At 38.7% G+C, this 60,948-nt stretch overlaps 3 protein-coding genes across 4 annotated transcripts; 1 reads left to right on the forward strand and 2 right to left on the reverse strand.

The window, feature by feature from the left end:
* Positions 1-18,776: 18,776 nt before the first annotated feature.
* Positions 18,777-29,637, reverse strand: PUS7L (pseudouridine synthase 7 like). The gene is made up of 8 exons (XM_008495751.2): positions 28,462-29,637; positions 27,666-27,825; positions 25,838-26,033; positions 25,145-25,243; positions 23,592-23,673; positions 21,892-22,169; positions 20,185-20,238; positions 18,777-19,674 (listed from the first exon to the last, which is right to left on the reverse strand). Exons 1-8 carry the CDS (start codon positions 29,357-29,359, stop codon positions 19,351-19,353), a joined length of 2,091 nt encoding a protein of 696 aa, XP_008493973.2. The 5' UTR covers positions 29,360-29,637; the 3' UTR covers positions 18,777-19,350.
* Positions 29,638-29,789: 152 nt separating this feature from the next.
* Positions 29,790-42,655, forward strand: IRAK4 (interleukin 1 receptor associated kinase 4). The gene is made up of 12 exons (XM_030468947.1): positions 29,790-29,866; positions 30,150-30,319; positions 30,952-31,097; positions 31,366-31,563; positions 32,328-32,488; positions 33,147-33,211; positions 33,505-33,619; positions 35,628-35,737; positions 38,232-38,415; positions 39,327-39,389; positions 41,117-41,275; positions 41,374-42,655. The coding sequence occupies exons 2-12, from the start codon at positions 30,159-30,161 to the stop codon at positions 41,404-41,406; spliced, it is 1,395 nt and encodes a 464-aa protein (XP_030324807.1). The 5' UTR covers positions 29,790-29,866; positions 30,150-30,158; the 3' UTR covers positions 41,407-42,655.
* Positions 42,656-44,278: 1,623 nt separating this feature from the next.
* On the reverse strand, positions 44,279-60,349 carry TWF1 (twinfilin actin binding protein 1). Of its 2 annotated transcripts, XM_030454404.1 has the most exons (9): positions 60,257-60,349; positions 56,941-57,018; positions 54,408-54,586; positions 53,029-53,124; positions 50,561-50,665; positions 49,047-49,172; positions 48,701-48,851; positions 48,175-48,296; positions 44,279-47,437 (listed from the first exon to the last, which is right to left on the reverse strand). In XM_030454404.1, the coding sequence occupies exons 1-9, from the start codon at positions 60,279-60,281 to the stop codon at positions 47,267-47,269; spliced, it is 1,053 nt and encodes a 350-aa protein (XP_030310264.1). In that variant the 5' UTR covers positions 60,282-60,349; the 3' UTR covers positions 44,279-47,266. The 2 variants fall into 2 exon arrangements, with proteins under 2 accessions (XP_030310264.1, XP_030310271.1); XM_030454411.1 differs by lacking the exon at positions 56,941-57,018.
* Positions 60,350-60,948: the final 599 nt, after the last annotated feature.

Here is a 60,948-nt window from a genome sequence, read left to right on the forward strand (position 1 = left end):
GCCAAGAAAGAATTTTCAGAGAGTTTAGAACATAAATGAAAGGTCACAGAAGTATAGTTTGCTTGCACTAAAACTTCAAAGCAAAGAGACTGCTAATCACCAAGGATGAAGTCTAGCATAGCAGAAAAGCTTGAAACAGCTTCTTTAGAGAATGTTTTAACAATCAAACCCTTTTTGGGGAGGAGGGGAAAGTAAGCTCACAATTGCAACTCTTATCTAATAATCACTATCAGCAGCTGCAATGCCACCTTTTCCTCAGACATGTGATATATCAACATTTAGAGGCAACATTGGAGGGAGAGAACATTAACATTATTCAAAACCAAGCCTTTTTTTTTTTTTTGACTTTCAAAATTTATCATTTGTTGGAATGATAAATTTTGGGTTTGTTTTCCTTTTTTTTTTTTTTTATTTGTTTTGTTTTTGGGTTTTGTGGGTTTGTGGTTTTGTTTGTTTGTTTTTTCCCCTCATAATAATGTAGGGCTTTGTACTATTATTTTGTGTGTGTGTGTGTGATGCCTCCTATCTGGAAGATTTCCAAAAAAGAGAGTTAAACATGGGAAGTAGTTCAAAAGGCTTTAAGGCCAGCCAACCTCCCCCTCCCCATCCTTTTCTAAGCAGGCTGCCCGAGATACATCAAAGCTTTTGTTGATGGCTGTGGTAACTCTTACCCTGTGCTGTAACATGCTAAGAGAGCCCTAGCTCCAAAAATGAACTTGGGCACTGAAATATCTTAAATATGGTAACTTCAGCATCATGATCTTTCAGCATCTGGTGACCAGAGTGGGATCCAGGGTGTCGAGTCAGGCCCTTGGCCCTCTTGGAGGCAGCAGAGAGGAAGATCTGGAGACCCAACACGGTGCCCCAGTCCCAGCGCTGCCCCAGGGACACTCCAGAGCCACCACCCTGGTAGTGCTCATGCAGATATTCTATCCCTTCCTAAGGCAGGGGAGGGGAGATAAAGTAATAATTAAAAAAAAAAAAAAGACACAAAAGGGGTTTTCATCGACTTCTTTTGTTTTGCAGAATCTTTAAAACTACGGGTTATAGCCTTTCAAGTAGGGCATTGGAAAATTTCATTTAATTTCTGCTGAAGTACAGAAAAAAATTGGGGGACATTAGCATTTACTGTTTTATTGTTTGTTGGTTTCTGTATTTTTTATTTTAATGATGATTACAAGATTTTAATTGCAATGAAGTAAATTATATAACTGAAAACACAGTAAAAGTAAATGATGATGTTTTACTGCTGGCAACAGCTCACTTCCTCTGGAACAGATGACTGAGAAGCAGTTGTAAATCCCAACTTTATACCAGTTAGAAAGCAACTAATTATCTTTTATAACAACAACAGCAGCTGAATGGCTTTGTGGAGGGGAAGGAAAAGGGAGTAGAGCTCCTTTCTTCTTAGATATTTAGATGTGCAGCAAATAGTAACAGCTAATTTTCATCTCCTGATGAAAGTCAGCAATCAAAGACAATTAGCTCTGCTCAGATGAGACTGAAATGAAAAAGGGCCCAAGAAGAATAACAAGGAGCTTCAAAGATGTTGAACAACTTTCCTACAGGGTGCAACTAAGCAGACAAAAACGTTCAGACTGGACATCACCAAGGATTGGTCTGGAAGTGGACTACAAAACCCCAAGTGGCCTGCATAAGGTGAATAGGGAATTGCTGTTTACTGCTTTTTCTGCTACAGAACCATGGGGCCTCAAGTCAGGGAGGCAGGCAGACAGCAAACAAGGAGCTCATTCTTCACATCACTTTGAGCTATGGGAAGCTGTGGGACTTCGTGCCTCAAGATGCTGCTGCTGATAAAAGTCTCCAACTGCTCCAGGGGAAATGAACAAATGAAACACATGTAAATTGAGACAAACGAAGAAAAAATTATCTTTGTCAATGGAGAATCACTGAGCCACAAACTGCTGGGGGCCATGAAAATATTCTGGGGGGTTATTACTGCATCCTTAGCTTGCTTCTCATCTCCCTGGGCAGTTGCTACTGCTGGAAGTGGGCTATCAGGCCAGGTGAGTCTGTGGTCTAACTTGGCATGGTTCCTATAGTTTTGTGGCACAAAGTTGTAAATGATTCTTGATGATAAGAACAGAATCCAGGTCACTTTTACTGCCCTGTGGATGTCCTAGACGCTAAGTGTGGATCCCTGAGTTCCTGGTCTAAAATGTATATTGAATTATGGCCCTGATATCTTGAGTAAGCAGAGACCACAGATGAGTGACTTTCTATAAGCACCTAATCCCACTTGTTGAAAAGAAGATAGATTCTTATCTTGCTCATAGCAGATCTTTAGAGTATTGCTAAACAGAGCTGAATATAAAAGCAATATTTTTAGATAACATCATTCCTAAATTGGAAAGACCTTTTAGTAACAGTGAATTTAAGGTGTAGTCAGCTAGAAGGGTACTCAAGGATCCAATTCTGCAGAATCAATAGATTTTCTAACCCTTACTACTCCAAAGTCACAATGATAAGAAGTGGTTTTGTAAGAACTAGATCACAGCTGAAAACATAGTTCCCATGAGATCATCTAATGTAATTTCATCATTAATATTAACAGTTTTAGTCACTAACGTAAGTCACATTAGAGAAAATACAGAAGAACTAATAATCAAAACAAATGAAAACATTCTTCTATTGATTTTGGTATCTTTAGGATGAGCATTTAAGAGATTAATCTCTTTTTCATAATGCTTCTGATACAACTATGAAATGTGTTTATTAAGAAAACTGTATGACTCGTTTCTGGAATTTTGATTTCTCTTTCGATATAATCTCCTTTCCATACTGCTCTAGTAAAATTAAAAGCCCAATGGAAAGTTTTAAAGAGCATTGAAATGCTGTAGAAAAAAAATAAAATCTAATTCATGGGAAGACCATTTTATGTCCAAGAAAAGTAATTCTGGTGAACCCCTCTTAGTGCTCTGACTGAGCAAAAAAAGACTTTTTTTTTTTTTCCCCCCCACAGAAGAGGAACTGCCACCAGTTTACAGTGATTATAGTGGTGGCAACAGTACATGGGCAATGTCTCTGATGCTTTTGCTATCAGTTGGGTATTTCTGAACTTAAGCAGGATGCAGCACATCTCATGCAACATTCCTGCTGTAGCCTGAAGGCCTGGAATAGAAAAGCCATCATAGGTATGTGGCAGGGCAACAGCTCCAGCAGGAATTCAGGGTACACTTTGGCATCCAAGGCTGATCATGTTCCCTGGAGTTTGCCCATATCCTCCAAATTACACAAAAAAATATTTTGTAAATTAGAGATGCTGACTAGGGGCAAACTCATAGGCTCTGAAAAGACATTACCCATATAATCTGAAGACCCTATGCTATGCTAATACATACATATTCTGAAAATTCATTACCCTGTTTCATTCATTGTTGGGGGGGAAGCACTGCAAAGGTATTTTCTGAAGGCATAAAACTGTCCCAGCATTCTTAATCTATTGACATCTACAGACCAAGGATCCAGGGACAAGAAAAAGAAATAATAATGGGGCAAAAATAGTGTAGGGTTACTGTAAGTAAACAGATACAGAAGAAGGATAATTATATTTAACCAACTTTCTGGGGTTTGTGACAGAAGAAATTCATATTTGTGAGAGGAAAAAATGGTCTAAATCCACAAGAACTTCAAAATTACAGATATGAGAGCAAGATCAAGGCCTAAACTAAGAACAATTCACTCAATTAGAGATAAAGGGCAAGCAGCACTTTCCCTCCCAGTGCAGACAGCAAACTTTGAAACATTCAAAACCAAGATATTGTGGCCAAGCAAAATGGAGTGCAAACTTAGCCTCTCATTGCAGATCAAGTTGGCCTCCCTTTAAACCAACGTGAGACATTAAGTAATAGGGACCAATGCTTTGCTCCACTTAAGCACCAGAATACAGCAAAGGCAATGCAAGAAGCTGAGCTAGGAATTAATGACATTAATGAATTAAGGAGCAAAAGAGATGGAGCTGTAAGGATGGAGTCCATGTAGCATCTGAGCCCAAACGGTGTAGTTTTCATGAAATCTTAAAGATACAAAAAATATATTAATTTTAACACCATGAAAGTAAATGGATTGAAACTCTTTATGTATCTCTGCAGAATTTGAATGGATTTTCCTAGTTTCTCATTTAGAAATCCCTTTTCTTCACAACTGCCCGCAATGTTTGCTCATGATCATCTGTTTTAATCTTTTCAAGATTTCTATGGTTTTCTCTAAAGGAATTATATCTTTTTTTCTATTTTCTGTTCTACTTCAAATAGTTTGCGGGTGCAGATCTTCCAGCAGTTTTTGCAGGCTGCTCCTTTGCTTACATAATTAAATCCAAAAATCTTGCAAGGAATTGCTGCACAAGCAAGTCACTTTCCACATTTATATTGTAGCTCTGTGGGTGGCTGTCTGAAGTACATATTTGCTTTATCTTGCAATATAAAAATCTCATTCCATATCCTTAGCAGCAGTGTAATATCCTTATATCTCTCTATCATTTCAGCAGTATCAGTCCTCTGTTATTTATTCCTACATTATGCTTCCCTTGCAGTTTCTTGTCTTGGTAGAAGTGTCTAGGAACTTTTGTCCTGTAAATTGCTCGAGCTCAGATACAAATACAGCCTTTCAGAGCCAGATCATAGAATTTCAATTCAGACCTAAGAGGACATACTCATCTTTGTTGTGCCCAGGTTGACAGACTGCTGGTTCCCTGATGGGTGAGGTTGCTGGGACTTCTTGTCAGCTTCTCTAACTTATTGCCCTGATAATGGATCCAGTTGGCTGAAACCAAACCCAAAGGCTGACCTTAGCTAGAAAGCAATCTCTCTTATCAACTACCTACTGCAACACTGGCAGAAAGACAATGTGAAAAGAGCTTCTGTTGAAGAATGCCTTTGATTTGGGCTTAGACCAGGCTCAAGGTGCTGAGGCTTTGGCAGGGTGCCCTGGCAGCCTGGTATTAGCTGACTGCCAGGCACTGGAATCCCACTGCTACTCATAAAAATAATAAGTCCTCCAACAATGCAGAGCCATTGTCACTGTCATAAAATTAAGAAGGTTTTGTGCTATTAAAAAGAATCCCACTATACCATTCCTACTATCTACTTTTAAGTTTACATGGGAATAGAGCTTACTAACGTTTAAACTACGCCTACTCTATCCACATAATAGTGGGTTCACATTAAGTAAATGCCAAAGAAAACTTACTTCTAACATCCTTCTGACCACATGGTGATTTATTTTTTATTCCAAAGTTTACTTCCTAAGTGTTCTTTTGCATGATTTTGTTTCTTTTTAACCTTCTCTGATGACAAAATATGCTGTTCCCATCATTGCAGCTAACCAAGTCATCAAACCAGTGACCTATCCTTATTTTAATAGTTCCCATCCCCTGGCTTTTTTTCCCACACTAACTATAAGATAATTTTTTTTTGTAATTAAATAATCCCTGAGTGAAATCCATAAGCAGCCTTTCTAGCAGGTATCCTCTCTTCCAGATAACACCTTGTCATTAAATAAAACCTTGTCATTAAACTACAAAACTGTGCTAGCTCTTGCTGCCCTCTACTACTGCAATGGATCACAAGCCCTTTATTATCGAAGTGGCATTGCTTGACAGAGATACAGAAGACAAATCCACCCCAGGATTACCAGAAGATGGGAGATCTGGGATAAAATACTCTCAAGTCAAGGCAGAAAGTTTGTAATAAGGCAGGTTACCTTGTTTGTCTTCTACAGCTGCATTTTTAAAGAAAGGAATGGCTGATCCAGAAATCATGTGGGCATCTGACTGCAGAAATTAAGAGTATAGACAATAAATTTCAGCTCAGCACACGTCACTTTACAGTCCCAAAGTAAGTACCAAAGTACCACAGGGCATGGATCTTCCAAACACCTCTAACTTTTGCCTTTCATGGGCCTCATTTTAAGATGCTCAGTTCCCTGGAGGTGCATAAGGTGCTCCAAAGGCTTGCTCAGGTGCTTGGGCTCCATGTCGAGAGCCACATCTTAGCACTAGGTACTCCTAGGCAAATAGCACCTTGGCTGTGTTGGTTATGAAGCCAGGCCTTTTAGATTTGCTCTAGTTTAATCACAAAGAAGTTTCTTTTATTGAAAAACATTCAAATGTAAGAACAGTCATGTTATACAGTCCAGCATTGCTCACTGTCATATATATTGCTTCTAATAATTAAAAAATGAAAAAAAGTATCAATTTATTATCAAATAAATACAAGGCTATCTATCACATAAGAAATACTGTGCATTAACAAACAAATTCGTCAAGCACCAGTCAAATTTATTCCTTATCTTCTGAGTCACATATATTAAGATAAGCAGCTTGCTGTATCGTTCACTTTTGAATCACAGGTTTGCTCACTTGGCCACCATTTTCTTCTCCTTCAAAAAGCTGCAAAGTCTTGCCTACAGATCTAACTGCATGCAAACCAGAGAACTGACTAAAATAATCATTGACTGTGAGGCTGGTATTCAATATTTTGTCTGTCTTTCCTTTTACTTTCTTTTTACTGGTTTTTGCTGTTATTTTGACTTTACTCTTCAAAATGACCAGCTTAAACAGACCAGTGAGTTTGTGGTTTGAGCTCTTAATGCTAAATAGACTAAGGTTTGATGTTCACACTATATCCCATCTTTTTCTCAGCGAGAAGAGAGCAGGCTTCCTATTACCTCCAAAATATGAGAAGGAAACACAGGCATTAAAATATTAAATACTGAGCACTGAGAAGCATTTAGGAGAGATGCCAAAGGTCACAGCAGTAATGCTGTGGGAACCTGCATCTGCTAACCCCCAGTCCAAAGCCTTCAACTACACTTCATCCTTTCTATTTCTCACAGAATAAGATGCATTGAAACTACCTCATGGCAACCTGACACCCTGCTGCAGGCTGGGTTATAACCTGATGTCAGCCTTCCAGTGGTTCAGCCACTTGAAATTATTCCTTTCTGGCTGTTTTGGAAAATCCTTTTGAATGAAGGGTTCTATAGCCCTTAGAAATAAGATACCAGTGCTATTTTTTATATAAATGAAAATCATTGCCCTGTCAATGTGTATAGTTAACCTGGTTTATTATGTTGAGTTTTTGCCCTCACTTTCTGTTTGTATTAATATCTTTGATCTCAGTTAATACCTTCATTTGGAGATTTAGACAGCTGTAGTGTAACTACAAGGGATGGCATTGTTTTCATAATGATGGGGGTTTCCTCACCTGCTGTTTCATTTATCTCATAAGTCAGTTAAATCAGGTGTTCTTATTTTCTTGAATTACCTTCTGCTTGACAAAGCCACAATTTGGATCAAAAGAGCAAGAGCAGACTATTTGCACCTTCTGAATTCTGCATTTAGCTCCAATTGCTCCTGTCAGTGGATTTCTCTTAATTAAGAGCTCTTCTAAACAGATACTGCAGGTGGTCACAAAATTAGTGAGCAATGGAAAAACCACAGAAATTTCAGAGTTTTAATTTATGCCCATGTTAGCAGCAAATGACTTATGACTATACTTTTCTTTGTCTGAGATAATGACTATATCCATTCAGACAAATTAAAGTGTGAACTGAGGGCCACATCATAGCAGTCAACTCCATCACCTTTTGGGAACAAATGCGACACTTAACTCCAATGTCAGGGATGATCAGATCAGATTCTCAGACTACTTCTGAATAACAAATGCTTCTTCAGTAAAAGTAAATTAGTCCTTTGTGGCTATTTCTGAAAAGAGAGCATCTTTATGAAGGAGATGTAGGATCCAGTTTCCCCAAGATGTTAAATCTGTGTCACTATTAATGCCAGCTGTAACAAGTTTTTAACAAAGAATCTGCATCTGGAACGTTAAGGTCAAGCATGGAGAGTTAGGAAATGCCACTAAATGCCATGGTGACAATGTGTTGGGAAATAACTTTAATAATATTGTTATATCCTGTATTCCCATGGGTCTACAGTCTCACCCAAGGGATAGAATTGCCATCAACACTGGACAGGCAACTATGGAAAGTGTCCTTTGACATTCAGCACTCAGTACACAGCTCTAGGCTCTGTGCAAGAGTTCAAACCCTGCTCTGAAGAGATTTATTGATTTCCTTGTGGGCATTTAATTATGTTATAGTACCATACATGCCTCATAAACAATAAATGTTTTTCTCAAAAACTTCCAAAAATGAAAGAACCATTTATCTCCAGATGGGGGAGCAGAGAATAAAGGAAACATTCTCCACCCATCTTATGTGCCAAAACTGATCCGTACTGTTGAATTTTCACAAAAATGAAAGACAGGCTATGATTACTTTCAATTTCAGTTCATGGTCCAGCACTTTGCAGAACAGGTCTTGTGATCTCAAAAGGCTTTTCTTCAATGTGAGGACACATTTTTAAAAAGTCTGTGCCTTGAAAAATATTACACTGGAATTCTGTGCTGGAGGCAAGGACAGAATCTAGTCCCACAACACTCAGCTGCTGCAATTCCACATTGTACAATTCTTTATTCAACTGACTGAAACAAAAGACCATTTTTCCTTTCTCTATGGACCCCTCCATCATAAGTGGAGATCACAAGACAAAGCCTCTTTCACTACACAATTATTAGTCTTCCTCAGAACTCTATCCATCCTTCCTACATCTTCCTGTGGGAAAAATAATTAATAAAGGGCTGTATAGTAACAGAGACACAGAAGATTAAATTGAGGTCACACAGGGAATCTCAGTTTCAGTATTTTTCTTCTTCCTACTATAATATTCCTTTAATGCACTTCCTAGGCAGTCATTTCCTAGGCTTTTAAGAAAAGCATGCACAAACCCCAAAATTCTTTAATGTGGAACTGCAAATTACATCTACACATAACCTCCCTGGATGCACAGCAAGGTTAAGAGCAGACTGAAGGCTGGGAAAGCCACGCCTGGTCTGCCCACACTGACTGGGGACTCTTGTAGCTTGGCTGGGAACATTAAAACTGTTTAGGAAAAAGCCAGCCTCAGGGTATCTGCTTGTGGATGGGCCTGTAAGTATGCTTGGCTCAGAATATTCATGACCCACACCCACTGGGTAAAAAAAAAGCCTGGCTCCATGCTAAAACATCTAGAACATCCAAACCTTCTCCTTTGAGGGGTCTCTGCAGACAGCTCATGTGAGGCTTCCAGGCAGTCCTGATTAACAGAGGCAGTTTTGAAATACCAGGAACACCTCGGCTTTTAAATTAAATTATTCACTGTTTGGTCTTGCATTTCTCTCTGTTCTTCCCAGGATCTTGTCCTGGGAACTTACTCTTTATCCTCTAAATTCTATCAGATCTAAGGCCCTGTAAAACAGTCTTTTGCACACTTCCTGCCAAACTCAATACTAAAATGTACCACAACTATCTAGTAAAATCTGGTAAACTATTTAATCTATTGTGCATGCTGATACAAAACATCTACAGATTGAATTTGTATGACATGCTAACTGTGAACCCCACAAAGCAGCAAATTCATTTCAGAGTCCATTAATACAGATTTCTTTTTAACTCTATGTATCTCTAAATAGGCAATTAAGCCATAAAAAGGGAAAAAAAGCAGTAAATTGTGCCCACATTCTGATTCCTATTAGGCCATGATGCAAATTGTTATACTCTAGTAGAACAATAATCTGTATGTAATTGAGATAAGCAGCTCCACATGAATAGAGGATGCAGTGCAGAGACTTGGCCATGAAGAGCCAGCAAAAAGCCCAGGAAAAGCCCTATTCTGCTTCAGATGTTCTGGAGAACCAGAAACAGGGCAGAGAGATTCTCTGAAGTGTGCATCTGCATGTGCAGCCTCTACTGGAATCTGATTAATATAAATTACATCAATCTGCTCTTCTAGAAATAAGGAATGCATATCAAATTATTTTATAGCAAGCATTTGTCAATGTGCTGTTTAAAACAGAACATGAGGAACATGGCACTTCACTACTTCACACGTGTTTCTGGAAAGCAGCAATTCTTTTGACTGCACACCTTGTTTCAGTGCACTGCATGTCCCCCTTGGTCTCTCTTGTAACCTCTGTGGTTAGACTTCATGGTATCTAAAAATCAAATGCCCTTCCCACACACATACTTTTGGTGAATTTGTCTGTCTGGCTCTGATTTTACCTCAGCATTCCTACAGGGCCACATGATGGTCTTTCAACAAGAACCTCAGCACAAAATACTGTTTTATTCTTTACTCACTCATTAAAAATATGACAGTCTGGAAATCTCCTGCTTAATGCCTAAGGGTGGTTTAAATCCTAGAATCAAATTTCTTGTGATGTTTTACCTCAGATGGAAAATTATGCTGAATTATGAACTGTTTCACCTGCACAATTTTTCTGTCTGAAAACACAATGTTGGAAGACACAGTAAGCTGCTTGTATATTACAACGGAGAACACAAAAGGAGATAATAAACACCACTGTTTCAGCAGACAGCTGAATTTCTGACAGTAAAAATGCTTATTGGTTCTTTTCATGCATCCTTTATCAGCATCATAACATTGGAAGAAATTGATGTTAAAAAATAAAGATTGCATGTGACAAAAGAAAGATCTTCAACATAATATTTTGTCAATGCTTTCCTGATGTTAGCTTAAGAGAAGGCAGCATAAAACAAAGCTGTCCCACCTAGTAAGGGATTTACCTTTCACATCTGCATTGCTTTAATACATGGGGCAGGAGAGAGAAGTTTTCAAGCTTGAAAAGTTTTCACATTTACCATTTTCAGTTCATTAGAATACTTTCCATTCTAAACAGAGTGGCACTTTTTACTGCATTTTAGGAGTAGCACTTCATCTGCTCAACTATGCCTTAAAAACACCAAAGACAAACTTGTCCTTTGAAGATGACAAATCACTTCAAAGTTCCTGAACAGAATTGGCACCAAAAAGTTTCTCAGAGTAAAATTATCAGCTGAAGGCTGGCTGCTTTGCCAAAGCCAATACACCAGCCTTTAGCACACTTATTTTTCTTACATGTGTTAAGGTCTTTGCTGTGCAAATTCAAGTAGCACAAGCTCTGGTTGCTGCTGGGTCTCCCCTTGCTCTGTCTGACATTCTTGAGCCTGTACTTCAGCTCTCAAGCATTGAAGGGCTGAGCTCAGTAGGAAAATGAGGCAGTGGTTTTCTGAACTTACGCCCTTAAAGTTTTACTTTACACAGCTCTTTCCATACTGGTGAGATAAGACAGGGATAGCAACATACCTGTGCAAAGCTGAATGGCAGTCCTAAGGCAGGAATGGACACTGAGGGACATGGCAGGTACTCTGACTGGGATAGCTATCATTAAAAGGTCACATTTTTAGCTGAGTAGGGCATGAGTTATTTGCTGTTCCTCTGATGAAGACACTTCTCGGTATGTAGGAGAGAGAGGAAAGGCTTTAAGTGGAAGGTGAAATGAAGAAGTCAGGCTTAAATATCACAAAAACGCATGATGTGGGAAGGACAGAAGGGGAAAGGTAGTGATATAATGCTTTTCTCTTATTTACTGATTAAAAAGTACTAAAAAGCAGCTACAAAATAACAGCCCGACACAATCTTTGACTTGTTTTGAAAATAAGTAGCATAACATTAATCCTTATTTGAAGCTGGAAATACTATAATCACAGTGGGGCTGCACTTGCACAAAGATAGATGAAACTCATGCTTTTTCTCCATCAGATTGTCCTTTCTTTTAAACTGCCCTTTAATCAGCCTGTTCCTTGACAGCCCAGATCCCTCTGTACTCTGTATTCCCTGCAGTATCTCAACTGGCTCCTTGTCAGTCAGGCTGACAAAGATCTGACCCCAGGTCCTGATTGCAGCCACTTACTCCAGACTTGCAGAGTCACTCAACCTTCTGTGCCACAGGTGCAAAATCTTCTCTTGGAATAGAGGTGAATGCCTGCAGAAATTGCAGATCAAGCCTGTAATTGTAATCTTCTAAGTACTGATGATTTCATTACTCCACTCCACTCCAGCTTTTAACAGAACCACAGTTTCAGGAACTGGTTTCCTTCTTTCAAGCAAAGGCAATAGTGGGTCACACTTGGAACTGATGTACAGGGAAATACTGAGTTAAATGGGGCTATGGCAATTTACCTAAGCAGACCTAATTGTTGATCTCTTACTGTCTTATTGACTTTCTACTCCCATATTATTCACTTCTTAATATTTTTTTATAAGCACTGCTTCTTTCTCAGGCTTCTGTCTCCATTCCTGCCTTTCTCAGAATCACAGAGTATCAATCATATCAATAACCCCTTTTGACACAGCAGTCATCACAGCCTCCAAACTCAACTCTTTCTCACACTTCTCTCACCAGTTATTGAAAGTATCTTTTCATCTACAAAATGCTCAGATGTACTTCCCCAGATTGGCTTTGAGAGACTGAGGTGGAGGACTCTCAATCTTTAACACTCTTTTTTAATTTGATGGAGCATATTGGGTTTTTTCCCATTGGGAAAAGCAAACAGATGAGAGCTCATTTACAGTGATATTATAATCATATGTTATTCTGGGAGAATAAGTAGCTAGTGGGCTGCTTGAGGCATTGCTAAAATGCCTGAGTGTGTGTGTATGTGAAAATGTTATGAAACAGAAAACTACTCTTTGCCTGGGACATGCTGGTAGGTGATAAGCACTATCTGTATCAGGTGTCTAGCCAAGAATCAGAGCTTACAAATGGTATGAAACTGAACTCTGCCCTGTAGTTTTCCAGGATTTTTTTTTTTTTTTTTTTTAATAACAGAGTTTAATAATTTGTCAGCCATTCAGCTAGTAAGCATTATTTACAAGGTGTAAAAGGAATTGGTTTTACAAAGGAAGTGTAAGGATTAATTATACAGCCTGGTTGCAGCACATGTATGCTCGATGCAAGCTGCAACCAGAGTTTTATGAGGGTGAAAATTTTTTGATTGAGAGGTTCTGTCAGGTGGCCATGCCATGGCCAGAGCCCATTTCACCACCTAGCCAGGAGCAGTGCATCCAGGGGCACTGGGACAGCCCCAGACATTAAGGACTTCTCTGAGGATGGCTGCGGGCAGGGTAGGGGGAATCCTGGCATGGGGGAGGTCAGGGCCAGTCAGGGCAGTCAAACTTCAAGAAAACTTTCTTTTACTTTCAGTGGAAAATGTCATACTTTGACACTGCCTTCATTAACAGTTAGGTTTACAGGCCCAAACTGTGGTTAACAGAATGGGATATGGATTCAAATTTCTGTTTTGAAATAAGCAGAGTACAGACACAAACTAAGATCTTCCAAAACCCAAGAGCGTTTTAACAAGGCTGAAAAATAATCTAAGATGGAATACCTTCATCAGTATATTTCTCTTACCTTCAGCTCCCTATTACTGGTAACAACAGCATGCGTTTCATTCTATACTATGGTAGATATCTAAGCTATTTAATTATATAAGTTATATACTGTAAAAAGTGATTTAAAAAATGAGGAGGTGCAAGCCTGTAAGCCAGAGAACTGTAATGGGCATATATCTCTTACAGGATGGAAATAGTGGACACTTGAAAAATTATGATCTACTGGGGAAAAGCTGCTGTGGCTTCTGTAAAATAGTGCCTTACAGACTCCTTCAAGCTCTTTGGAGAGGTTAAAAGATGAATGGAAGTGCCTGCTGGGGTGGAGATGGTGCACTTGAGCTCCCAGAAAGCACTTGACAAAGTCTATCACCAAGCACCTTTCTGCAGTCACTGGATAAGCTGGAGGGCCCTGGAATGCCATTCAATGTGTACATTTAGGGATGGAGCACAGAGGTGATCAAGAAATGATGATACTGAGTTACCCGGGGTAACAAAGATAAGGGTAGAGTGTGAAGAAACACAGAAAATCCTTATGATAGCAGTAACAAGAGAATACAGATGAAATATGAATGCAGATGAAATATGGAGTGTAGACATATGCAAAGTGACTCACAGACAAAACTAATCCCAACTTTCCACATAAAATAATGAGCTTTCACTTGACTCCAGGGTGAAATCACAACTCTGCAGGATAATCTTGGGGTTATGATACCAAATTCCAAGAATGGATTCCTTCAGTGCTTGGGGAAGAAGGGTGTGTTAGAAAGGAAATCACACATTAGAAGAGATACAGGAGAAAACAAACATCACAATATCAGTGGAGAAATACCACTGGTAAAAATATGGAACTATGTGCAGTTCCAGATACCTTGTCTCCAGAAGGCTATATTAAAAATCAGGAAAAGTTCACAGGACAAGTAAAATAAATATGGAATGTAGACTAGATAGCTGATCACTTGTGTTAAGCAACTCATTAGGGGGTTACATATGGGAAGCATACAAATGGCTGGGTACCAAGAGGATGGACAAGGATGAAGCCTTTATTATTCTTAGTCTAGCAACCGCAACGGTGGTTTAAGGGTTGGACTCGGTGATCTCTGAGGTCCCTTCCAACCCAGCCAATTCTATGATTTTATGATTCTATGATAAGAGCCAAGGATCAAATGAAGTCAGGAGACAGTTAAAAAACCTAAAAAGTGGATCTTCATACAACAGGTGGCAAATAAGGAACTCTGGGAAGATGCTGAATAAATTCCAGGGACTATGAGAAATACTCGGGAAAGAAATCCATCAAGAGTTTTAAAACAGCAAAACCATTCACGCTCAGGAAATCACCTCCCTAGAACTCTTTGGAGGATAAGTACCTTATATGCTTCCTTTGCTTTACCCTTTCCTACATGTCCACTCCCAGGAACTATTGCAGAAAGAAAAAGGTACAAGACAACCTTGATTCAAACCACTAAATCCAAATCAAGTTCAATTTTATGTATTTGTTTCTCTGTAGTATCAATGCAGAATTACTAAATGTGTTGGGTTTTTTTTTGCCATGTTCTTTTTATGCAGAGTTCTGAAGATTAGCTTATGAGGTCAACATAGACACCAAAGATTTTAGTAGGCACATGAAGGCAAAAGACAAAGTGCCTTGTTATGGGAGTGGGAAAGGGTGTCCTAGATTTTTAAGTGTAGAAGACCAAAAAACAGAGAATCTGTTTTTTTAAATAGGTCACTTCTAAAGCACATTGAAAATCTTTCTATCCTAAGCCAGTTGGAGCATTTGCATGAAAGCTGAAAAAGCATTTTAAATGCTGTAATATAAAATTCTGACTTCCGCTGAGCAGAATGAAGTAACTTCAAACAGTGCAAACATCAGAGTTCATTGATTCTGCCTTCCCTGCAAACAATGAATTCTCAGACAATGTCTATGAGCAAACTTTTTAGTGTAATAGAAAAAGGTGAACATAGTAGAGCACAGAACCCCTGTACTAACCCAACGTGCAGATCAGTGGTTCTACTCTGGGTTAAGTGCTGTCTAGGCTCCACAACCAAACGTACGACAAGAGGGCATGGTCTTAAGTTGTGCCAGGGGAAGTTTAGGTTAGATATTAGAAAGAATTTCTTTACTGAGAGGGTGATTAGGCATTGGAATGGGCTGCCCAGGGAAGTAGTGGATTCTCCATCCCTGGAGATATTTAAAAAGAGACTGGATGTGGCACTCAGTGCCATAGTCTAGCAACCGCAACGGTGGTTCAAGGGTTGGACTCGATGATCTCTGAGGTCCCTTCCAACCCAGCCAATTCTATGATTCTATGATAGAGTTGGAAGCTGTTGGAATGACCAACCTCTCATCTGCATCCCTGTTCCTCCATTTGGATGCAGAGAGTGCTGAGCAGGCAGCTGGAGCTCCCTTTCTCATTTCATTTCCTCTGAAATGAAATCTACATCTGACCCAAGGGGTTGCAAATCATGACTGCAGCCTGAAAGACAGGAAAGGGTTAAAAGCTTCTCAGCTTGTTCCCTTAAGCTTTTATTAAGGGCAGACATTCTGCAAGAGAAAGGAAGAGAGGTTTGTGTTCATCAGCTGGGTGCAGGAGGTCAAATCACCAGCTGACACCACTGACACCAAAAGAGGAGTTAATGGGCCAATAATCACACATCTACCTGGCTTCTGAACTGCCTTTATGATAGGACTGTAATTGAAAGCCACCTCATTCTGAAAGTTCTGCAAATCCCTGCACTTATTGAGGATAATACCAGTTGTCAAATTTTGTGTAATGAATTAAGAGTAACAGGATACCATAGATTAACAAGATTTGCATTTTTCCTATTCAAGTGCCCAATTATTTATCATCTGTGTTGAAAAAAACAACTGGCCATTGAATTTAAAACCCCTTTTGTTACAAACAGAACCAGAGATGTGTCTTAATCAGTATTAGCAATGCATTTCAAGGCTTATGAGAAAAGGATGGTAGCAACAGGAGTACTTAGGAAGATCAGTCTTCTTAAACTCAGATCAGTACACAATGATTATCTTTTTTTTTCTTAAGTGCAGGGACACATATGCTGCTTACATATAGGTCATACTTAGGGAGCTGAATATTGCATTTATATAAAACTGTTTGAATTCAACAGTTCACATACATAATCCTGCAAAATAAGATTGAACACTAAGAGAGTGAATAACAAATAAATGCCCATTGAAACAAGAAGGATGTTTACCATGTAAGTGCTCCAATAGCTCTCATGCCTTTTCCCTTGTACAGCATTTCTTCTATAGGAATTTAACCCTTGGGCACACATAATTAGCTCTTTCACCTTAAAGTTGCTGAAAGAATGATTTGCTTAAGAAGATTAGTCCTTTTAGGTTCAATAGAAGTACTGACAAATGAGCCTAAAATGATTATTGGGGAACTTTTTTAACACCATCTTCTGATCTTTTATTTGAAAATAGCGAGCCTTTCAGTCAAAACCCTTTTCCTCAGATCTTTTGTTTTTCCAAATCACAGCTCAACTTTAATACTTTATGTATTCAAATCTTGAATGTGATAAGATGGTTTTCATGCCTGTTTTGAGCCACATCGAAGACTATCACAGCCGTTTCTTTAAATGGAAGTTCAGAGTAAATTTATTTCTTCTGATCATGGTAACTGCACACAGCTTCCTGTCTGCACTGGAGCACTTTACCATGTCAGTGCTGACAGGACAACATTTTAGCTGTCCTGTACCAAAATGATTTGAGTTTAAAATAATTTTCCAGAAGAGGGGCATTTTTAAGGGCATGTACAAGACAGAAGAGGTGAGACTGAAAAGCTAAGACAGGAACAAAGCTGTCTCAGATGGGTCATGGCAGGGAAATGGATTTTTTAATCAATTTGGCTACCTAACAGAAACTTGAGGTGTAGAGTAGGCACTGTTGCCTAAAGTGGGTCTGTAGCTATTATTTATATGGCAGTGTTTTCCCAGAAAAAAAGCTAAAGGTCAAATTTGAATAACCTATACAAACTTACAGAGTACTCCTCTTACTGGATCATCCAGTGCAAAACACTTTTATATGAGCACTAAAATTATGTGAATTATTTATCTGTATTTCTATTTTTCCTGCTCCCATAATTCTAGGTCTTTTATTAGCTTTTGGGTGATTTATCTTACTTAGCTGTTAGCAACAACTGAAAGACTGACATCATAAACAGAATTCACTTTAGATTATTAATTTAGTAAAAATGCAAGGTTTCCATTTTAGTTTTAAGTCATACTGCCATCTACAGATCAAATAAAACACTTGCAATACTCTGCTCAGGAAAAGAGGCTAATCCAGGTTGGAAGAGGACTCTGGTCTCCAGTCCAACTGTCTCCAAAAAACAGGGTTGCCTCTGAGCTCAGACCAGGTTGCTCAGAGCTTCATACCACTGGGTCTTGGAAAACTGAGATGGAGATTGCACAGCCTCTGGAGAGCCTGTGCCACTGCCTGACTCTCCTCAGGGAGGGGAAAAGTATTTAATCATTATGAATCTCTTTTCAATTTATGCTCATTGTCTCTTGTTCTCCTGCCATGCACCACTGTGAACAGTGGCTTCATCTTGCTGACCTCCCCAGAGTCACTGGGGAGCTGCTGTTTGTTCCCCCACAACCCATCTTTTCTCCAGGCTGAAGAAGCCCAGTTCCCGCTCCTTCAGCCTCTCCCCAAATGGCAAATGCTGCAGTCCCCAGATAGCTTGGAGGCCCTTTGCTGAACTTGCTCCAGTTTCCGATGACCTTCTTGTGCTAGGGAACAAAACTGGATGCAGAAGTTAGATTTGGTCTAAGAAGTAAAAAAGGAGACATAATCCCTTCCCTTGGTCTCCTGGATGTGTCCCTGCTAACACATCCTAGGGGGCAGCTGGTCATCCTTGCTGCCAAAGTAAACTGCTGGCCCATGTTCAGCTGCCCACTGAGACCCCAGGGCCATTCCCTAAGAGATGCTTCTCACTGGAACCACTTTCCATTTGTCCTTGCTGAATGTCACAAGATTCCCATTGGCCTGTTCCTCCAGCACATCTAGGTTGTCCTGAATGGCAGCCTGATCCTCCAGAGTACCCATTTGTTCCTTAATTTGGTGTCATCTGCAGATTCAATGGGAGTGATCTCCTCCAGGTCACTAACAAGTAAGTTAAATAAAACAGGGCCCAGTAGAGACCCCACCGAGGTACTGACTCCAGGTAGGGTATGACCCATTAACCACTACTCTCTGAGCCTCACCCAATCACTTTTCTACCCATCTGGTTGTCCGTCCATCTGTCCTTCTGTCCATCTACCCACCCATCCCATAATATCCTAACTTGGTTTCAAAAATATTGTGGGACAGTGTTAAAAGCCTTGCTAAAGTTCAGGTTTCTGCTTTCCCCTTTTCCACAAATCCACTCATTTTATCACAGTTAACTTTTTTTTTTAATTATGAAAAAAATATAAAAGCTTTTTTTTTTTCCAGGAATGGTTCCATCAACATTTTTTTCCATCAGTAGTAACAGGAATAAAGTCTGCATCCTGTAAGGTCTTGATTTTATTGTAAGTGGTTTTGCAGTAATGTTAATTACCTCATTTTTAACACAAAAAACACAACGTATTTAGAGGACCTCAGTAGAGCAGCTTTTCAGCTATATACCTGTAGGTTGCAAACTTGTAACATTTTTGCTTGAACAGCATTTAATATATATAATTTTTTATTATTATGAAATAAAAGATTTGTTTGCTGCAAATTTCCAGGATTTAACTGCCAAGTCACATGTCTATGCAAATCCAAAACTCATGTTTGCAGCCCAATGCTTCATTTGGTTCTGTAACACTGGGTGGCCATAACACACAGCATTTACTCCAATGCACCCAAGGGTTTGCATTTAGGGTCTGGAATGGTTTTGGAACATTCCAAAGGATTTTGGTGGATTTTTTTTCTTAATCATTATAAATCTCAATTTATGACTTTTCCCTGCTTTTGGCTTGAGCCTGTAATTTTCCTTATTTTCTCACTATTATACATGAAATACCACCATTGTACACTATCCTGCACTCTTTCACTAACTGGAATCTTAAAAGTCACATTTCATTATTTCTCTCAGACAGACTGTTGCATAACATGAAGGATCAAGGTCAAATGATATATGAAGAGAGACTTTTGATTCATTCAGGTGGTTGTCTTCAATTTCAACTCCTTTTTCATTACTTTCCAAAAAATATGTCAGATTCTGAACATTTTTCAAAATGGGTCTGTAGCATCCAGGTATATTCAGCTGTAATGGAGACACTCTGAATTTGCATATCTGCAGCTCATCCTTAGAAAGCCTTTCGTGGTACCAATGCCCAACTTTATTACTGGGATACTTGATACTATGTCCCACCATTGGAAGAACCACCTTCAAAGAAACAAAACAAAACAACAAACATATTTGAAATTAAGTCCATCAATTTCCCTTTAAATAAATGTGACTACAGTTTTATATGCCTCTAAATCTTGTGTTTTGGGGCCTGAAATAGAAACTAGAAATACACTAATGTGAATTTCCTTGCTTGTTGAGAAAGCAATAAAGACATTAAGTTGCCTAGGTAAGACTTGCCAGCTATGGCCTCTGAATCTCCACAAATTAGAACAGATGCTCTTGATTGTCTTTCCCAGTAGACTGAAAAAAATCTCAAAGTATTTACATTCAGCTTCAAGATAAGTATTGCCATACTGCAAATGACACTCCTTATTTCATTACAGACATAGTCTTTCCTCCTGTTAGATTGGAGACTAGTTCACATGTGGTTTTTTTAATGTACATTCTGCAAGACTGCACCAGTTAACTTAATCACATTATTTTTAAAACAAAACATTTCAATCAAATAAAGAGATCAACAACTCAGAATTTTTCATACAGACTTACTTGGCTTATAGAGTATTTGTTAGCTGACTCTTCTGCAGCAGTGACTACATGAACCTGACAGGACATTAAAGAAGTTCAGTTATTTTAGGAATTAAGGACAGTACTACCAAACTCATTAAACATTCTAAGGTTATTTGACCACTACAAAGATGATAATTTGTTTCATGTATGAAAAATAGTAGAGATGCTTAATATAAAGTACTGTGTATTGGTAAATGGCATTGTAGTAATACTTACTGATACTACCTACCACTAACTAGCAAATTATCACTACAAACTCATGGTCTTTGAGGTTAACTGAGCCAATGCAATCTTGTGCTATTATGAACAAAAGCAAGAACAGTAAGAAAAAGGTTTTATATTAAGTAGGAATATATCTATATTAAACTCAGTAACTCAATACTGAATTTGATACCTCTGATTGTCACTTTATTTCATTTAGTTGTTTTATTAACATTCACTCTCCAAAATACTGAAGAAAAATCACTATAGAAACAGAAGCCACTCTGCAGGAACCAGAGGTTATTCAATAAAGTTCCAAGTGCTCTTGCTTTCAGATTTGTAAGATGTTCATCCCAAATATATGAGATACACCCATCCTATGCACACACCTGTTTATTATCCAGTAAACATTGCAAAATTCTGTGCTTTATCTGATGATCAGGAGAAAGATAGGACTATAAAAGCATTCAGGTTTGAAAAAACCCTCAAGATCACTGAATCCAGCCATACACCTAACACTGCCAAGTCCACCACTAAACCATGTCCCTAACTGGCATGCCTACAAATCTTTTCAATACCTCCAGGGATGGTGACTCCACCACTTCCCTGGGTAGCCTGTTCCAGGGCCTGACAACCCTTTCAGTGAAGAAATTTTTCCTGATACCCAACCTAAACCTCCCCTGGTGGCCATTTGCTCTTGTCCTATCACTTATTACTTGTGAGAACAGACCACACTGTTTCCACTATAAGAAGTTATGCTAACCCTGTGGCTTCAGAATGGACTTCAGTGTCAAGACCTGCATACACTCCACTGCTGGCTGCTGCTCAATGGCTCACCCATGGTTCCATGCAGTGCCCAGGCTGTGCTGTGGGTGAGCAGAAGCACTCCCTTGTCCTCTACGACTTTCCCAAAAAGCCTTCTGCATTTTTTTAACAGATGCTAACAGTTTAGACCCACTGATCTGTTTTAATTGCCTGAGTAAGAGAAGCTGTGCTACACATGCTTTGATTATGTAGCTGCAAGGAGATTCCCAGTTCAGTCCAAGGCCACCTTTCACCTTGGGCTTACAGTCATAAATATGTATCATGGGAAGGTCTATCCTGCAGAGCTGGACTCAGATACACACTGACTGACAATATAGGCACACCCAGAGTCCACTCTGAAGGTTGTGCCCACTCAGATCCCAAGAAGAGTATTATATACCCTCTAGGATAAATTCTCCCATATTATCAATTCTGACATTCTGATCCTTCTTCTCATTTGAATAGCATGAACAGTCAGAACACATAAAAGCTGCCAATACACATCTAGCTTATATGCCTATTAATGGTAAATCAAAGAAAGCTACATCACTTTTTTCACTTTTGTCATTAATATTTTTTATGAATGAACCAAAATAAAAGCATTAGAGTATGTATTTGTATGCATTAAGCTTTTTTTTTTTTAATTTTTTTTTTCACAAGAATTATTTTGTGAAGACTCGCCTTGTCACTCAGGGAAACGCTTTCATCACTTTCTTCTGAGAAGATAAGATCACCCTCAACAACTTTTGAACCATAGATCTTCAGTCTGTATGATGCTGCTTCATTCCAGATTTTACTGCAATAAGCATGGACATAGAATATGCGCATGGAATGAGGAATACTGAGCCATCCTTTGGTACAACCTTCAGGATTTAAGCCATAGCGATTTAAAGCTCGTAGCAACATCTTCTCTCTCACTTTAAATTCTGGCAGCATCATGAGTGCACCCTTTGCATCTTCTGATATAAACAAAAATAACCATGTAAGTAATCCCTGATTTTTCCCATATTACCTGTCAGGAAAAAATACACTTAAGAAGAAGAAATAATCAGGCAGGGGAAAATGGCATCAGTCTAATCTCTTTATGCTGATTTTTAGGTTATTATTCCCTTTCCTTCACTGTGTCATGCAAGACAAATTTTATCCTAGATGCTTATCAACACAATCCCATGCATTCTATTTCAGGCAGTGCACACTAAACTGTCATTCGGTTATTCAGCTTAGTTTGGATTGATTTCTGTTTTGTATAACTTCCTTAATCACTCCAAGGCTTTTCTTAGGTGAGGTAGCAGAAATTGAACACCAAACTATAAATCAACATTAAACCTCTACTTTACATCACTTGAGAACAGCTGTTTTATGGGGAGTAAAAACCACCTATTTATTTTAAGGGTACCATTTGTATTGTCCACTGGGAAGTCTTAACCTCAACCAAGCTGAAAATATATTTAATCAGATTTGTACTAATTATTTAACTGTTGTATATTTAAAATTCTATAGTTTACTTTTTTTTCCATTACGAATTATTATCTTTTGCATAGCCTTTTACATTTTGCTTCCAGGAAAAGGCAAGCAAAACGTCTTTCCACAAAGCATACAGCAATGTACAGCACAAAATGAGCCATTGCATCTTTTTTGTGAAATGAAACGTGTCTTTTAAAGCTCTATGTCATAGTTGTTCTGTTGATCTGCAGGGGTAAGATGGCTAATAGATGGGGAAAATTTTAAAAGAATTAATATTTCTGAGGTCAACAGCAACTCCAAATTTTTAGTTCTGGAGAGAAAGTTAAGGTAAAGGATACAAACAGAGCACTTCACTCAACACATTTCTGCCTTTGACATATTTGGTTGATTTTGGTTCAAGACAGAATCACGGGAGATCACAGGAAAGCACGGAAGAGATGCATAATTAAAGAGATGTAAAAGCAAACCTAAAGGGGCAAAACCCAAGAGCTAAGATTGTTATAGAAATCTCACAAAATTAGATGGCCAAGTGCGGTAAGTGCTGAGTAAGAGCTGAGTGCCTCATTCCTGTATACTTCCTTTACTAGGCAGAAGTTTATATTCCAAAAGCAGAAAGATAGATGCAGGCTAAAACTGCTGTGATAAAATTATCCTAGTCTTTTCCAGCATTATGCTAAAGAGAGTTTGTTTCTATACTGTGTGGTAACTGACGTACAGTAGTTTTTCACTGTATTGCACACTCAGGGCCTCTTCCTCACCTAATTTTTAACTTTGCAGCTCTACTGAGTTCCACAGAATAAGCTATTAAGTGGTAAAAAGCAGCAGCAACAAAATAAAAACTTTCACTGTGCAGCAATGCCTTATTCTCTTACATTACCAACCCTGAATAAAGAGATAGAAAATTTAAGTGGCCATACCAGTTTGAAGAAAGTATCTTTTTGCATTGTTTACAGGGTCATCATTATCTTCAGGTGTGAAGAACAGCTTCACAGCCTTCACCTGCAAAGAGCAATATTAATTTTTATTATTATTTTTTTGCATTTAGATATGACTATCAATTAAGCATCTAATTCTTTGTTACCATATTCTCCAAGTTCTGAAAATTGTATCAGTTGTTTTAAGGCCCAAGTCAAATTCTTTCTTTCACAGAAGATGTCATCAACAGCAAACAAACGTGGTTGTGTTCCTTGTCAGATCAAATAAAGGTTTGGGTCACAAGACAGCTTTCAAATCAGTCACTCTTATTGAACATCTGGCTTGATGATCTGCCTTGAACTCCTCTATGTTGTAATCCCATCATTCTACCCTGAAACATCAGGTTCCTTTATTCCCTTTGGCATGTTTCATGCAAAATTTAGACTGAACACTTTCCACAGTCTCAGACAGAGGGGTAACAATATTTCTTTTTTTAATACTTATCTGTATTAAGTTAGATGACAGTGTGACAGGGAAAACACTACACTAACCTCTGCTACTTGTAACACCAGCACAGCCACACAATTTGCTAAAACAACCTCTGAGACTTGGGTTTTGTCCTCCTCTGTATTGGACTGTGCAAGCAAGCCCATTCTGACACATTCTTAATACAAATAGAAGTTCCTACATGTTTTAAATTTAAAAGTATCCAAGTTAAGACTAGAGATTTAAATAATTACTTTTAGAGACTGGCACCTGGTACCAACCAATACCAGAATTCAAAATGTCAGAAACATCAACACTAACTCTTATGGGCTCCCCTCATATCCTGATTCTTCTTTTATTTGGAGGCTAAGTTTTCCCAACTTTTCTCAGAATCAAAACAAGAGTAGAAGAAAAGGACACTCAAGTACTCGTTTGACTCTGCAGTGTCTGATTCTTTTTTAGACTTGTGCCAAGTACTACACCACATGCATTGAAAAGTATATGACTCTTATCTTAAGAATTATTACTTAAGAAATAAACTCCACTTAGCTTTGGGGGGAGCAATCACTTAGAACTAAGAGCTAGGGATCATAGCCAAGAAATAATGGAAAGCAGCAATCTCCTGTACATAGCAGATAAATTACTGCAGTATTGAAAAAGCAAATCCTTTCATTTGAACCTATGTAATATCTTATGACATTTTTAAGAAGCATATACACTGCCAGCAGGATAAAGAGGCCACAAGTTTGGAGAAAATCAGGTCCATGAATAAACATTGTATAAAGATTGTTTCATTTTAGTGCTCAAACCTTGCGTGGAATGCAGCCTCTTTCCTGCCAAGTGGCATGATGATGATCACAATTACACACCAATCACAGAAAGAAAAATAATTTCCTGAACTATTTAAAGTTGCACCTGCTGTTTAAAAATTATTTTCTGCTGCAGGATGAAGATCTTCATACTTATGTTGTTGTCAAAACTGATCTGGCATTTACTCCAGCACTCAACGTTGCAAGACTGATGTGAAATGAACTTGACTGTAGCTTCTTAAATTACAAAATGAAAATACCATTTCTTCATTCAGTAAAGCCAATCCTATTTCATCTGTCTGAACATTCTGTCCTTGCCCAAATCGCTGAGATCCGTAGTAGTTTACAAAACCTTTTGTCTAAAATGACAAAGAAAAATTGTGTTAAAAGCATGAAAGTACTAGTTACAATTAGTCATACTAAGCACACATATCTACATCTAAATCCAAAATGAATCTAAATTATCTTTTTAATTAGAAATATGCAACAAAATTGTAACTTATAATAAATGACATTATTTTAGCATCCAATTTAGACAAATCTAAAGACAATCAAGTTCTGTCAATACCTTCACTTTTATATAAAAATAATAAAAAATTAATATATAATTATTTATTATAAAGAAAACTAAAAATCAGCTCAAAGTAATCATGCTTTTTTATATACAAAAAATTATGAAATCTCTACCAAGAAAATGTAGCACAGAATTGGTAATAAACAGTAACCACTGTAGGACATTTTTTCTTAAAAATGGTAGTATTTTTTCACATGAGATCATTTATATTATTATTACAATATTCAATAACAAGACTGAACACTTCTGCAAATTAGGATGTTAAGTCTCCTGATATGTTCTAGGTCACATGTGGGCAGTAAAATCACAGCCATTAGATACAATGAAAACATCCTTTTCTAGAAAACAGTAATTATGCATGGAATATGCAGGTTTTTACCTTAACATTTTCCATTGCTTCAGATATTCTCTCCTTCAAATCTACAGAAGAGTCATGACTGTGGTGCCTAAGATCTCTCACAACTAAATCAAAGTGATTGCCCTTCAGCTGACCAAGTCTAAGGTGCTGCCTCGCTGAATGGATGTTGTGTATTCTCAAACCTTTGCTTTCCATTTTGCTTCCAATTTCTTTCAATCTGCACAAATAATTGGGAGAAATTATGAACCACCTTCTACTGAAGCTATCCAAGTTCTAATAAATGTCTTCTTCATCTTTGTACTGGAATTAAAATCACAAGAAAATTAAAAGGGGATCTGAAACATTATTATGAGAAAACCAAATCAAACACAGAGATGGAAGTCTTAAAGTTTAGTTATAGTTCAGAAATACTTTTGAAGTATTTGCTTCATTTGCACTTACATTCTGAAGCCCAACAGTTATCAGAATGAAGCAATTCACTGAACTTGATCAAAGCAACTGAACTGATTTTTGCATTTTTTATTGAAAAACAAGTAATTTACTCTTCAGTCTTAAAAATCTGCTTTTTATTACAAAAAAAAAAAAAAAAAAAAAAAAAAAAAAGAAGAAAACCGAATGTATTCTAGCAGACTCCAAAACACAATTGCTCTTTCTTGGTCAGCCTTAACAAAAACAAACTCAGTACACACCGATTCTCTGGGTATGCTTCCACATGCTTGTAATTGGAAACACAGCTAACAACAGTTCAAGCATTTGCCCTTTAAAGTATCCACTCAATCTCTTTGTTCTTATGTGAATGACAGTAATTCAAATAAAATGAAACTTTCAGCATAACAGCTTACATTCTAAGCATTATTTTAATAACTTAAAAATAATTTTTATAAATAAAAATATAACTTACTCTGTTTTGCTAGTGGCTTGGAAATATTTAACTGTTTTGCTTAACATTTAAACATTAATGCAAAGTTTTTATAATTATCTCTTGAATAACTTGGCCTCACAGCCCAGTTTGCTGTGGATTTTACAACTGACATATATCTTTATTAATAATAAATCCTAAACAACATTACTTCTACTTTATTTGCAAGCTGTACTTTGTCACTAAGATCAAAAATCACCAGAAAGTTAAAGCTGAAGAAGAAATGTTGTGGTTTTGACTCCAGCCAACTTTTTACTATTACTATGGCAGAATTTAATATATTTTACCCTCTGTGTTGGCTACAGAGCATAACAAAAACAAGCAATGGGGAGGCACATCTTCTAGTATTGACACACGATTCAGAATGTATTTCTGCCCTCAGGTTTAGTGATGTTTCATGTTTCTGACCTGGACAATATAAGGTTTCATTTGTTTAGCTTGTTGTTGATACATAACACTAAAAGACAACATCAGTCCAAAATATATTTGTAAGGATTTGTTTTAGGCTTGTAGCTGTATAAAGCCTTCATATTCTTGTACGAGGGTTGCAAGACTACTTTGACAGCCTGTGGTAACCTTTTGCCTCTTGTAGTATAGACTTGGTTCAAGCTAGTGGATTGTATTTAATATTGTAAAGGGGATTGCATGAGCATGAATTTGAAGAGTACTGTCCCATACAATGCAGGGTATTTATATTATGAAACATACAGAAAAAGGCAAGACTTTCCCTTAAATTCCAACACGGAGGGACTTGCATGCTAAGCTGTACATGCCCTAAAAGCCACAAAATAATAAAGCCATTTCCACTGTGCTTTAATACAGAAGAAGGGAAGTCACATCAATAAGAACATTTCAGAAGATCATTCCATGTTGATACTTATTAATGTATAAAAATATGTGCTGAACTGAATGTACCCAGATTGTCATTACCTCTCAGGAGTCACCTTCTTCACAACCATAGGTTGGTAGGTAATAGCCTTCTTGTCTTTGATGCCAGTGTAGCTGAAGTCTGAAGGAAGAACACCAAGTTCGGCAGCCAAGAAGCCAATTGCTTCTAGTGTTTCTAGATTTTCTTTCTGAAGGGTGAAAGCTGAAACAATCATCTCAGAGTTATTAGAACCTTGCACTTTTAAATCATACAGGTTTTCTGCTATGACAGATAGGCAGGTTCTTCCTTTCAAGCTATGGAAAACTTTAAAGACTAAGTCCTCCCACCCCACCAAATTAAAAGAAATGGCACTGAAAGATAGACAAAGTACACAAAACTTTTCAGAACAACCAGAAAACCCTGTTGTCTTTAGAAACTGCATCTGATATATTGCAACAATATTCAATGAACATGCATTGACTTATTGCTAGTAGTCTCTATATCAGAAGCCAACTTCTTTAAGGAATGAAATTATAAATCAAATTTGATCACAGTGACTTGTCCAAAGTCAACACGCATGTTCTAAATCCCCCAGTAATTAAAGATAGCCCAAAGGGAGCTAGTGCTACAATCAAAAGAACTAAAACCATTTTCACTTAACAGTTTATGTAGAATTGGCAGTAACTTGATTCAGCCATTCCATTCTGCAGTGATGCAAGTACACTGCATTCATTAGAATTTATGTCCACATAAGCAACAGACCAACCAGGCCTATATATAAAATAAAAATCATTCCGAATCTGTCTTAGCACAGAACACCATAAAATCTGAAACTTTTGCTAAAAATGTAGTATTTACCTGTATAAAGCTCTTGGTTTTCCTTGAAAACACTAGAACATCTTTTTCTGGACCCACTTTTTTCTCGAAACCGTACCATTATTGACATATTTGGCTGATCATTGATGTCTGTCACGGTAAAAGTCTTTGTTTCTAAAATTTTTCCAAATTTTCTATTGATAAAGTGGTGAACTACTTTTCTGTGCTCCTTGTGTCCATCAGGCTTAAAAGAAAATGTAGAATTTTCTAGCTTCGCATCTAAAAATTTAAAGAAATCACTTGTTTCCTTTTCAGTCACTAACTGGCAAAGCTCTCTGTAGTCAGCATTTCCTTTCACAATCATTTCATTGTCTTTTGTAACAGTGATTAGGAAGGGGAACTTCTGCCTAACAGCACTGTGTAAATCAGCTCGCTTTTTCTTCTCCAGTACAGGTCCCAGCGAGAACTCCCTGCCGCAAGCGCCAGCATTGCTTTCCAAATCCCAGGCGTCCTTCAAATCAGAAGCAAATTTATTAAGCTGTTCACTCATGGGGTTGCCTAGTAAGGAATCCAACACCCTTTCTTCCCGCAGGCCAGGTTTCAGGTCAGCTTCACTCTCATGCTGGCTGTTGTTAGGGGTTGCGGGGCAGTCACTTCCCACCCGGCCTGGGTCATGCCCCGAGGGCCTGGGCGCACCACCGGGCCCGCCCTGGGCACAGGGAGCGGGGGGCTCAGCTGCTTTCAGCCTTTTGGGCTGCTGCAGGCCCGGGCTGCTTTGTTCGGGCAGCGCTTCGCCGCTTTTCTGAGGCGATTCCGCCCGGGTAACCCCCAGCGAGCTTTGAGGCACCTCGATTTCTGTCACCACGAAGTCGCTCGGTGAGTTTTTGATAGTACCCCAGAAGCCAGTGTGATGGGTCACGTAACTGAAGGAAGGAAGCATGGCTGCCCTGCTTTTCCCCCTGATCCAGACAGAACCCCTCACGCCCGCAACAGGAGAAAAAATGGGAGAAGATACAAAATTAAAATCACGTACTAAAGCGAAGGCTGCCGCAGGGCAGGAAGGCGGGCGGGCCCTCGGCACAGCCGTTGCTGACGGTTCAACGGCGCGGCCACGCGGGACGGCACCCACGCGGCCCCAAGCCCCGCCAGGGGGCGCCGCGACCCCCGCGTCCCCACGGGGTACGGGTCCCACGGACCGTACGAACTCCTCCGATTGTGAGAGGAAAGAGAGAGGGGAACCCCACCCTCACCCCCCTTCAGCACCCCCCGAGCAGCCTAGGGGAAAGTGGGGTGGAGGAGACCGCTTCCGCCTTGCCCCTCTCCGCCCCGGTGACGCCAGCAGAGGGTGGGGGGTGGGTCCCGCGTGGGTCCCGCCCTCTTAAAGGGGAAATGATGCAGGGAAACGCGGGAGGAGGTCCGTGGGCGCTGCCGCCAGGAAGGGACGAGGGTCTGTGGTGGCGTGGCGTGGCGTGGCGTGGCGTGGCGTGGCGTGGCGTGGCGTGGCGTGGCGTGGCGTGGCGTGGTTCCCTTCGACAGTTGAGGGCGGGGGAGGGGGCACTGACTCTACGGGGGAGGAGGAGGAGTAGGGGGAAGCTGGGCCGGGCCGGGCCTGGCTGGGTGTCCGGGAAGTATGTGGGGGAATCCTGAGGGGGAGGAGGGCGGGTGTGTCGCGTCAGGGGGTTGTGGCAACCCTGAGGAGTCTTTTGGGAGCTTTTCTTTGTCTTCCTCAGGAGCCGAGGATGAGCAAGCCCGTGACAACTTCGACGTACGTCCGCTGCATTAGCTACGGGCTCATGAAGCGGCTGGCGGATTTCATCGATCCGCAAGAAGGGTGGAAGAAACTAGCAGTGGATATAACCAACCCGTCTGGTGAAAGCAGATATAACCAAATGCATATAAGGTCCTCCAAAGAAGTCATGTAACATAATCTTGTTTGTCAGCTGTTTAACATAAATACTCCTGTCCATCCCATCCTGTTGGCCATCCCGATACTGTAACTCATTGCACTTTGTGTGTCAGTAGGTACTGATATCTTACAGTACCATTTCTCTAGGGAACTCGAGGTAATTGCTCCTAATTGTTCTGTAGTGCAATTTTCAGACAAGCTATAGCCAAAGCAAATTAACTAAGGAAATTAGAATCAATTGGAGCCACAGGCATATGTATGTTAAGTGATACAGTGTTGGCTGTGTAACTTTCTGTACCCTAGAGACTAGTGAATATTGGCTTAATTTTGCATCTTTGGACAGCAACTGGGCTGTAACTCCTAATTCCCTGTTCCTAAGAAAATGTCCAACAAATGGGGGAAGCTTGAAGCTGAAGACTAATAAGTTTAATTGAGAGTAATCCCATCAGCATTATATGAACATCTTTCTTGAAGGGCTTGTTGAATCCCTAATTTTTGAATAATTCTATATTGCAGCTCAGTACAATGAGCACGCCTTTATTTTTTTGTCATTTACCCTTTCTTTCCTTCCTCCCTCTTCAGGTGACTTTTTTTTTTTTCATGTTGGTTTTAATTTATCTTTTAAGGAGATTTGAGGCATTTGTACAAATGGGGAAGAGCCCCACATGTGAATTACTTTATGACTGGGGAACAACAAACTGTACAGTCGGTGATCTTGTGGATCTGCTGATGAGGAATCAGTTCCTAGCACCAGCAAGACTTTTGCTTCCAGGTAACCAATATTCACTGTGTTCTTGGTTTGCTAGGGTAGTAAAGAGTTTCACAGTAATGTGAACATCAGAAGGGATAAATAAACAAAAGGGGATTTATTTTTCATTTTCCATTATTTATAATAACAGTTTAAATAAGTCCTGCAATTTAGATATGATGGTGGAATATAACCTTCTCATGACACTTAATGTTTGTCAATACTGGCATTAACATTACTTGTTTTTTTTATTCCTAATGTAGTTAACACTTCTTCTAAATTCTATTTTCAGAAGCTGCAACGACAACACAAGAAGTTACATTGCCTCTTTCTTCACAGGAAACCTTGCCAATACATGAGAAACAACTGCCTATACAGGAAAAAGAGGTGGCATCTGTAAAGCCTGCTGTAGCTCAGAGTATTGAGAAGCAAGGTTCAGCTCCTGCCTACCCAAGTCAAGAAAATAGCAGCTCACAGTCTAGTAACACAGGTAGGCACATAGCTTGGTAGAATTAAGTAGTCTTTTTTTCTGATGTATTCTTCATCCCATCTGAAATTAATTGTAATAATGCATTAGAAAAATGACTATATTCCTGTCATGATTCATCTATGGGAAATGGCATCTTGCTTTTGCTCTTGTTCTGTGTGGCTGTGGGTTTAGCCTGGGTAATAAGATGTCTGAATATGAGATGCCCCTTGCCAGTAAGGCGACTCCTGTGATGGAAAACTTGACTGCTAAGTTTATTTTGTGATACACATAACCCCGTTGCCCTTTTCCAATACTGATTTTGTAGACTGGCTAGCATGTTGCTTTGTAAAGCTGGATTTTACATGTCAAAAATGACCTAAGAATGTTGGTGAAAATACAACTAAAGAAGGCATTCTAGAAAAGAATATGGTTGGGCTTTCCTTCCTGAACTTCCATTTTTGGGTTGTCAGAAACACGGTGTGACCTAGGTACATTTTTACATCTGACAGTGTGGTACTCTTTGTGTTAACACAAAATACAATCTTACAGCTACTACAGTGCTAGTTGTGAAGAAATTTATGCATAGCCATTTATGTATGTTTACCTGCATTTCATTTTTTTTTTTGTTTGGTATCTTAGTCACAAAACTGGAAGTAGCACTCCTCAATCTCAAGATTGGCATGGTAGCAAGTTTTTGGTTTAATAGAATTGATGAGAGTATCTATTTGATGCATTTGTTTTTAAGTTAAAACATAGTTGTGCTTAATGGCAAACATGTCTTTCAGATTTCCATGATTTTTTGTTTCATGACTTGGAAAGTGTTACAAATAATTTTGATGCACGACCAGAATCAGCTGGAGGTAATAAACTGGGAGAAGGTGGCTTTGGCATTGTGTTCAAAGGCTGCATCAACGGCAGAGATGTTGCTGTCAAGAAGCTCATTGCTGTGAGTTGTCCTGGGTGTTTTTCTTTTAATGACTTTCTAGTATAGACTTGTTTATCCATCGAAAGTGTTGAGAGGTACATTTCAGAAAGTGTTGCCATGTTACACATTAGTTATGTTGAGAAACTTATCCTGTAGTCTCATGAGAGGAGTGACTTGGCACAATCACCAGAGATGAAGTCTTTCTGTTTTTGCAGTTCTCCTTTGAGTCTCTCAGGCAGGTTTTCTGGGAAAGCAGTGTGCTCTCTCAGTTCCCCTGCCTCCCTCCCCAAAGATAGTAGAAGGGAAAGGGTACAGAATCAATTCACAAGCTAAATAGCTATTGCCACAGTGTTATAGTCCTCATAACTGATGGCTTTTGTGAATAACTGGTTTTATAATGAATAAATGCTATTAGTGGGTAACTGCAGCAAAATAATAAAATGTTCAAATTGGTGATGGTGCTGTAGCTGGATCCATTTGCCAAGAATATTGTGTACCAAGAAATTAAAAACCCATTTCTGATATTTTTTTTCTTCAGTTCAATTAAAAGATAATACTGTACATAGTTAAGTAGTTGTTACATGTAACTAAAAAGATGCTTAGAAGTAAAAATTTTTTAAATGAACAACTGCATTTTAATATGGCAGTTGATATTAATGTCAATTATTTCCTTTTGTAGATGGTTGATGTTAGTATTCAGGACTTGAAACAGCAGTTTGATCAAGAAATACAAATTATGGCAAAGTGAGTACAGTGTTCTATGATGTCATTATAGCATTTTGTGAGAATCTAAGTTGGCAGATAATGTTAGCTAGTGTCATCCCTTATTTTTATCTTTCTAGCATAACATACAACTTTCCTGTTAAGGGGGAATGTTTCGTATACAACATGACTGTATTTTTTCCATTTTAAGGCAGCCTGGCTGTGTACACTAGGGCTGAAGCAAGTAATTGAGGATCAAGTTCCCTCTGCCTTGCATTTTCCTCAAATATTGGTAGCTTTTCAGACTATAAATGAACAGATTATTTTTGCCACAGATATCAGCATGAGAATCTAGTAGAACTGCTTGGTTTCTCAAGTGATGGTGCTCAGCCATGTCTGGTGTATGAATACATGCCCAATGGTTCACTGCTTGACAGACTTGCATGTCTGGTAAGTAAAATCTTTTCTGGCTTCCACTTGTCTTACTTCGTTAAAGATATTTTATAAATATCTTTGGAACAGTACTAAATTGTTTTACTACTTGCTTCTTCATGCTAGAAGACAAGCATGATTAAGTATTCTTCCAATAACAATTTATACAGATGTTTTAAACATGTTGAAGTCAAAACAGACTGACAATATGTACCAGTACCTGAAGTGGCACAGGATCTTGCACTTGGGAGCAGAAGGTGCTGCAGTTTTGTTCCTGCTTCTTACATTGGCACGTTCTCTGATAAGTCTTGATATTTTGCATTGTGAAATATTCCTTTGTTCATTGCCCTTGTGATTATGGTTATAATACAATGTTGATGGTCTGCATTTCTCTTTTTGAAGTGCCTAAATAAATGAGTAATACATTTTTTAAAAATCAGTATTTTGTGTAGAAGCAATGCTTTCTTCTGATTTAATTAAATGGTGTATCTGCTAGCCTTGACCTTTAATACATAAGTTGCTTTGGTTTTTATAAGGCAACTCTGTGTATGAAGGACAAACAGCCACTTGTTAGAGTGATACCAATAGGAAGACAAACTTGGCCTGGTATGTGGGTGTCCATGTTACTGTGCTGAATGAGCTCAGAATTCTGCTTGGTACTAAGTAAATGCAGCTTCTGAGCTAGTTCTGATGAGCATTTTAAACTTGTGCTACTTCAACCCCTTATGCCTCCAGACCTAAAAAATGTTGGCTTGCTTTTTTCTGCACTGAGCATCCTGAGTTACTGGCTCAAGCATTTAGTAGCTGAGGGAAGAACTGGGTTAGGGAATTCACCAGTCTGAAAAAATAGTGGGTGAAAAAAATCTTTTAATTTTCTCTTGGAGATGTTTCCTCTGTATAAACACTCCTTCAATAGGAAAGAACTGGTGTTAGGATGAGTAGCAGTAGTTGGGAAAACAACTGCCCATGTTTGATAGCACTGCTGTCTCAGGTTGGTTTGGTTGATTTGCTTGCACCCACTTACACATGTGCAATTTTAATTTCTTTTTAACTGATTCAGTGCAGGAGAATAAGTTTTACTGAAGGCAGTACAAGTTTATCTGTTGAGGTCAGCAGTGCTTGACAAGGATGTATATGAGAATGTTGATCTCTGTAACGTTGGCCATTATGATCAAATGTGCTTAAAAGAGTGATAGTAAATCTTTAGATTTAGATGAAATCTAAAGTAGAAGTATCTGAAGCCAAGGAAGAGACAAACTTATCATATAAATCATAAAAAAATCTAAGTCAGCATCTATAAATCAGAAAAAATTGTCTGATAAAGTCAAATAGGTGAGGAATGTGCATACTGAATGTATGTCCTTGCTGATAACTTCAATTTTTCACCTTCATGGGTTGTGTTTGAGGCACAGACTCTAGTTTGTGTCATCTTTTCTGGGCTGTGAAGAGCAGCCAAGGGAGGTGGTAGGTTGATGAGATACTCTAATCCTCTTTCCCTGGCCACTGACAGGATTAAGTAGCTTAAAAATGTAGGTGTCACTTCCAAGGTCTAGTTAGTAACATGAATTAATCTAAACTCTTGGGAAGAGGTAAATATAAGAAACACTGGAAGGTTAACTTTCCATTGTTGGTAGAAACTGTTTTGCTATGATTGCTTATAATTATTTTCTTTGGGTTAAAAGACTGGTATCAGTGCTCATACAAACTGGAAGATGTGGTAGACACAGGTAGTTCTCTGCAGTGCAGTTTGCCTTGTAGGATCAGATTTTAATATTACCAAGAACACTTTTTTTGCAATGGATTAATTGATCTAAGGCATAATGCAGGGGGAATAATTGAATGAAAAATGTATGAGTTTCTGCCTGAGTAAACTGAGAAATGTGTGCTGTTATTCTTTTTATTTAATTGCTTGAAAACCACATAGCATAACAAGAAATAGGTTCTGGATTGTGTTTTTTTGTTTTATGTGAACATGTATCTATTGGATTTTCACCTTTCTACTCACCTTTCTCTTTTCTTATTCAAGGATGGCACACCACCAATTTCCTGGAATACAAGGTGTAAAATTGCTCAAGGTACAGCAAATGGCATCAACTTTTTGCATGAAAATAATCATATTCACAGAGATATTAAAAGGTAAAATAAAAGGTAAAAGCTGCTGACTGTCACTGACTGCTTTTTCCCCTTTTCCTTTTTTTTTTTTTTTTCCTTCTTTCCCCTGGTAAAGTCTTTTTAGAGAGAACAAACTGCAAGAAGCATTGCTTCAGTCAAGGGCACAATCTTCTGTGCAAGTGACATCCATCACTGTAATCTTGTCTGTGACACAAGGACATGACCAGTACAAACTTCTAAAGATAATTAGGAGGCTATTGTAATCAGTTACTATCTAATAGTTATTTGAGCTAGTAGGACACTCAGAAGTTCTGTTCTTTCACAACTGCTGCCACTGAAAAAGCCAGTGTTAGAGAATATAATGATTTTTTAATTTGAGATTTTTTCAGATGAAAACTCACCTTTTTTCTTTTTTTCCCCAGTGTATTTTTTCAGAATGTCTCCTTTGATTTACTGCTATTTATTGCTATTTACTATGAAGACAGTAACATTTCAGTTGTCTTTATGAAGTTCAGGGTTCTTCAAGGATAATGTACATGCACTGTTTTGCTCTACTAGGTTTTTTTTTCTAAAAATACCAGCTCAGAAAAGGCTGGGGGTTTCATGTTAAGATTGCTTGAGGGTTTTTTCCATTGTTTTTTTTTTCCCTTTCTTGCTATAGTTTGTTGTGATGGGGTTTTTTTTAGTTTAGTTTTGTTTTGATTTTTAATATTAAAGCAGTCAAAAACTTGGAAGAAAAGCCCCAAATTCCTTACTTCTGTGGCTTAAAAAGAGGCAACTGACTGATTGGGTCTCTTGGATGAATGTTTCAATCGCTTTCTGGCTTTGGCAGCTCTGCTAAATGTGGGCCACTTTGGCTTTGTGAACTTCCAGCTTGTGAGGAACAAATTTTTTTGCTTCAGCTGCCTAATCAAATGTGCTTGCTGCTTTGACAATTTGTTTCTTCTTTCTTTCCTGCTTAAGCCTCTGGAGAAGTGTAATGACTGGAAGGGATGTGTTCTTTTACCTTATGCTACTCTACCCCTCTAGCTGCTGTGAGTTGATCATTATTATGTGGGGGGGTTTTGTTTGTTTTGGTACGTGTTTTTGTTGGTTTGGATTCACTTTTGCAGCCTCTTGCACTATGGACACTTTGATATGTTTGGTTGGTGTTATTGAAAGTGCTGCCACTCCTAGGTAAAACTTAAATACTAAGAGAAATCTAAAAAGATTTACTTCAGTTTTCATTTTACTATGATGTATGGAGACAATTGACACTAGAACAGCTTCTCTGTTGGCTAAAGGGGATGTGACTGAATGGATGTTCTCAGAGTTGTCCATAAATTTTTGTTTTTGGTTATGCCCCCAAAATAGTTCCTTAATCTCAGTTAATGACAGTTGCAGTAAAACTTGCTTCTGTTGTGCACTTTGTGGTGTATCAAGAAACTGACCACCCTTTGTGCTTGACTCAAGAAGTTCAGATTTAGGAAGTTGTGACCCTGTTCTTCCTTTTTTTGTAGAAGCTGAGCTTTAAATTCAAAACCAGTTGGTGGGTGGTGCCTTGACTTGTGTTTGGCCTTCTGCAATGGCTGACACTGCATAATTGACAGTATTTACAGCAGTCTGATACCATATGATCTGCTGTAACTTGAAGCTGTGTTAATTTGGTTGAGATTTGGTAAAGGGGAAGTTAGAAATCTAAGTTTCTAGTAACTGTTAGATGTATCTGTGGTTTTCTTATGGTTCCATTAAGGGGATCAGAAAATGAGGAGGATTAGAAAAATGTTAAAGCAAGGTTTTTTAAAATGCTTCCAAGTGCTACAAATTTCAGTTGCTACAAATGCTTGTACAGTTTTTGTTTATGGAAAGTAAAAACTGGAGATGAAGTGGAAACACAGTACTTACATAAGTCCAGCATTAATAAGGTTTCTCTTTCCCTTCCAGGAGAAGGGTAAGAATATTAGTATTAGTATTTATTTGGCATGTGAATTTGTAATGGTTAACATGGTATGAGGTGATACAAGAATCTGCTTTTCTGCTTTTGTTAGTTCTGATTAGAGATTTAAACAGTGAAGAATTGGACTGTGATCCAGTACCAGTTGATCAGAGCTGAGTATACTCTGTTATCCTTCTTAAAGAAAGAATTCAGATGCTAAACGTGGTTGTAAGACATTACTCATCTCTTAAAAGAAATTTTTGTAATTGTAAGATTTTGGCTTTCAGGGCTTGTTTTGTTTTTTCCTTGTGGTTTTTTGTTTTGTTTTGGGGTTTTTTCTTAATACATGAATGCACAAGAAAAAAATGGATCCTGGCAGCCAGTTCTTGATTTATTTAGAGTTAATTTGGAAAGTAAGGAATTTCCAACAAAATTAACTTTTACATTTTGTTATTATATGAATAATGAATAAATATCTTAGATGTCAAAAATCAAAATAACAGTTTCCATTTAGTTACTAACGAGATGTTTTTCTGTTACAAAACCAAGGTACTGTACTGGTTTGGGAAAATTATTATTTTTTTTTCCTTCTCTCTCTCACAGTGCAAATATCTTACTAACTGATACATACATGCCCAAGATTTCTGACTTTGGACTTGCAAGAGCATCTGTAACATTCACAAAAACAATCATGACAGAAAGAGTTGTTGGAACAGCAGCCTATATGGCACCTGAAGCTCTGCGAGGAGAGATAACACCTAAATCTGATATCTTCAGTTTTGGAGTAGTAAGTAGCATGTAGGCAGCAGGATGTGACTTTTTTCCTTTTGTAAATGATAAAAACATCAAAATCAAGAATATCTGGAATGAAATAGTCCGCTCTGATCAATCATCCTTTTTCCATTAGATGTGCTTTTAAGATTATGTTTCCAAACTTTGATTGGTTTAAAACAATGTGAATATGCTAAAACATTGAATTTCCTAATGATTACAGTAATTATGTTAAAATCTAAATTTGCATGTGAAAGACTGCAGTAAAGTAACATTCCAATTTTTACCTAAATGTAGTTGGAAATGATGTTTAAATATAATGGTTTTGATGTTGGAAATAATTATTTCTTATTGCATAGTATTGCACACAAAGGTAACTCAGGCTGGAAAAAAAAAGTAAAGAAAATACTCCAAAATTAAGTGGTCTTTCTTTTTTTAGGCATCAAATGTATGCTTTCTATGTAGCATTTGCCTCAAAGCTTAGTACAAAAAATACATGAGTTTAATATGTAGAAGCACAGTGAATTAATTCTGAATAGATCCAAGATCGTAATTGCTGTTGACCAGTTCCTTCATGGCATTTAATTTATTGGAGATGTAACCGTAGACTGTGGCTGAATACTTCAGAAACCCTTTCATCTTGCTTTGAAGGAATATAACACAGGGTCAGAAAAACTTGGTTTGACATTTATAAACCACACTGCTAAGAACAGTTAATGAAAATGAGAACTACAGCAAGAGTTACCAGTGCTGTGGGGAGGTGTCTTTGGACACAGATCCTGGGAGCATCTGTGTGAAAGATGGTGGGTCATGTGGCTTTTATGTGAATGATGTATATGCCAAAGTTTATTCTATTATTCTTCTTCTATCTATTATTATTCTATGCTTTTTTTCTGTTCTGATGTGTTTTGGTTTTTTTCCCCCTAGGTCTTACTGGAAATAATAACTGGTCTTCCTCCAGTAGATGAAAAGCGAGAGCCACAGTTACTGGTATATTCTTTTTGCTTTGTCCTCTTCTAGCCCTGCTTTAGGATCAGATTCTATGAGATCATAGTGAGTTTATATGAAATCATAGCTTCTGAGACAATCACATTAAACATCAAAATACAGTTATAAAAACAGCTATTGTGTCAATGTTTGTATTAGAGGTGAGGCTGAAACTTTCATCTCTTGGCTGGCAGAGGATTGTTCAGACCCCAGGGTCATCTCCTTCCAATCAGATACAGTTAATTCTCTTTGATTTGGTTACTCATTCTTACTGTAATACCATTATTATCTGCATACTTCTGTTATAGCCCGATAGTTCCACATTTACCAGAACATTTTAAGCTGTTCAACTCAGTTTCTTTATAATTCTTACCATTCCTGTCTCAATTTTTATCCTCTTCATCTTTACTTATAATTTGCAAAGACCTTGTGTTTTTGAAGTTAGAGGAGTATGGAATGGAATTCCAAATGGAATTCTTTGCAGGGTGAGGGATGGGTTGAATTTTATTTTGGTTTTGTTTTTTTTTTCCTCACCAATGCAGAAGCTAATTTTTCAGCATTCACTCTCTTGAATTAAAAACCTTACAAGGCTGGTCATAATTTAGCCTTTCATTCAGCTCAAAATTAAATTCTGAGCTACTTAATCCAGGGTTTTCTTAGAATATTTTTTACATAAAAACCTACTTGGAACAGCATTGAGGCTTGGAATGGTCTTGTTCTGTGCTGTTTGATAGCAGATCGTTTTCTTCACAGCTTTAGGAATATCTGCATACTATTAATAGATTTTCTTTTTCTTCTAAGTTTTATCTTCTGGAGTAGCATAATACTCATCCTTGAGCTCTGTAAAGACCTTGGAGAACTGAATCTTGAAGGTTTGGATTTTTTTTTGAAGCAGGCTTTTTGAGAGATAGGATCTGAAAAGGAATGTAAAGTGTGATTTGACTGCCACAGTTTGTCTTGGTAATCTGCTTTTGGGAGCCTGAATAGAATGGTCAGTGCAAGATAATGTGGCATCCTTAGCCTTGAAAATTTTGGGGTAGTTTAATGTTAGTCAGCAATTTCAGACAGACCCATAGAGGAAAGAAGATGTGTCTCAACTCAGACTTTTTTTCTTACTTCATTTACTATGCTGACTTTTCAGAGGTATTCCTTGAACAGTATTTGCAATTACAGATCACTCATTTCAAACGTGTGGGAGTTGGAGAGCTTGGGACTAAAACAGTGAAAAAGTTATTTCTTTGGAAGAGATATAGCAGCCACTGAGGCTGGTGACAGAAGGCATTATTTTACAGAAGAAAGCTTTGTGAAGCTGACAAAAAAGAAATTATTCACCCTTAAGCTTGCAGGTTTCTGGGTTATTAAGTAAATACTAATACCTTATGTTGATCATGCTGCTTCTTGAGGGAAGAGATAATGCTAAGAAACTGAGCCTTGAAATGGGAAACAGTTAAAGCTTTATGATTCAGCTTAAAGGAAATTGCTTTTACAATTTTGTGTTAACTCAATTACAAATAACATACAATAAAAATGTATTGCCCATTTATAGTCTCATAAGCTGTTTCTGCAGATATTTATGAGTAATGCTGGTGAACAGTTGTCACCATTCTTTGTCTAGAAAAGTGGCAAGAAAAGAAGTGAACACTCAAAAGCAAGTTTTCAAAGTGTTACTGTCGAATACATGATGTTCAGATGCTTATGTTACCTGCTCATTGGTTCAAACTCTCTTGTAGTTGAGTATCAAAGATGAAATAGAGGATGAAGAAGCAACTATTGAAAATTATGTGGATGAAAAGATGAGTGACTGGGATGCACCTTCAGTTCATAAAATGTATTCAATTGCTGATAAGTGTCTGAACGACAAAAAAAGCAGGCGGCCAGACATAAAGATGGTATGTAGTCTTTCAGGTAAAAGGTTTATTTTGACTGTGTGCACAAGCATGTGCTTTTTTACAGTATCAGTTACTTGTATTTGTCTGTTCTCTTGCAGGTCCAACAACATCTGCAAGAGATAAAAACCTGATACATGTTTCTTCTGATACACAAATGTGTTTTGAAATGAACCAGAGACCACTAGCAAATATTTTATTAATATTTAGTACAACATTATCAGCTTTTCTGCTTTTCAGAATTTTCTGGTCTGCACATAAGAGGTGCTGTTGGCCTGTCACCATTTTGCTATTTTTATGAACTGTTTTTTCACATATGACTCGGCATTGGGCCCACACCATAAGAAAACTTCCTTGGTTTTTTGGTATTAATAAATGTCAGTGTTGGTATGTATTCTCCACAGCCTTTTAAATGCATTTCAATATTAGAATGTCTGATTTTTTTAATTTGAAAGTATCAAGAATGTCTTCTAAAAAGGCACATGACAGGGTATTAATTCTAGTGTTTGTGAATGTGACTATTTTTTCATAAAGTCTTCTCAGGATTAATTTTACTCAAGTAAGTTTTGCAAGATGTCTTCTTTGATTTCAAGGTTTCCAAAGCAAAATAATTATCTCACAGTGCAAATTCAGAAATAGAGGCAGCTTTCTTCCAGTGAACTTGTGCAATAACAAACCATTTAACTTTTGTTCATAGGAAGATTCTGTGCTACTTAATATTTTACACTTCAGGAGAAGATTCCATATGGATTGTAAATATAGATAGATAATTTTGTTAAAGGGTACAGAACAATAATTCTTTTGAGATAAATTCTGCATTTTACTTAGTCAAATAATTAAGTTCTGTCATATATTTATAGATAGGTATGTATGTTAGTAAATAAAAGATACTTTAAAAACTAACATAACTAAGCTTTCTAAAATAGAAACATTGACAGATCAAAGCAGACTGAAAATGAAAGTGCCTGGTAAGATTCCAAATATTTTGGGCTAAGTAGGTATGAAAATACCAGCACTGTATGTGCTGGTAAATGAAAGAGGTTATTTTAATGTAAAGCTTTTTTGCACTTATAAACTCTTTCCTGAGGCTTAGGGGTAGGAATATATATAGCCTGTCTTACTGTTAAATTAGAAATCCACGACCACAGAAAAAGAAATTACGAAGAAATTATCTGACTGCATTCTGGTATGTGTAATATCTGGAGAAAGCATGTGATTTCTAATGCTTCTTGTCATATTCTTGGAACTCTGGCTTGTAACTTATTTTCTATTGCCTTTTGAAATTCCTGTTAGTTTAGGAAAAAAGTATCCACCTAAACACCTTCTCGTTTTACTGAACTTAAATTGTAAGAAGCTGTTAACCTAAATAAAAACTGTGTTATCATTGCAGATGATTGTTGCTGCTATTAAAATCTTTAAGCCTTGGAACCAATAGTCATTTTACATTGCTAGCATTCCCAATGACAGTTTGATGACCTCACTGCATAGAATAAAGCTGTACAACTCTGAAGTTGGGCTTGTGGAGCAAAAAGCTGCCATAAAGCAAAATTGGAAAGAAATCTGTTTAAGCTGTTTTTCAGTTGTAAGCATCTCCAGCTCTTAGATTAAGATTTTTTTATAAAACCTTGTCTGCTTGTTACTATTCCCTGAAGCTAGAATACATCCATAGTGTTGTCCTGAGGTGTTTGCTGTAGTTACTCTGTTGTCAGCACTGTTTGCTTATGGTAGTATAGAAACATTTTGTTTATGCACCAGCCCTGCAACAAGCATACCGAATTCCTGCTCTGTCACACTAGACCATGACTGTTACCAGCAGCAGTGTTCCCTCACTCACTGCTGATGAAGTACATGGACTAATACAGCTGCTCTAACTCCTGCCTGAGTGGGGAAGTGCTGTGGAGGACACCCAAGGATTTCACTTATTCCCAATGAGTCAGCCTTTTACATGTGCTCTGCAAACAGAACTGTAACATAAAGCACTTTAGTCAGCCCCCTGAAAGATGTATGAATTAAAAAGAGCAAGGGATTTGTTGCAGTTCCCACTGAGACTCTAGAAAAAACAAAGACACCTATGTAGATACTTAAAGTTTGTGGCTTGTTTATTTTGAAAAGGGTGCAAGGTCATTAGTTATTGAGCCTCTACCAAATCTTCTTTGATCAGCTTCTCCAGTTGCTTTTTGAGCTAACGCACCTCTTACCAAACACTGTACTTCATACTACTGAAATGGGAGGAATTGCCTCTTTTTTATGCTTGGGCTGGCCACCTGGGTTTTATTTAACATCCACTGACCAAGAGGCAAATAAAACTGCTTCTAATACTTGTGGTCATGTAGAGATCTAGCCCATTCCCTCCCCTTACCTTGCTACTGTATGCTACAGGAATGGTTTTCTTCTTACATAACATTTGGCATTAAAATGATTCTCATAAATGTAGTTCAACACAGCTTCAGATTTCCTTCTTTCAACTGCAAATTGCCATATCACCAGTTTCCCCCCGGGGATGGCATTGGCAGGACAGTTAAAAGGAAAGCCAAGCCACTAAATGTTCTTTCCAGCTTGAATTTTGGAACTTTGAGCAAACTACTTTTGGTGTAGACAAAAAAAAAAAAAACATTGGGAAAACCTTATCAGAGTATTTTTTAACACCTCAACTAACAGAACTGTTAAGTTACTAATTAACTATTTCAGCATTTTAAAAGTGCCGATGACCTTAAGGGGCTTATTCCTGAAAGCATAAAACCCACAAGAGATTAAGCACTTGGATTGGATCCTGCCACAGAGGCCCCTGTGCTGCTTCCCCAAGGCAACAGGAGGGTAGCTGTTTCCAGCAGACTCATGTTTTTTCCAATTGCAAAAGCCAGGAATTCTGTTTCTGCCCTTACCTTGCCATCGGGTTTTCTATATTGCCTTCTGGTCCCAAGGGAACTGCCTGTTGCTAACACATCCTGAGGTTAGGATATAGGTCTTTGTTAAAGAGATTATGAAATGATTCAGGCAACACCAAACTAAAGCATCAGTCTTTATTTATAAAGTAAACTAGAAAATAGAGAAGGTAAACTGTAAATTTTACCATCTAAAGTTGGTTTTCATTGAATACAGACACCATCAATCAAAAGTTCCCTTGATCAAAGTGTTTATCAAAGTAATAAAGCAATGATTACCTTGATTAGTTTTACAGACCCCTGATAGGAGTGTTCTAAAACATCAAATTCTCCATATCTTGCAACATAAACATTTGAAGAATAATTGCCTGTCATGTTAATTGACAACTATTTATTAGCTTGTGAATTAACTGCAAGCAGATGCATTGCTTCTGGGCTTTCTGAAGGCAAACAACAATTTTGAATGGACACTTTCAATTATTATTTGATCAGAGTAAAGGAGCAACTTTCATGAATGCCCTCATTTTATGCTGGCTCTGATCATTCAGTAACAGCAGTAGTGTTATGTGAGGCAACTACACAGATGTAAACATTATAAATCTCACAAAAAGCTCAGAAGCTTCTTATTGCTTTGTCAGGTGAACAGCTACGAGGCCTGGAGAGGCCATTGGCAGTGCAAGACTTCGTACAGTTCTCTTTTAGGGAAAAGGTGAGTGGAAAATATGCTCAGGACATTATTTTCTTCTGGCTGGTCAGGGCTTTGTACATCCACATAGAATATTTTCAAATAAGATAACTTACTATGTCTGGTCTGGACTAAAATATAAAGCAGCTTGTTATAAATTCCCTCACATAATCATTTAAACAGCTCTCACCATCCAGATTAAGCTTCCTACCTCCTACCCTCATCCAGCTAGGGCAGGATTAGGGGGGGGAAAAAGGCAAAACCCAGCAGGTACATAACCATATCAGGTCAAACTGCTCATTATTTAGAACATTTAGAATTGAGAAGCTGAACTTCTTTAGTGGCTCAAACAAGTGTAAAACTGTATGTGCACTGTTGGTATGGTGACACATGGGCAGGAATACTAAGTACAAAACCCTCTCCAGCAGTAATTTTTCACAGCTACACTAAAAGGTTTTCTTTAAAAAAACAAATAAACAAAACAATACAAAACCAAGCCAAAACTCAGAGTGAATTAGTTCTACTGAAAAGATTCAGCGCTCAAATAAGAATACATTTAATTACAGTGCACAGTGAGCCAGACACACATTAGCCATGTTTAAACAACAACACTTGCCTGACAGGTGGAACAACAACTCCTGACATGGAAGAAACATTCCACAGACCAGCTCCTTGCCCTAGAGGGAGAAGGCAGGAGGCAGAAAAAGAACACTGTAGCTAAGGGCAAGCAGATTAGCTGACGATCAAGAGCCATTGAATTGGATTGATGTAGTGTATAAGATTAAATGAAGAAAGCTGAGGTGACAAATTTCTCCTGTATATAAAAAACCCACAGTGAAACCAACAGCTATTGCAATCTTCACATTATATAGTGCAATCTCAGATGTCAGTAACAAGCTAGGATCTCCAAATAATATATAAAGTAAAACAAATTTTATCAGGAACTCATGGTGTCAAAACATATTTTTCCCTTCAAAACTGGGTTGAAATCTACTTTCCACCAGGTAAACATGGGATTTGGCTAAATAACATGTACAGCCACCATCTACCATAATATGCAGTGAACCAAGACCTGCAACTCCCATGTAGCTTTCAAAAAATAATAAATTCAAAAACCACAAAGCTGACATATAAGACACTAAAGTCCCCACTGGGGAATATAATCTATCCACTAGTACTGGCCTCATTACACTATTTTAAATATTTAAGGTCATCCAATACTTCATTTCCATATCTAATTCTCATTTAATCCACTTATTAAAATAATCTGTTTTTCTTCTTCCTATTAAACACATTACTCATGGTTCAGTCAAGTTTAGACCATTCTGGCTGATTTTACCATTTTGGAGAAGGGGAAGAGGAAAAATAGACAATGTCCTAGTCAGGTGCTGGCTTATTCAAGACCTAGTTGGATTTTACTACAGATTTAAGTTGCTATTAAGGTTCAAGCATATAGGAAAAGTAATTTTCAGAATGCTTTGAAAGTTAGAATTTCAGTTGATGCTGCAAACACACTAGAATCTCAAGAATAATTCACTATTATGAAGCAATTTTCAATTTTTACTAAATTTGCAGTTTTAGATCCAAGAGCACACAAAATCAATTATTTATTAGAAACTTTAAGCATACTGCTTAGAAAGCAGATCCATAATCTACTGAGTATACTAACTCATGCACTTTTAATCACCTTTTATTTGGTAATTCAATACTTAATATGTAAGGCTTACGAGTGGTATAGCAGTCTGGAAAAGCTACAGTGGTTTTGTCATTTCTTTACAGGACAATTCCACATAATTATTTATAAATTTGAAATTACCATGCTTTTGCATGGAAAAATATCCAGATACTCCTAAATGCTTACATTACATGATGGATAACTCATTTTAGTTTATCTTTTCTATTAAACAAAACAACACAACAATGCATCATATCAAAACCTGAAGAAATGCTTCTGTTGTACTACTGTCCCTTAGAGCTACCAGGAAAAACAAAGATGTATGTGGGACTCAGCTATATAGTCCTTCAGCTCCCATCACATGGTAACTCACAGAGGTTTCAATAGGCTACTTATAAGAATACAGGTTCTAGGCACACAGCTGCAACTTGAATACATGGGCTTAATAGTCATGTTTGCAAAGTTTATGATCACACATACAGCTATTAAATAATGGATTCTATTTTAAAATAAAGGGGTACTAGTTTAGTTTTCCTCTTCTAGCTTTAAAATAATTAGCTCTTCCACATCTCATGAAACATGGTCAACAGAAATATAATTATGTAACAATATAAAAAAGTGTTGAGGTCAGAAGAGTAAAAAGAGCTTCTTTTTTTCCCTAGTGTCTAGGAATGGAATGATTTCAGTTCATTACCAAAAGCCAGGATTTCACTTCTTACTGTAATGCTTTGTAACAAACACAATAATGGTTTCTAATCACTTGGTGTTTCAGTCTCTGCTGGACCTCTGATCAGTCTTCGTGTTCCCCTCTTCCCCGCAGGACCTTTTGGTTTAGCAAAACTTTGTTTGTGAGCGTGTTGTTTTGGATGGACCTCCTCATAAAGAAAGTCAGCAGTTAACTCATCACCATTATCAATTTCAATCTGGGTAAAAAAAACAAAACATTTATCATTTCTAATCTTAAAGCCACACTTCAAAACATTTTAAAAATTTGCTGAAGTCTACAAACTGTATTAAAACCACATGTATTAAAACCATATGTGCAATTAAGTTCAGAGTCTAGCATAAAGACTTCTCCAATGTAACAACAGATCACACATTCCACAAATGGACCATAAGAAGAGAGAAGCAACTTATTCTGTATGCACAGTAGCAAAATCTATACAATATGAAAAGATGAGCCTTCTTGCAGGCCCTTTTTTAATCCATCCAGACTCCTAAGATAGCAGTTTAAGTTCAAGAAATGCAGTATAAATTTATTTATAAAATCCTTAAATTTAAATCCTTGGATTTAAAGGAAATTCAGCAACAGCAATGTGTTGTGGTCCAAAATATGACAGGCCTTTTAGTAAGAAAATATGCTACTTCCAAACAGGCCTTCTAAGTACTCTCAAATACTCACTTGATGCACAAGAGCATGTTTATTAAAGCTTTGAAAGTGTAGAAATTATGAACCAGAGAAAGGTTTCCATGACTTAGCTTTGTATCTGAAGCTTCATCACCAAATAATTCTAGTTCAGGACAAACTTTAATAGTTATAGTTAACAGTTATACAACAGTTCCCATTGTTTACAGAAGGTGGTGGCAGAGACAGTTATAGTTAGATATTAAGAAGGGAACAGAGGGATAAAGAAAACACCAGTATACCCAGTGTACTTACCTTTCTAATGATAGGCATCCACAATTGCCTTTCTACAATTTCCAGCAATGGACTTTTGCAACTAGAGTAGAGCATTCGTTCTCGTATACTACAGGTGTACCCTGGCATAGAATAGATGAAAACTGCAGAAAAAAAACAACCCACAAATCAGGCCATAACTACACTCCACCCAAACCTGTATCATTAAATCATTTACAGCAGAGGCACTGCAGTCTGAAAGGGAAAAATGTAGCACCAGTCTGGCTGCTTTTCACTTCAACAAATGGAGGATCAGAGAATGACCAGTATCTTGGTGTTTTCCCAGGATGACTGATGTATAATCAGATAATAGGTGGTCATTATCAAAAGGGATAGTTCACTACTTTCTAAACATACAGACTCTTCAGCTGTGAGTTTCACAATCAAATGACTCTGAAATTTATGCTCATGCTGATAGATAACTAGTATGACACATCTTTCTGCCTCAAAATTACTGCAGTATTTGAAACAAGCCAATTACATTTCCTATTGGTAAATCTTCTCATACCTATGGATTCCAAATAGTCTCCTTCATGGGAATGCTTATACAAGAAGAAGTGGTAACGTGCAGCATCCTTTGGAATTCTTCTTGGCAAGTCCTTAAGTTCAGTATGAAGTGTGTTGGCCAACATAATAGTTTCATTTTTCATATCAATTTGCTGTTAACAAAACAAACCTGAATAAAGTTAATACACAGAAGCAAACCACAGAACATGACAGGATGCAAAAAAATTGAATCAATCTAATACAGAAGGGTAATATATCAGTGTCCATCATCAATGCACATTGTTTAATGTGTGGGTAATCTATTTTATACTCATTCTTACAGAACAGTTAAAATATTTTATACTTGCCAGTTGTACATAATTCAGTTTCTTATTTTTCAACTTGTCCAAAGCCTGAATGGCTTCTTTAGCAATGGGGAATGCCACTCCTTGCAATGTCTGATGCTTGGTATCTACACCAACATCTGTCTGTACCTGGAATACAAGTCAATTGAGGAGTAAATGGAAACTTTCACAAGTATTTGTTTCCTTTCATGCAGTAATTGATAATACATTGCATATGGTTACACACAGAGTTAGCAGTAGCTTCTCCAAGAATAAACTACCCTTAAACATCATTCTCAAAAGTAACAGACTTGTATTATTAAATTTACAGGTCACGTTTGCTTGCTCACCTGAAAACAGTTTCATATTCCTCTAACAGCTGGCTTTGCAGAGCCAACAGAATCATCAGAGGGAAAACTGGCTTAAGTGTCAGTGAAGAAGCTCTAAGTTAAATTCTGGTATAAGGATACAATAAGCCACAAGGAAAGACTTGATTTTCATATGCTATGTTGTACTTTTGAACTGACAATGCTGCTTAGGAACTCTGTTGCATCTTGAAAATTTTTACATCAAAAAACAGAAATCTAATTTTCTAAGGAATCAAATTTTTTGGAGGAAGAGAGAAAAATTGTATCTTATGAGACAAACTGATCTTGTTGAAGGAAAAGTAAAGCAACCTCCCTCCCTTCTGCGTCAATACCTACCCTGACAAAGCCTATACAAAAAGGAAAAAAAATTTTTACTTCTAGAAAGCAGTATTTTTGACTTCTAGGAGGTTTAAAACCAAAGTAATTATTTGGTTAGATCATTTGGTTAGAGGTTTATATTAAGTGTTTGTAGCAAAAGCAAAATGAGTCTCTATAAAGGAGTAGCTTTGGATTTCTATTTTATTGTCATTCCATTCACTTCCACTCACTGCTAAAGGCAAACACAGTGCTGGTAGCTAATTGCCTTTCCCCTAGAGATTAAGCTGCTGAAATACTCCTGGCAATAATAACTGCAACAGTTTCTATTTTGTGTTTTCTCTGCAGTTTATGCCACTGTGGAAAGTGTGTGTAGGCAGTCACAGAACTGTTGAAGTTGGAAGGCACCTTTGGAGGTTCTTGTGCAACCATCCTGCTCAAGGAGGGCCACCTAGAGGCAGCTGCTCAGGTATCTGTCTAGCCAGCTTTTGATAATCTATCTCCAGGAAGGAGACTCCACAGCCTCTCTGGGCAATCTGTGCCAGTGCTTGGTCACCCTCCACAATGAAGCATGTCCAGATAAAGCATGTTAAGGGCCAAAGTTGCAACAATTAAACTCTGCAATTCTGAGAGGTCTGACTCAGACACTAAACCTTGCAAACCCAGCAGGATGATGCTACTTCAACTCCAGCCATCATCATCCTACAGTCTCAGCCCACTGAGCAATAAATTTGTATTCTTATCCACTCAAAACTTCTTAAACTTTATTTTCGTCCTTTCTTAGAAAGACTTTTCCCCTACAATACAGTTTTAACTCTGCAGTTTCCCATCCATGCTCAAAGACATTGCAGGTACCTCATTAATCTTGATTTGCCGAAGCTCCTCTTCTGCTGCAGTCAGAGGTGCAGGGCAGGACTGTGATATCAAATACTTTTTATACCCATTCAGTGAAACATCATCCTGAAAGCACAGTATCAATATCAATAATTTTTTATAAAGAAAAGTTTTCTTCAAAGATGCTCTATGCAGCATAAAAAAAGCAGTTACTTCCCATATAGTTACACTCATTTTGTTGGAAAATCCACCTGGGATTACATGTGAAAGTATGTTTGCAAATTCAGCTCACCTTCCTGTGCAGCAGGTCCTACCATAAGCAGCATTTCCACAATTTCCTTCCTGATTCAAAAATGAACATTAATGAAGACTCTGTGCATGAAGTTATTCAGCTGTCTTGGGCAAAACCTCACAGAATTGCTAGAATTCTAATACTTAAAAAAAAAACAAACAACAAACTATTTTCTTGTAAAATTTGCATGCTCAGACTGGAGGCTTATTGGTTGTTTTCTACCTAAAAATTGGAGACAGATATGCTATGTGAGGAAAAGGAGTAAGCACATGATACTGCAAATAGCTTAGGACATAATGTTACAGAAATGATGAATTCTGATAACTGCTTTGGGGAATACTCAGTGTCAATGCTGACCCTTTCCAAATAGGTCAATACCACAAGGATGCATTTTTATAATTAAGGCAGAACTTTATGCAATCATGTGATTTTATATTCAAGTTCTGAGGAGAAAGCTCTTCCCTTTCAAAGAGACAGACCTTTCCAAATACAATTTCCATTGTTATTATTCCATTATGTCTTGTTTCAGGAGCCCAGAGGCAGTGAGGTTAATAGATATAAAGTAGTAGGTGGGATCATAACCAGATCCCACCAGGGTGACAGAGGCAGCTGCTACTAAACCATCCTTTCATCTAAAAAAATACAGACAAGGGTAATGCAAGATTCTAAGTCATGATATTTTATTGTAGGTGAACATCTGAGGCCAGCTACAATCAAGGAGCTTACAAAGAAAGTAAAACTGACACTTTAGAAATATATTAAACTGTAACACATTCTGAAATAACAGTAATAGACAAATTCAGTGCTCCTTCTTTACAACTGAGATGGAGCTAAGATTCACATCTAGACTTACAACTCAGAGCCCAAATTCTACATGTTAGACAGTTAGTGATTTGGTGCAAGTGGTGGTGAAAGATTAGTTGATTGAATGAGCAAGAAAAAAAATAACATGAACTACACCAGTAAACCCTCTTAGCAACTCTGTTGTCTACTTCTCTAGAATACAGCCTCTCTGGAGAAGCTTATTAGTGTGTTTGCTAGCATAATGAAGCCTCTGTCAGAGGCTCACTCCATCAGTGTTGAAAATAACAAAAATAATAACAAATAATTTACTTGGTGAACAGCAGAATTAATACAAACTTGTCTGTCCATCACAACAGCCCACATCTCTTCCACAGTTATTTCCCCACTACAATATCCTATATTCTTCCCCAAATCTCCAACTCCTTCCTTTCCTTCAGCACTAGCCCCTGTGTCAATAGTGGTGGTGTTTTGATTCAGATTTGTGCATACGATGAACTAATTTATAGGCCAAAGAGAAGATAACTTGCACTCCATCTTTGCTGAAAGAGGGAAAAGGGAATGATAATTTGGATCTCTAGGTAATCGTCAGTTTTCATAAAAGCTATTGGAATTCTGGATCTTTGAGAACTATATTTCTTTAAAACTGACAATGGATTAATGATGTCTTCCTGACAAACAGCCTGACATCACAACCATGCAAGACTTATTTCCCACAGAAACCAAGGTAACACTGTAGCCTCATGTTTCCTTACATGTACAGCACTTGCAGGCTTTTCAACACCCTTATAAGCTTGTTAAATTTCATACCTGCATCTTGCAATTATCTTAACATAAATGAAGAATCAACTATTAATATTTTCATTGAACAAATCAGTGGCTACTAAAATTCTGTAAGTTCTATGGCAGCCATGGACTTCAGTTATGTTTGGTGGTCAAATTCTAAAGAACTGACAGCTTATTATCCTTGGTTTCAGATAAAAACCTTTGTTTTCAGACATTAGCAGCCTGCAGATAGATGTTTTAGCCCACTTCTGATTCAGAACCATACATCCAAAATCTGTATACAACTGGACTGATAGTTAGAGTGTTACAGCTTTTTCAGGATTCCCAGTCATTCATTCAGTGACATTAAGAGAGGCTTCTATTACTGCAGAATTATTTAGTTTTCATAGCCATTTGAAGCTAGGACTTCTTAGCCTACAATTGTTAAATACCCTTATTTACCTGTTCAAATGAGTGCAATTACATTTTAACATCAGACAAATATGCATATGTTTAAATTCCTTTTTTCTTAATCAAAAAAGAGCAGAAACACCATAAATCCATGCCAGTAATATCAGCTACCATATTTAGTCTTTAAAGTCAGTGTACTGACTTTAAAATAAGAACATACCTGTACTGTTCCAAATACTTCATCCTTAATATGACCACCTCCAAATTCTTTCTTAAGTGTTGCTCGAGTTGCTGCATACAACATTTTTTGACGAACCTAGAGTATCATAAAACATAAACCACATGATTTATGTTCTTTTTTTTTCCCTTGGTGTACCCAGAGAATCTAACACATTGATGTACCAAGTCCATTGACAAACATCTTTCTTGAACAAATATTTTCAGTGTTGAAACTGCAATTTGAAATTGTAATTCTTAATAAGCTCCATGGAATGTGCTCTGGATCTCAATACAAACACATGCTATTAAATTCTCAAGGGCATAACACAGTGCATTACTATCAAAGTAATTCCAACTAATTGCAGCCAAATTGCAGCTTTAGTAAGAGTTTTTTATTATGACTTTTTCATTAAATGGAAAAAAGTCAACTTAATATTTACTTATTTGAAATAGGAAACGCCACAATTGTTGAGATCTTTTGTCAGTGGTCTGCATACTAATGAACACAAAAGACAGAGAAAGAGCAGACTGAAAATAACTCATTTTAATCTGATAGTGTTTCCAGATAGCTCTGGTTCAGCTACAGAGTGGAAAAATGAAATTTGCTGGGGGCAGAAGATCTAATCAAGTTTGTTCCCTACTAACTTGTGTCCAACATCATCACTTATTCCTTTCCCAACAGTCCCACCTTCCCACTTTATTTCGCTGTCATGCCACCCTCAACACAATACCTCACCTTTTGCACATCTCCTCCAGGCACTTCAAACTCTTGGACTCTTACTATGTCCTAACTGCTACTGAAATTAATAGAAATATGGTAACAGCTTTACTTGCTGTCTTCCCTTATCTCACATTCCCAGAACCTGTACACAGTACCTTGGGTCCTCCAAGAAGTCCTTAACTCTAACTTCAGTTCTCTCACTACTAACTAAGAAACAGTACGATGTGGCAGGTCACAGAACCACGAGTGCCACCTGGACAGCCCACAAACCAAACAGAAAAAAAAAAAAAGCAAGCCTGAGCTCTCTCTATAATTTTCTATGACAACACCCACTGAGATTTCTGTCCCATATCCTTCCATGTTTCATTTTAATGAAACACTGGGAGAAAGACAAAACCAAACAGGGCAAAAAAACTACTGTTTTGTCTCCTCTACTCTGGCTAGAAAAACAGTGGGTCAGCTGTACTCCACCTAGACCCACTGTTATAGCTCCTCAGTCAGCTTCAAGAAAGACACTTTCCCACTTCTCCTGAAGGAAAGTGAGGGGAAGGTTGGGGCATGCTTCATTCCTCAAATCCTTGTTTATATCTAGGATTCAGATTGAATGGCACAGTTGAAAAATGATTAACAGCATAAAGCTTTTGATGACTGTTACTTACAGGAGAGTAGTCAGGTGACCATGCAATGAAGATCCATTCATATCCTTGAGCATTCTGAGAATCTAATCTGTACAATATATAGCATGGTTGCTTGTCTTCAAGTAGGGGAAGGACAAAGGCATCATAATCCTTTTCCCATGATCCAACTGGCTGCCTAGATGATCCCACAATAAGCTGCTCTATAACCAATAATCAAAGCTACAGGTTAACAACAATGCAGTCAGTACTGTTTTTCAAGATCAGCAACTACAATAGTGAATGAGATACTTTCATAATTGTGTCTACAAGAATAGGAGTTGAGAACAGTCAGTGTGAAAGTGGTTGAATTGCTACCAAAGCTGGTTATGTTCACACTCTAACTTAAATACAAATAGTTGAGAAGACATGTGCTTGTTGTCATCAATTTCTTTGATCTGGAGGGGCAAGACTGGTGTTAGTGCTTTTAGTGCGAAGTACAATGAAGGGAAGCAAAGACTGTCTGCTAGATAGTTTATTTTTAAATTGGAATGCTTAAAAAGATGACAGTAAGCTTCTAAATTTTAGAACTATTGATGCTGTTGCTAAAACATATTAGTGTTTATGTACACATTGTAAGGAGTCAATAACTCAGTTATACAGAGAAAAGAGTCTGAAATGAGTAAGCTAGCACTAATCTCTTAAACTTGACTACAGAAGCAGATAAACCTCTTTCTGATACAGCTTCATAACGATGGTCTTTTCAAATGCACGAAGTTGCTTATTATGTATAATTGGCTTAAGTCTGTATAGAATACTTCAGATGAGATTTAATTATGTGAACAGCTGCAGCAACAAGATGTTTTTTTCTTCTTTATATATCACATCTCAGCTTCCAAAGGAAAGTATTAGCATAGTGTCTTTCAAAACATTTAGCAACTTCACAGATAACTCCATCCCCCACAACCAAAACAGAAATACCTTTTTAATGGAATCCTACAACAGTTGGAGGACCATCTTAGTAGCCAGTACACAAAAAATGTTTTGGAAGTCTAGGACCTAACTTCTGAAACTTCAGACAAAAGTAGAACAGTATACAAATGCCTCCACAGCAAACTTTCAGAGTAAGGCATTCTACCAGTCAGTCCCAGAACATGAAATGCTCAGGGAGAGGGTGTCTGGTCCTTCTCTGAAGTACGTGCAAAGTAGCTGAACTTGTACACCTAGACCAGAGTCTTCAGAATGAAACCTGTCAGTTCTGAACTCTAGGTAGCTTTATACTCACTTCAGTTTAAGACAGAAAAATACAATCAAATGAACTCTATGGCCCAGCAGCAAACCACTTCTCTTACTAACTCAGATAAGCAGAACACAGTCTGAATGTTATCTGTTGACCAAGGACAGATGCTGAAATTTGCAGACAGCTGAGGCAATCCCTCTTTCAGTATTCTGTAAGTTTTAAGGGTTTCTTTTTGAACTGTGGAAAACAGTATCAAAGACTGGGTTCTGTTTCTGCAGACAGACAAAATGTAGATATTTACACACACAAACAAATACACATACATACACACAAAATAGGAAAAGCCTTCCATTTGTATCAAATTTCTGGGCTTCATTTCATATTAAAAAGTAGCATACATACAGAAGCATATTATTTTACCTTGCCAAATGGGAAAAAAAAACCCAATTCAATGGTAGGCCAGCATTCACTACATTGTGCTAGTGAGACTTTACCACAGTTACCTGACTATTATTACTATTGCCACTTCCTTAAGGAAAGCAATACTGACATGTCAGAAGACTTCATAAGAAAAGCAAACACAAAGATGGTAACAGTAGGTTATTTACCTAACAATAAAAGTATGGATGTGTACATACATGTACCTTTCTCCAGCTAACAGGTATTTCAGGGTACTGTAAATGCATGAACTCTAGAACAAAGTACCCAAGGTAGGCATTTGACATACTTGAAAAAACATGGACTAAACCATGAAGTGGCTTATACAGTCAACCAGCATTGCTGGGTTGGGTTAAAAAACCCAAACACTAAAACCAGTAAAGAAACCCCCTATGCATTCTGTCTTGCAACGTTTGCAGTCTTGATCACTTACCAAGAAGTTCAAAGATCAGATTCAAATTCTGCAAGAAATTATCTAATTTTATATTTATTCACATGAGAGAGATCTAAGGAATGATTTTAGCTTTGAGAAATTGTAAAATGTTACAGATTTCTGATTTTTCTAGGTAGCCAGATTGCAACTTAAACATATGCTTTTTTTCCAGTACTCTTTCTTTAGTAAGAAGATAAGAGTAAGCTCATTTATCTTATACATATGAAATACACAGCAGCTTGTGGTAAAATATGAAATAACACCTGGAATCAGAATTGAAATGCAAAAATACAGTAGCAGTATACTGAAAAGCTTAACATCACCAAAACTGAAATCTTACCTTCTGTATATGGAAGAACTTAGTAACATTTAGTTTTGCAGAATTTTTTTTAAACAACTGTATATATAAGTCATGAAAACAGCTAGGAAAAAACATTTAAGTGAATCAGAAGATTAAAATTACTAACCATTGTCAATGATTATTTTTAAAAGCCTGTATTGTCCATTTCTGGCTCCAACAAAGATGTTTTTAACACTTTCACTAGCTGAAAAAGAGAAAATAAATGTAACTGAATTATCACATTTCACTTCCCTAGGAGAAAGAATACTCATAAAGGTAAGAACAACACTGGAAAAGTGTACAATTGGCCCTTCACTACAAACTTTAGCTGAAAAAGGAACATGGGAGTGATGTTCTAGCCACCAGCATGCCACAAAAAAATGACAGGCCACACTACAAAACATTTTTTTTCTAGCATACAGTATGATTTTCAATATGAAAATTAAAGGTGACAACACACCATGGCTCTCCTGTTTCAGTGTTAACACAGCAACACAATAAAAATATGAGGCATCTCAAATTACAATGGATTCATCAAGTCGGCAGTCCTAGTACAAACTTTGAGACAGAAACTTTACTCCTGCCAGGAAAATGTTAGAGCTTGTCTGGCAAAAGAGCTTTTCTTTCCTGAGGACACCTCTTTCAAGAACACCACTGAAAGCTGCCACCCATTGCTTATCTTTTGTGTCACCTTATCTCCTTGTATGTATCTTAATGACACTGTTCAAAACCTGACCTAGTGCAACACGATAGCTTTACAAGGAATTTCCAAAGAAGCAACTAATTTATTTTTTTTTCATTGACACTACACCATAAGCAGGATAGACGTGCTGCCCTAAGCACACTGAGGAACCATGCTTGAGTGGTGTGAAGTTCATTCTTATCACAACGACTCTGCTAAATAATCTGAATGAAAATCAATTTACTTATACTGTTTATATGGGCTTGTACAGCTTTTACTGAAGAACATTAATTGCAAGCTGGTCCTTTAACCCATCCCACACCATATAGCACCAGCAAAACAAACATCAAACCAGGAAACAAATAAAAAGGATTATTTATAGTCAGGTTGAGGCCAACTGAACAGATGGTCAGATGGTATACAGAAAAAATATTGCCCATACTGAAACATTTTAAATGTATGCCCACTGGAGTGATGTCCAGGGCCATTCTGAAATTCCAAAATGGTGTGGGAGGGGTAGGGAGTGTTACACAAACTGAACTGCATTAAGTTACCAGTCCAACCCCTGCTTCATCCCAGGTAGCATCTTTCCACTAACCAGCTCAGGCTCTCACTGTAATTTGCTGCCAGCTTTTCTAATTGTCTCTGCCAATCCTCACTCTTTCATTCAACACACAAACACTGCACAACTTTCTAGATCTACCAGTTCCCCCAGGACTTTTCTTTGTCCTCTTCTTGCCCATTATCTTTTTGTTCTTTAATCTTCTCATTTGAACCCTACACATCAAAACAAGACTAATACAGCAGTCCCTGCACCAATTCCAGAACTCTGACAGCTCTGAAGTAGCATTTTAAGACAAGCTGTTTGATCACCTTTTTTTTTTTTATTAAAGTTTTAAAATTCGCAACATTAATATTATTTCCTACTCCAGCTTTCCACATAGCAAAGACCTACAGAACTAAAATTTGTGGGTATTACACAAGTATATTACAGGGAATATTATTCAAAGATTACTTAGAAGACTATGAACATATCCTAGTGTATTGTTCACACAGCTCCTTTCATTCTGCAGCCTCCTACACTATCTGCACTGGTCTAAAAGTCCAGTCCTTTTAGCCACTGCCTGGTACACTTCACAGTCCCCATGACTTCATTCTTGTTTCCAGCAAAAAGCAGGCTATGCTGCCAAATCTTGTAATTGTTTATGAGTGACAGTAGCCTGTTTGTAACTAAGGCCAGCAATGGCACAAGTGCCATTTCTCTTCCAAATTGCAGAAGCGGATGCTTTGCTGCAAACAGGACCCCTGACCAGTGCCTGCTGAGGCAGGATATGCGCAGAAAAGCTGCCGGGTTCTCTACAGCTCTTCTTAGAGGACAAAAGACTCTCAAAGACTTGAAGGAGAGCAGCAGAAGAGGCTTAGCCACTCTTTGCTTGTGGTAAGCAACAGGATATTCTGCTCCTCCCTCCACTGTTGCCAGGAGAAAGAACAGGGGAATGAGGAGCCACCCTGACAGTTTTCCCCAACCTAGAAAAACAGCTATCCCAAATACACCCCCTGGAGAAGGGTCGAAGAACTGAAAATATGAAGCAGCAAAAAAAGTGCAGGGATTAACACGCAAGGGAAGGAAAATGAGGCAGAGAGTGCAGGCCAAATGCAGCCAGTGGACATAAAAGGGAAGAGAAGAGCAGTTCAGAGCTGCGGAGGCTGGGACAAAAGTCACCTTCAACAATAAATACGGGAGAGCAGGCAAAGTACACGGTACTGGTCACCGAAGAAGGAGATTGCAGAAATCGAGACAGCAGAACCCGATCCCCTCATAATCCTGCAGTATAATCCCCGCTTAGCAATTCTGTGATTCGGGGGGACCTGGTAATACTACTAAACAATATGCTGTCTTCTAATTGCTCCTCGCACTTTCCCAGGCCTGGAAACACGGGGAAAAAAAGCTCCCCTCCCTCTTCCCCCCCTTTGTGGCTTCCCGTGATGGGGCTTTTAATGGGCTTCCCTGCTCTGGGGCTCCTGCTTCCTCCCAGGTCCTCTCCGCTGCTCCTCAGGGCTCCCGCTACAACGGGCCCGGCAGCGACCCTCGGCATTCCCCGCGCTGTCCAACCCATCCCAAACCCGCTGCGGCGAACCCGGGCAGGCGACAGCCTGGACGGGCGGGAGGTGCCCGGGGAGCCCCCACAGTCCCGGCCGGCGGCTCCCCCCTCACCGCTCCTCCCGCCGCGGCGGGGCCACCTGCGCTGGGGGCAGCCGCCTCAGCCACGGGGGCTCCTCCCGGCCAGTTAAGGGTTGCTGCCGGGAACACTTTCCTCAGGCGGGCTCCCCGCCGCTCCGAGGCAAACAGGCGCGGTTCGCCGTGCAGATCAAGCCAAGTCTTCTCCTGACTGGGGACAAGCTCCGGGGTTCGCCCCAGAGGAGGGGCGGCCGCCGGGAGCCGAAGCCAGCACCGGTTTCCCCCTGCCGCCCCCGCCAGCCCGCGGCGGAAAGGACGGGCTCGTCCAGCAGCGAACAAAGAACCGAGCAGAGGAGAAAATCCCGCCGGGAACGGGCCCGTTAAACGGCCACCACGGCCGCCTCACCCGTCGCCCCGACCCGGCCCGCAGGGAAAGGCGCTCCGCCCGCCTCCCGCCTGCCCAGCTGGGGGAGAGGAGGCAAGGGGGACCCGGCTGTCAAGAGGGGCAGGTGGGCACAGCGGAGGCGAGGGAGGGAGGGAGGGCGGGCGGTCAGCGCTCGCAGGGGACAGCCGCGCGGGTACCTTGGATCCCGGTCTGGTGGGACATGTCGCACCGCCGCGCCTCGCCCGGGGCAGTGCAGTGCAGGGCTGTGCAGTCCCGCCGCCTCCCGGCCCGGCCCGAACGCGCACACGTGACGCGCCGCTGCCACTCAGCGGCCGGGAGGGAGCGCGGCGCCTTCCGGGCCCCGCCGGCCCGGGCTGGCCCCAGGGCCCCGGCAATGGGCAGCGGCTGCCGTGGTGCTGCCCCCTGCAGAGCAAAGACCCCGCCGGGCCGCTTCGCCTGGCCGCGCTTCCCCGCCCGGCGCCTCCGGGCAGCTCCTGCGGGTGCTGTAAAACGGGACGCCGTACAGCCTCCTCTTTCCCGTCCTGTCCGGTCTCCTCCTTCACCTGCGCTCCCAGAGCATGCGGTGCGACCCGCATCGGGGCAGGGCCTGTAGCCAGCCCGGCGCCTGCTGTCACCCTCCCGGGCAGAACGGGGTAAGTGCCCCTTCCGGGTTGCTTGGTGGTCGGAGCACTGACAGATCGCTGAGGTGCGTTTACGTGATTCCTAGGAGTCTGTCGTGGAGATCTCCCACTCGTGCTTGGGGCACCAGGGAAGGAGTCCACAGGTGGGACACCAGGCTGCTTGTGTCTACTGTGAATCTTGTGTTTAACAGTCTCCAGATAAAGAGCCGAGAAAAAAGGGGGCAGAGGCGGGACCCACGGATCTTTCA

This window comes from Calypte anna, chromosome 1 (genome assembly GCF_003957555.1).
Source record: "Calypte anna isolate BGI_N300 chromosome 1, bCalAnn1_v1.p, whole genome shotgun sequence".
In the NCBI taxonomy this organism is placed as follows: domain Eukaryota; kingdom Metazoa; phylum Chordata; class Aves; order Apodiformes; family Trochilidae; genus Calypte; species Calypte anna.

Excerpts from the sequence above, each read along its gene's own strand:
- PUS7L (XM_008495751.2), bottom strand. The coding sequence starts at position 29,359 with ATGCTTCCTTCCTTCAGTTACGTGACCCATCACACTGGCTTCTGGGGT. Across the intron at positions 25,244-25,837 it reads AAGCAATGGAAAATGTTAAG|ACAAAAGGTTTTGTAAACTA; the intron begins GTAAAAACCTGC and ends TTGTCATTTTAG. Across the intron at positions 19,675-20,184 it reads ACAAATACTCTATAAGCCAA|GTGGTTCTTCCAATGGTGGG; the intron begins GTAAGTCTGTAT and ends GTTTCTTTGAAG.
- IRAK4 (XM_030468947.1), top strand. The coding sequence starts at position 30,159 with ATGAGCAAGCCCGTGACAACTTCGACGTACGTCCGCTGCATTAGCTAC. Across the intron at positions 33,212-33,504 it reads GAAATACAAATTATGGCAAA|ATATCAGCATGAGAATCTAG; the intron begins GTGAGTACAGTG and ends TTTTTGCCACAG. Across the intron at positions 41,276-41,373 it reads GGCGGCCAGACATAAAGATG|GTCCAACAACATCTGCAAGA; the intron begins GTATGTAGTCTT and ends GTTCTCTTGCAG.
- TWF1 (XM_030454404.1), bottom strand. The coding sequence starts at position 60,281 with ATGTCCCACCAGACCGGGATCCAAG. Across the intron at positions 57,019-60,256 it reads CCACCAGACCGGGATCCAAG|CTAGTGAAAGTGTTAAAAAC; the intron begins GTACCCGCGCGG and ends TCTCTTTTTCAG. Across the intron at positions 49,173-50,560 it reads GGCAAATCAAGATTAATGAG|GTACAGACAGATGTTGGTGT; the intron begins GTACCTGCAATG and ends CTTGTATTCCAG.